The 72,089-nt window shown below is 43.0% G+C and overlaps 1 protein-coding gene across 2 annotated transcripts; it reads right to left on the minus strand.

Moving 5' to 3' along the window:
* Nucleotides 1-8,441: 8,441 nt before the first annotated feature.
* On the minus strand, nt 8,442-57,440 carry LOC132825023 (prostaglandin F synthase 1-like). 2 transcript variants are annotated; one of them, XM_060840023.1, is made up of 9 exons: nt 57,298-57,440; nt 52,195-52,362; nt 38,143-38,259; nt 27,415-27,495; nt 24,561-24,683; nt 22,833-22,942; nt 17,795-17,960; nt 12,838-12,920; nt 8,442-8,612 (listed from the first exon to the last, which is right to left on the minus strand). In XM_060840023.1, exons 1-9 carry the CDS (start codon nt 57,385-57,387, stop codon nt 8,570-8,572), a joined length of 981 nt encoding a protein of 326 aa, XP_060696006.1. In that variant the 5' UTR covers nt 57,388-57,440; the 3' UTR covers nt 8,442-8,569. The 2 variants fall into 2 exon arrangements, with proteins under 2 accessions (XP_060696006.1, XP_060696007.1); XM_060840024.1 differs by lacking the exon at nt 52,195-52,362.
* Between the last annotated feature and the right edge of the window lie 14,649 nt (nt 57,441-72,089).

The raw sequence follows: 72,089 nt of genomic DNA on the forward strand, positions 1-72,089 counted from the left end.
TTGATGAATGGCTTATGTCCAAAACATCGACTTTCTTTCACTTCGGATGCTTGCCTGACTGGCTGTACTTTTCCAGCACCACACCCTCGAATTTGATCTCCCACATTTGCTATCCTCACTTTCCCTGTACAAATATGTAAACAGATACAGCAATAGAGTGGTAGTGATGAGAGATTTTAATTTTCCCAACATTGTCTGGGACTCACTCAGTGTTAGAATTTAGATGGAGCAGAATTTGTAAGAAGCATCCAGGAAGGTTTTATAGAATAGTATATAAATAGTCCAATTCGGGAAGGGGCCATACTGGCCCTGGTGTTGAAGAATGAGCCCGGTCAGATGACTGAAGTTTCAGTTGGTGGAACTTTGGGAAGAGTGATCCCAACTCTGTAAGTTTTAGAATACTCATGGACAAAGAAGAGAGTGGTCCTAGAAATGGCAAGATTAGGATGACAGGTGAAATTTTGAGACTAGCAAGGAGGAAAAAGGAAGCATACATAAGGCCTAGGTGACTGAAAACAGACAGAACTTTAGAACCAATCTGAAACGAGGAATTAAGAGGGCTAAAAGGTGCCATGAGATATCCTTAGCAAACAGGGTTAAGGAAAATCCCAAAGCCATAAGGAGAAAGAGGGTAACTAGAGAAAGGATTGGCCCACTCAAGGACAAAGGAGGAAAATTATGCGTGGAGTCAAAAAAATGGGTGAGATTCTTAACGAGTACTTTGTATCAGCATTCACCGAGGAGAGGGACTTAACAGATGTTGAGGTTATGGATAGATGTTTGATTACTCTAGGTCAACTTGGCATAAGGATGGAGGAAGTGTTGAGTATTCTAATAGGCATTAAGGTGAACAAGTCCCCAGGCCTGGATGGGATCTATCCCAGGTAACTGAGGGAAGCAAGAGAGGAAATAGCTGGGGCCTGAATAGATATCTTTGCAGCATCTTTGATCACAGGTGAGATCCCAGAGAACTGGAGAATGGCTAATGTCATCCTCTTGTTTAAGAAGGGTAGCAGGGATAATCCAGGTAATTATAGACCGGTGAGCCTGATGTCAGTGATAGGGAAGCAGCTGGAGAAGATACTGAGGGAGAGGATCTATTTGTGCAAGGAAGGTCATTTCTTATCAAGTTAATAGAATTCTTTGAGGAAGTTACAAAGTTATTTGATGAGGGAAGGGCTGTAGATGTCATATACATGGACTTTAGTAAGCATTTCATAAGGTTCCCCATGGCAGGCTGATGGAGGTGGTGAAGTCGCATGGGGTCCAGACTGTACTAGCTAGATGAATAGAGAACTGGCAGCAGGAGACAGAGAGTAGTAGTGGAAGGGAGTTTCTCAAAATGGAGATCTGTGCTCAGTGGTGTTCCACAGGGATCCATGCTGGGACTGCTGTTGTTTGTGAGAAACATAAATGATCCGGAGGAAAGTCTATGTAGTATGATTAGCAAGTTTGCAGATGACATTGAGATTAGTGGAGTAGCAGATAGTGAAGGGGACTGTCAGAGAATGTAGCAGAATATAGACAGATAGAAGAGTTAGGTGGAGAAATGGCAGATAGAGTTCATTCTGGGTAAATGTGAGTTGATGCATTTTGGAAGATCCAATCCTAGAGCAACTATATGGTAAATGGAAAAGCCCTGGGGACAACCGATGTGTAGAGATCTGCGTGTGCAGGTCAATGGCTTGGTAAAGAAGGTAGACAGCATGCTGTCCTTCATTGGATGCGGTAGGTCATGTTACAGGACTTAGGTCCGGCCACATTTGGAATACTGTGTATAGTCTGGTCGCCACATTACTAATAGGATGTGGATGCTTTGGAGAGGGTGCAGAGGAGGTTCACCAGGATGTTGCCTGATATGGAGGGTGCTAGCTATCAAGAGAGGTTGAGTAGATTAGGATTATTTTCATTAGAAAGATGGAGGTTGTGGGGGTACCTGATTAAGGTCTACGAAATCATGAGAGGTATAGACAGGGTGGATAGCAAGAGGTTTTCCCAGAGTGGGGGATTCAATTAATCAGGGTCAAGAAGGGAGGGGAAAAAGTGAGAGGGGAAAACTTTAAGGGAATGTGTGGAAAGTTCTTTACGTAGAGGGTGGTGGGTGCCTGGAACGCGTTGCCAGCGGAGGTGGTGGGGTGGGAACGATAGCGCCATTTTGGATGTATCTCGACAGACACATGAATGGGCAGGGAGCAAAAGGATACAGATCCTTATAAAATAGGCGACAGGTTTAGATAGAGGATCTGGATCAGCGCAGGCTTGGAGGGCCGAAGGGCCTGTCCCTGTGCTGTAATTTTCTCTGTTCTTTGTTCTTAAAAGAATTCTGGGTAATCAAAGATGGAGAATGGGAAACAACTGTGACTGTTTAAAAGCTGCTCCTTTTTTGAGGTATTTTCAGTGTTGGAGTTGATTACCTGAAATTCTCGGAGCAGTATTCATTGTTTTATAAGCTGTTGCATTGTTTTGGAACTTTGGAAAAAAAAAGAGATCAAAACAACAACACTTTATAATCCAGGTAATTATAGACTGCTGAGCCTGATGTCAGTGGTCGGGAAGCTGCTGGAATGAAGGGCGAAGGCAGACAAACACAGTGGCAGTGATGACATGGGAAATAATTCAAATGGAGAAAGAAACCAACAGTGCTGCCTGAGCCAGCAGTGAATCTGCACAGCCACTGCCTCTGCTGCTTGACTTCAAGTATCTCTGAGTAAAAAGTGAGGTCTGCAGATGCTGGAGATCAAAGCTGAAAATGTGTTGCTGGTTAAAGTGCAGCAGGTCAGGCAGCATCCAAGGAACAGGAAATTCGATGTTTCGGGCACAAACCCTTCATCAGGAATCCTGATTCCTGATGAAAGGCTTGTGCCCGAAACGTTGAATTTCCTGTTCCTTGGATGCTGCCTGACCTGCTACGCTTTAACCAGCAACGCATTTTCAGCTTCAAGTATCTCTGGACCTCGGAGTTTGTCTAAGAAAAATGAACAAACAGTGAAATTGGAGATACCTGTGTGGGAGAGGTCACAGCAAGAGAGCACCTAAGTGGCTTTTCAAAGTGTAACCTCACTGTTTATTTTGTAAAATTACAATAGAGAGATGTTTATATGTTTTGTTTATATGTTTTATTGAGATGTGTCTCTTGATTCAAGTGCAAAATGTAACACATAGGTACTAAGTCAACCTGGAGCAGTGTTTTTTAACAGCAGTAAGATCGTGCTATTTTCTAGTTCTGGAGATAGTTAAAGTGCTAGGATGGCATTTAGTGGAGTGATGTGCTCTTCCTGTTGGATGTGGGGAATTAGGGAGATTTTCCCTGAGTGGAAGTGATGTGCTAGGTAAGTATTGTGCCTGTGTTGGAGGTGGTGAATCCAGCAGCGCTTTTTCTCACGTTGTCCCACCCAGTACCTATCCACTGACACCCCCATCTGTCTGGCTGAACTGGTCCTCACCCTCAACAACTTCTCCTTCAATTCTCCCACTTCCTCCAAACCAAAGTGGTAGCCATGGACACCCACATGCGACCCAGCTATGCCTGCCTTTTTGTCAGGTACATGGAACAGTCCATCTTCCGCAGTTACACCAGCACCACTCCCACCTGTTCCTCCACTACATTGATGACTGTATCAGAGCCACCCCATGCTCCCACGAGGAGGTTGAACAATTCATCAACTTTACCAACAACATCCACCCCAATCTCAAATTCACCTGGACCATCTCGGATACCCCTCTCCCCTTTCTGAACCTCTCCATCACTATCAGCAGCAACCGACCAACCACAGACATCTATTAAAAGCCCATCGACTCCCACAGCTACCTAGACTACAACTCGTCCCACCCTACATTCTATAAAAATACCAGCACTTATTATCAATTCCTCCATCTCTGGTGCATCTGTTCCCAGGATGACCAATCCACCTCAGGAGGTCCCAGAGGGCCTCCTTTTCTCAAGACCGCAACTTGATGAAGCTCTCCAATGCATCTCCTCCACTTCATGCACCACCACACTTGAACCCCCATCTCTCCCAATACAAGATTAGAACTACCCCCCCCAGGTCCTCACCTTACACCCCACCAACCTCCACATGCAACACATCATCCTCCGCCACTTCCGTCATTTCCAACGGACCCCACTACCAAAGATATATTTCCCTCCCTACCCCTATCAGCATTACAAAAGACCATTCCTTTGCGATTCCCTCATCAGGTCCACAGCCCACATCCCACTCCTGGCACCTTTCCCTGCCACTACAGGAAGTTCAAAACCTGCACCCACACCACTCCCCTCACCTCCGTCCAAGGCTCCAAGGGATCCTTCCACATCCGTTAAAACTGTACCTGTTCCTCTATCAATGTCATCTACTGTATCCGTTGCACCCGGTGTGGTTTCCTCAGCATCGGGGAGAGAGGATGCCTTCTTGTGATCATTTCAGAGAACATAGCTGGGACACCCGCACCCACCAACCCCACTGCCCTGTGGCTGAACGCTTCAACTCCCCCTCCCACTCTGTCAAGGACATGCAGGTCCTGGATCTCCTCCACCACCAAATTGTTACCACCAGATGCCCAGAATACGAATGCCTCATATTCCGCTTTGGGACCCTGCAACCACATGGGATAAATGTGGATTTCAACAGCTTCCTCATTTCCCACCCTCTACATTATCCTAGTCTCGACACACACTCTCAACTCCGATCTCCAGCATTTGCAGCCCTCACTTTCTCCTCTTCTAGAGTACTGTGTCCAGTTCTGATTGCCTAGCTATAGAGGGCTCAGAGGAGATTTACTAGGATCTTGCCAGGTGTGGAAGGTTGAATTATCAAGAAAGGCAGGATAGGCTGGGACGGTTCTCACTGGAATGAAGAAGGTTGAGAGGCGACCTAATAGAAGTTCATAAAATAAAGAAAGGTATAGATAGAGTTAATGGTAGCTGAAATTCCCCATTTAAGGGAAAAGACAAGACTAGGGGACACATTTTTAACCAGAGATTTGAGAGGAGAGAGATTTTAAAAAGACATGAGAGGAAATTTTTACACAGGCCACATGTGGAATGAACTTTGAGGAAGTGCTGGCAAATGGGACTAGGTTAGGTTTGGATATCTAGGTAAAAACAAGGACTGCAGATGCTGGAAACCACAGTCTAGATTAGAGTGGTGCTGAAAAAATACAGCAGTTCAGGCAGAACCTGAGGAGCAGGAAAATCGACGTTTCGGGCAAAAACCTTTCATCAGGAATGAGGCTTGTAGTTCGGGGCTGAGAGATTAATTGGGGTGGGGGGTGGAGTTTGGGGAAAGGTAGCTGAGAAAGCAATAAGTGGATGAAGATGAGGGAGAAGGTGAGAGGTCAGAGGTGGGAATGATGGACAGTTCAGGAGGGTGGAGCTGAGTTGCAGGCTTGGGACTGGGATAATGTACCCCACCACAGGGATATATTTCCCTCCCCACCCCTTTCCACAAAGACCGTTCCCTCTGTGACTACCTGGTCAGGTCCATGCCCCCCAATAACCCACCCTCCCGTCCTGCCATCTCAGGAATTGCAAAACATGCTCCCACTCCTCGTCCCTCATCTCTGTCCAAGGCCCTAAAGGAGCCTTCCACATCCATCAAAGTTTTACCTGCACATCAAACAATGTCATTTATTGTATCCGTTGCTCCTGATGCGGTCTCCTCTACATTGGGGAGACTGGACACCTCCTAGCAGAGCACTTTAGGGAACATCTCTGTGACACCCACACCAATTAACCCCTCAGTCCTGTGGCCCAACATTTCAATTCCCCCTCCCATTTAGCCGAGGACATGTAGGTCCTGGGCCTCCTTCACTGCCGCTCCCTCACCACCTGACTCCTGGAAGAAGAATGCTTCATCTTCCACCTCAGAACACTTCAACCCCAGGGCATCAATGTGGACTTCACCAGTTTCCTCATTTCCCCTTCCCCCACCTCACCTCAGTTCCAATCTTCCAGCTCAGCACCACTCTCGTGACCTGTCTTACCTGCCTATCTTCCTTTCCATCTGTCCACTCCACCATATTCTTTGAGCTATCACCTCCATTCCCACCCCCATTCACCTGTTGTACTCTATGCTACTTTCTCCTCACCTCCGCCTCTCATTTATCTCTCCACCCTGCAGGCACCCTGCTTCTATTCCTGATGAAGGGCTTTTGCCCGAAACGTCGATTTTCCTGCTCCTCGGATGCTGCCTGATCTGCTGTGCTTTTCCAGCATCACTCTAATCTAGGCCCTAAGTTTGGATATCTGGTCAGCATGGACAAGTTGGATCGAAGGGTCTGATCCTGGCTGTACATCTCTATGACTATAACTGCGGGTACAATTACAAGGTTTAAAAGATATTTGGATGGATATCTAAATAGGAAAGGTTTGGAGGGATATGGCCAGAGGCAGGCAGGTGGGACTAGTTTAATTTGAGATAATGGTCAACCTTGAGTTGGACTGAATGGTCTGTTTCCGTGCTGTATGACTCTCTGATTCTAGAGATGTGACACAAGATGGCTCAACGGGTTCAAAATTGAACCACCCTAATAGGTAGATACAGGGATCCTTGTAGCACAGTGGTGGTGTCATAGAGTCATAGAGATGTACAGCATGGAAACAGACCCTTTGGTCCACTCATCCATATCCCTCCAAACCCTTCCTATTCATATACCCATCCAAATGCTTTCTAAATGTTGCAATTGTACCAGCCTCTACCAGGAGGTCTGGATTCAGAACATCAGTTGCAGAACTATGTAATATTTCTGAATAGGTTGATTAGGAAAAAAACATCAGTCCCTCCTTAAGCGATGAGACCAAAACTGTACACATATTTCAGATGCAGCTCACTCATGCCCTGTACTGTTGTAGCAAGACATCCCCACTTGCAAACTCCATCACCTTTGAATGAAGGCCAATATTCCATTTCTCTTTCAAATTATCTGCTGCACCTGCATACTAACCCACTTTGATCCACATTCACACTCCAAATTTCTGAGACTCTAGTAGAGAACAAAATAGACCAATCCTCGCAACAGCTAGATGGTTAATTGCCAAAATGCCTTGGGTATTATAGTTCAATCAGGGCAATCACAGGGCTTATCATAGGATTTCAAATGTGTTTCCATATGTATTGTTTGAGAACAACTTCAGTCAGGGAGGGACCTTACTTGTCTCCATCTGAAGGAGATTGCTTATCAGATGAGCATTGCCATAGTAAAATGTCTGAGTTTTAGCCTGACTTCATTTGGACCTTGGTAGCCTATTCAACTTCATTTGAAATTTGGGAGGTGCTCTTGGCAGACAACTTGAGAGTGGAAACACAAACAGAAATTGCTGGAGAAACTCAGCAGCATCTGTTGGGAGAAAGCGGAGTTATGTTTTTGAATCCAGTGACATTTCTTCAAAACTGACCCATCTCCCATACCATTTTGCCCTAACCCACATTCTCCCTATGTCTGCAATTTACCTGCACTTCACTCAATATTTGCTGCTCTCAGTTTGGGGATGAGGAAACGCAAACCAGGCAACCATTTTGTGATACAGCTATGTTTTGTCAACAAACATGACCCTGAGCTTCTGGTTGCTTGCCAATTCAATGCATCACCATGTTCCCTGGTCAATATCTGTCTCAAGCCTGTTGCAGTGCTCCTGTGAAGCTGAGCACAAGCTAGAAGAACACCATCTCCTTTTCCTCTTGGGGACTCTGCAGCCTTCAAGACTGAATACTAAGGTCGCTAATTTTAGAGCCTGAGCACCTCCTTCCAAGATCTTTACCTAACCCCACACTCCAAGCCCTGTCACCCCTTTGTCTCTTGGGATGTCCCTTGCTTGGGTTTTTGTTCCTAGCAAATCAAGTCATCTGTCTATACTGGAGCAGGCTTAATCCTCCTGAAATTCTTTCACAGTGGAGGTCTTCCATGCTGAATCAGATAGGTGCCTCAAAACATCAACCAAAGGACCTTCAATATGAAGAACGTCCTTCAGGGAAGACAGCTGCTGAAATGAAACTTTTTTTTTGCTGTATCCTGATTTTATGAGCCATGTTACTTCCATATGAAAATCCAAATACATTAGATCTACCAGTTTCTCTTTATCAACTCTATATTCTCAAAAATGTATTACCAACAATATATTCTCAAAAACACACTAATATTGTCAAAGAACTCAAGTAAATTTATCAAACATAATTTGATCTATGTTCCCTTCAAACTAAAGAATGAGGAGCTATAATTTAGCAGTAGTATACTCTGTAACATCTCGGGCACGACCCATTTGGACTGTGTTGCAAAGGGGGCCTTCTTGATGTCTGTATGAATGCTCTAAAATGAGCATAGTTAGGATGCGAAAACAGGAAAAGAGCAGAGAACACTTTGGATGTAGAATGGGCGAAGAGAAACATAAAGATGAGACAATACATGGTGAACATATTGACCATCAAATAAAAACACTTGCCATAAAATTTCTAACAATACTCAGACTTTATTTATCTTTATCAAAACATTTTCTTCAGGGTATTTAAGATTTGCTCTTGACATATCCACATAGTATCGTTGCATCACTGAAACATCCCATTACTTGCAGATCGCATTAATATTCATCATGGAATGGATATTTAGGGTGGTCAATCAACCTGGATGAAACAAAAAAAAAATGGAAGCAGCTAAACATGCTTAAAATGGGTCTTTCAGCTGAGACATGATTTTCCACTCGGGGCCTTGGGAAGGGGAAAGAATGGGTCCAGAGCAAGACTAGATCAGGAGGAGATCTTCATCCACTCACCCAAGTACTCAGAAAAGTTGGCAGACTAGACCTGATGATCTCCCCAACGTTGCTGGTAAAATGCAAGCAATGGGAACAGGCCTTCCAGTGATCAATTGGCACTAGCACATTAGGACTCTGGGAAGCACTGAGGATCAGAGAGACCTTGGTGTGCATGGCGATCAGTCTCTTATGTTATCTGGACAGGTGGATAAAGTGGTTAAGAAGGCATATGGGATACTTACCTTAATTGGCTGGGGCATAGATTTTAAGAGCAGGCAACTGTAAAAAATGTTGGTTAGACCACAGCCAGAGTATTGTGTGCAGTTCTGGAATCCACATTATAAGAGGGATGTGATAGCACTGGAGCATGTGCAAAGGAGATTTACTGACATTACCTGGGCTGCAGACTTTTAGTTATGAGGAGACATTGAACAGACTGGGGTTGCTATCCTTAAAGCAGAGCAGACCGTGGTGGTGGTTGTGGTGTTAGGGTGGGACTCATGACTGAGATGCATTAAAATTACATAGAACATAGACAGTTACAGCACAATACAGGCCGTTTGGCCCTTGGTGTTGCGCCGACCTGTGAAATTAATCTGACGTCCATCTAACAACACCGTTCCATTGTTATCCATATGTATGCCCAATGCCCATTTAATTGGCCTTAACATCGGCGAGTCTACTACTGTTGGAGGCAGTGCATTTTATGCCCCTACTACTCTCGGAGTTATGAAACTACCCCAATAACTGTCCTAAATCTATCACCCCTCAATTTAAAGCTATGTCCCCTCGTGCTAGCCATCACCATCCGAGGAAAAAGACTCTCACTGTCCATCCTATCTAACCCTCTGATTATCTTGTATGTCTCAATTAAGTCATCTCTCAACCATCAGTTCCAACAGCCTTGCCTTGTAAGAACTTCTGTCCATTCCTAACAACAGCCTAGTAAATCTCCTCTGAACACTTTCCAATGCTTCTACATCATTCCTACAATGTGGTAACCAAAACTGCATGCAATACTCCATGTGCGGCCTTACCACTGTCTTGTACAGCTGAAGCATGACCTTGTGGCTCCAAAACTCAATCCCCCTACCAATAAACGCCAACACACCATATGCCTTCTTAACAACCCTATCAACCTGGATGGCAACTTTCAGGGATTCATGCAACTGGACACCAAGATCTCTCTGCTCTTCTGCACTGCCAAAAATTTTATCATTTGCCCAGTACTCTGCATTCCAGTTACTTCTTCCGAATTAAACTCCATTTGCCACTTCTCAGTCCAACCCTGCATCTTATCTCTGTCCCACTGTAACCCACAACATTCTTCGGCACTATCTACAACTCTGTCTACCTTAGTATCATCTACAAATTTACTAAGCCATCCTTCTACGCCCACATCCAGATCATTTATAAAAATGACAAACAGCAGGGGCCTCAAAACACATCCTTGCAGCACACCACTGGTAACTGAGCTTCCAGCAACTACCACCCTGTCTTCTTTCAGCTAGCCAACTTCTGATCCAAACTGCTAAATCACCTTCAATCCTGAATCTCGGTATTTTGTGCAATAGCCTACTGTGTGGAACCTTATCAAATGCCTTACTGATGTCCATATACACCACATCAACCGCTTTACCTTCATGCACCTGTTTTGTCACCTTCTCAAAGAACTCAATGTTAGTAAGGCACAACTACCCTTTACCCGACTATCCTTAATCAAATTATACCTTTCCAGATGATTATAAATCCTATCTCTAATAACCTTTGCCAACACCTTACCTACAACCAAAGAAAGGCTCACTGGCCTATAACTACCAGGGTTGTCTCTACTCCCCTTCTTAAACAAGGGAACAGTTGCTATCCTCCAGTCTTCTGGCACTACTCCTGTCGACAATAATAACATAAAGATTGAAGCCAATGGCTCTTCAATCTCCTCCCTAGCTTCCCAGAGAATCTAAGGATAAATCCCATCTGGCCCAGGGGTCTTATCTATTTTCAGATCTTCCAAGATTGCTAAAACCTCCTCTTTGTCAACCTCAATCCCATCTAATCTTGTAGACTGTATCTCTGTATTCTCACAAACATTGCTCTTTTCCAATGTGAATACTGATGAAAAGTATTCATTAAGTGCTTCCCCATGTCCTCAGATTCCACACACAACTTTCCACTACTGTCTATGATTGGCCCTAATCTTACTTGAGTCATTCTTTTACTCCTGATGTACCTATAGAAGGCCTTAGGGTTGTCCTTGAACCTATCCGGAACAACTTCTCATATCCCATCCTGGCTCTTCTTAGCCCTCACTTTAGATCTTTTCTGGCTAATTTATAGCGCTCAAGCCCCATAACTGAGCCATCATGCCTAACCTTCACATAAGCTTTCTTCTTCCTCTTGACAAGAGCTTAAACTTTAGTAAACCATGGCTTTCTCCCTCAACTACTTCCTCCCTGCCTGACAGGTACATACTTATCAAGAACACACAGTAGCTGTTTCTTGAATCAGCTCCACATTTCAATTGTACCCATCCCCTGCAGCTTCCTCCCACATCCTATGTACCCTAAATTTTGCCTAATTGCATCACAATTGCCTTTCCCCCAGTTATACTTCTCTCCCTGCGGCACATATCTATCCCTGCCCAATGCTATCTGAGGGGCATCAATAGGGCAAACTGGAATAAGCATTTGCTTTTAGCAAAGGGATTAAAATTCAGGGTTCACAGATTTAAGGTAAAGATCAGAAAGTTTAGAGGAGATGTGAGTGAAACCTCTTTCAACCAGTGGGTGGTGGGAATTTGGAATTCACTGCCTTCAAAAACCTTCAAAAACATCTAAGTCAGTTCTTAGATATATACTTGTGATGCCAAAGCATGCAAGGTGACAGCTAAGTGCTGAAAAATGGGATTAGCACAGACTCAGTGGGCTGATGGGGTTTTTCCCGTGCTGTAGACATCTAGACCTATGACACCACTGGCAAAATGCTAAACGTGGCAGACATTTCACTCATAGCCATCCCACCCAATTTATGTGCCCCAGATATGTCAGCCTACTCTCTGGGGCCCTATTAAATCACAGCCAAAATATCACTCAGCAAACAGGTTTTCAAAATATTGAGAAAGTGTACATAATGTTGGTTATGTAGAAGGCTACTCTATTAGGTTCAGTTAGCAAATGGTTTTCAGTATTACAGTCTCTCATTCATTCATTTCTAGGATAAAGATGCTGGACAATGAAAGTAAAAAAAATAAATCAGGGATAGAATCATCTCATTTACTGATGCCAAATTAGGGGGAATATCTAATACAGACTTCACATTTGTTTCAACTACTTTTGAGGTTTTACAAGTAGTACGTTCAAACCTAGTCAAGGTCATTTATAATTTCATGCTAAGTCAAGTTATGTGCAGAACATAACAAGCAGGATTGACTCTTAAAGATGTCATTACACCCAGAAACTACCGTAGAACTGGAATTTTTCAATACATTTATTCATGAGATGCAAGCATTGCTGGTATTTATTACCCTGGAAAAGGTGGTGGCGAGCTGCAGTCCATGTGTGTGGGGTCAGGCACTGTGCTGCTAAGAAATTCCAGGATTTTCACATATTGACAATGACGTTTGTGGTGATGAAGCTTTAAGTCAGGATGGTGAGTGGATTGGAGGAGAACAGGTAGTGGTGTTCTGATGTATCTGCAGCCATGTCCTTCTAGAATGTAGGGGATATAGGTTTGGAAGCTACTGTTTAAAGGAGTGTTGGTGAGTTGCTGCAGTGCATCTTGTGGCTGGTATACACTGTTGCTCCATACTGTGTGTTGATGGTGAAGGCAGTGAAGGTTGAAGATGGTAGATCCTGCAGCAAGTCATTCAACTTGTGCACAGCAAGTTAACTATTGATTGAATTATTAAACAAACTGAAATCTACACATCAACATAAACTTTCAAGTTCAAAATGTTTAATAGAGAGACAACCTGAAAAAGTGCCATTATCATTATTTCACCTGTACCACCAGCAATAACTGAACTATATTAATTCTATAGTAGGGGTTCCTTATATTGAGGATCACATCATTGCAATTCGCTTCTGTATATTACTTACTGTTTCAAAGTTATGTATCGGCAGTTTTTGTTTATTCCATCAATAGCTTTCACTTCTTCATCACTCAGCTGGAAGTCAAAGATCTGTATTTGTCCAGAAAGAAATTCTTTGAGATTCATATTAGGAAATTGTTGGGTTTTCTTTACATTATCATAGAACAATCCTTGGACATTGCATTTCATTCACCAAGAAGTGATTCTATCATCAATCTCTAACAAAGTGGAGGCAATTGTGTCATGGCATTGTCACTAGGCTAGTAATCCAGGGTGGTGAAAGTGAGGAGTGGAGATTAGAGTTGAGAGTGTGGTGCTGGAAAAGCACATCAGGTCAGGCAGCATCCGAGAAGCAGAAGAGTCGACGTTTCAGACAAAAGCCCTTCATCAAGAATGTGCTGATAGCTGATTGAACATCCTCTGATGTTGCCTGACCTGCTGCGCTTTTCCAGCACCACTTTCTCAATAGTAACCAAGAGACTGAGGGCGGCACGGTGGCACAGTGGTTAGCACTGCTGCCTCACAGTGCCAGAGACCCGGGTTCAATTCCTGACTCAGGCAGCTGACTGTGTGGAGTTTGCACATTCTCCCCGTGTCTGCGCGGGTTTCCTCCGGGTGCTCCGGTTTCCTCCCACAGTCCAAAGATGTGCAGGTCAGGTGAATTGGCCATGCTAAATTGCCCATAGTGTTAGGGGAATGGGTGGGTTGTGCTTTGGTGGGTCGGTGTGGACTTGTTGGGCCGTAGGGCCTGTTTCCACACTGTAAGGAATCTAAAAAGACCCAGGATTAATGCTGTGGGACAATGGCTGGAGTAGGATTTGAACCAGTAATGAAATTTGAATCAATGAACATCTGGAATTAAAAGCTAGTCTACAAGTAACCACATAAAACCATTCTTGTAAAGACCAAACTAGTTCACTAAAGGCGGTTTAGGTAGAGATATCCACCATCCTTATTTGGTCTGACCTGCACGAGATACCAAACCCATAAATGTGTTTGACTCTTAAAAGGGTCTGGCAAGATATTGAGTTCAAGGATAATAGGGATGATTAATAAATGCTGCAGCAACACACATATCCCATGAACAAACAAATGTCTTCACTTATTCTGTTGAAAACTGGGTTAAGATGATCCAGCACAGAATGTAGTGAAGGGGCTATTTGCCCATGCCAGCGGTATTTAATTAGCACCCCTTTCCACAATACATTGTAAATATTTTACTATAAGAACTTATCTGCTTTATTTTGGAAAGTGACAATTGAATCAGTTTTACAACTGAAATTTATCAAATCTTCACTATACTCAAAACTTTGGCATCCAGCTATAGTGTACATTGGTAACAATATGCCATCATTTATTACCTATTACCTTTCCAAATGCCTTACAAGGTTCCTTGCAATTGACAGTGGGCAAATTGGCTTGTGGTTGCTGGATTAATCTCTCTGATAGAGTTTGGAGTTTATAATCTTCCTGTCCTCTGAGATCTCTCCCATAATCAAAAGAGACCATGGGCCAGAGCATCTGCGCCTTTTTTGTTTTTACTTCTGTCTATTAAAGAGAATTTATCAAATCCAAACTGGCTGATTTTTCTACATTGAAGATAGAGAACCTATTAACCTTTATAGCCTATCAACATTCTTGCTTCTCCTGCTATACTGGAAGTCTCTCTTATTGTGAAGACCAATGTAAAGTACTCATTTAGCACTTCAGTCATGCCCGTCGCTTAAACATACTGCTGTCTAATTTAGGTGTTATAAAAGACTTTTGGGTTCTCTCATATTAACTGTTAGTCTATTCTCGCACATTGCCTTACCTCTTTTAATTACATTTTTAAATCTTGCACTACAATCAGATAAGATGTATTGTAAACTTTACGTTTTGTTAAGACTCCAGTTATGTCTCTATCAATCATAACATCTGAAATTTAGCTTTTACATGCCTGTCTATGAACCACAACACTCTGTATCTATGCACTGGAAACAACCACTTATTGAAGATTGGCTAATAACTGATAAGTGTTTGATTCCAATACACCCAAGTTCTATCTTTCCCAGTTTATGAAAGTGAAACCTATCCATCTCCATTATGGCAATACTCTCCTTGTCTCAATCTCCATGCTCCATGAAACTAGTCAATTAGTGAGTTAATCACCATCATAATCTATCATATTATGCTCATCTCCCTGTTCACTAAAGCCTCAAATTTACAACTGTTGCCCTGGCGTTCAAATACCATCTTCTTCCTTCCTTCTTCCTTTCAAAGAACTTGCATTCCAACAACTCTCAGTTCATACATTCTCCCTTCCCTTCAGTGCATGATGGCCATGCTTTCAGAAAGTAAGACCTTAAAACTCTGGAGTTCCCTCTCCAAAACTCTCCTTCCTCCTCAAAGATCTTTCTTAAAATGTATCTTTATATTCTCTCTGATATTGCTTTAATTGGTTTGGCTTCATTATTTTAGTCTGTTAACAATCCTGTTTAAGACTATTTATATTAAATGCTATAGTTAAATCTAAAAATGAAGAGCTGCAAAACAGTCAAGCTCCTAATTATTTATAGAGGATCCCTCTGTTGCACATTGAATGTCTTGAGATTCTCACTTGCCCCTCCCCAGTTAAAGGTGCTACATAAATCCAAGTTCATATTGGAGATCAACAAGCCGGAGAGTTTGTACATAGATTCCAAACCAGCTGGTTAGGTAGAAACTAATACATGTAGCTTTTACAGTTTTTGAAACGATTTGTAGCTTGGGTTGTGGATGAGATCATAGATTTGTTGGCCAAGCTGGTGTGGTCTTCTGCAGATGTTTTGTCGCCTCGCTAGGTGACATCATCAGTGTGTCTTCAATAAAGTGTTGGCAGTCTATCCCGCCTGGTATTCATGTCTCTCTGCTTTTTTTTGTACTTCCGGTTCTGTGTCCGAGTGGTTTGTATCTGGGGTCCAGTTCAAGGTGTTTATTCCTGAGTTCTAGTTGGAGTGCCAAACTTCAAGTAATTTCGTTGGGTCCTTTTGTTTTGTCTATGCTATGATGGTTACATTGTCCCAGTTGAATTTGGGTCCTTCGTTGACTGTGTGGTTGGAAATGAGAGAGTATTGGTCCTGTCAGGCAGTGGGGAGTTGATATGAGTACAGTCATATAGTCAGTTTTCTTCCTGTTTGTCTGATGTAGTATTTTTCCCAGTCCTTGCAAGGTATCTTGTAAATAACATTCGTCTTGTTGGATGTGGGTGTCAGGTCTTTAACTTTTGTGAGGAGCTGGTGATCAGTACGGGGTGGCACGGTGGCACAGTGGTTAGCACTGCTGCCTCACAGCGCCAGAGACCCGGGTTCAATTCCCGACTCAGGCTACTGACTGTGTGGAGTTTGCACGTTCTCCCCGTGTCAGCGTGGGTTTCCTCCGGGTGCTCCGGTTTCCTCCCACAGTCCAAAGATGTGCAGGTCAGGTGAATTGGCCATGCTAAATTGCCCGTAGTAATAGGTAAGGGGTAAATGTAGGGGTATGGGTGGGTTTCGCTTCGGCGGGTCGGTGTGGACTTGTTGGGCCGAAGGGCCTGTTTCCACACTGTAAGTCTAAGTATTTGCTGGTTTATGGGCCATTAAGATTCTTAGTGGTCTGAGTAATCAGGTAGTCATTTCTGATATTTCTTCAATGTATGGTATGGTCACCTTCATATCTGGTTGTATAGTGTTTTCCTCTTTAGGTTTGTTGCTTAAGTATCTGAGGGTAGTGCTCTTGGGGTATCCGTTTTGTTTAAATCCAAACAAGCAAGAGCACATTGCAGCAACCCAGAACTTCAGAAGGCAGAACAGGAATACCTATTCAAGGGATTTAAACAAAACAGATATTGCAACAGCACTATCCTCCAATACTCATGCAACCTAAAGAAGAAAACACTACATGATCAGACATGATAGTGACTATACCATACATCAAAGAAATATCAGAAATAGCCAACTGAATACTCGGACCTTTAGGAATCGTAGTGGCCCTTAAACCAGTAAATACCGTTCACCAGCTCCTCACAAAAGTTAAAGACCTGACACTCACATTCAACAGGATGAACATTACTTATGAGATACCCTGCAAGGACTGGGAAAAAAAAAGTGCATAGGACAAACAGGAAGAAAACTGACCATATGAGTGTGTGAACATCAACTCCCCACTGCCAGACATGATCAATACACTCTCATTTCTAACCACACAGACAATGAAGGACACAAATATAACTGGGACAATGTAACCATCATAGCACAGACAAAACAAAGGCACGCAACAGAATTCCTTGAAGCCTGACACTCCAACAAGAACTCCGGAATAAACACCTTGAACTGGATCCCATATACAAACCACTCAGACACAGAACCAGAAATACCAAAAGAACAGAAAGATATAAATACCAGGTGGGAAAGACACCAACACTTTATCGAAGACACACTGATGATGTCACCTAGTGAGGTGACAAAACGTCTGCAGAAAACCACACCAGCTTGGCGAATGAAGCTATGACCTTTCTTTGTGGACAGAGTGCAGTAGACCCCCTCCCAACACACTGAGAGTGACAGAGATTCTCTTTTTAGATATGCACAAAGACAATTAATAACCACTACCTGTTTCTCTGAACCTTGAAAGCATTAACCAAGTGATCAACCAGAGATTAACAAGTCAGACCTGTAATTTGTGAGTCTTCAATAGCTGATGCTGCCCTTGGCTACGTTCAGACTAATAAAAGTGCACTGAACCCTCTTGTGGTGCAGTGGTAATGTCACTTCCCCTGAACTGAGAGACCTGGGTTCAAGTTCCAACTGCTCTAAAGGTGAGTAATAACATCTCTGAACTGGTGGATTAGGGAAAATATGACTGCATGCTTTGCAATACAAAATTTACAAGGCCCACCTTGCTGAAAATCAGGTGCACTCATGCAAAAACAACTAAAAGAACAAGTATCTATTCGAGGAATGTTTTACCTTTTTGTTCTGCTTCATCCGTCCAAGATTGAAACTCTTTGGAATAACGACAATGTCACGCTGTATCTGATAACGGAGAGCTATTTGAGCTGCTGTTTTGTTGTGTTTCTCACCAATTTTTCTCAGCTCAGGATCGTTCAAAACAATGGGATTATTTGGGTCGAACCTGCATTGGAAATGAGGAAGAGGCACTACAAAATCCAAGAACTTCCCAAAACTCCACTCTACTTCAAATATGCAGTTGATATCTGGGATGGTCTTTCATCTAATTTTTTTGTTGCAAATGAAAATAAACTCAAAGGTAAAATGCTCCTATGAAAGTGGTCCTGAGTAACTTAAACCAGAAAGTCTCAGGATGCTGGTGAATGAGCAGATTAGACATGGTATCTTAGGGGTTTAGGTTGGGGTGAGCGTGGTGGAGGTGGAGGTGGGGGAGTGGTTTCAGTTTTGTTAATATGTTTTATGTTTTAAATGCTACTAGATGGACAATAGACAATTAGAAAATAAACTCAGGTTTCATTTCCTGGTGAAGGCTGAAGACATGCATTTGATTCAGTTATGGATGCCCTTTATGAGGTGATAACCTGCCAATATTCATTGCCTCGAGACACTCAGATGTGGTATTAGTACAAGTGTCCCTAATTTTTCAGAAAAAAACCAATAATGCACAGCTTCTCATATAATAATTTACATCTTGCCACTGCAAGGCGATTTGAGAGAGTAAAGCTTCCCAGAGTCAGGATATACTGAGCTAGTTAAAAATCACATAATACCAGGTTATAATCCAACAGGTTTATTTGGAAGCACTAGTTGCTTCTTCATCAGGAACTGTGTTACAATTTAGAGCAAAAGATTATAGTGTCATGCAACTGAAATGACATATTGAACAAATCTGGATTGTTAAGTCTTTCATCTTTTAGAATGGGTTGCAGTGTACAGTATAGTGGGGTCACCTGTAGTGTGACATGAACCCAAGATCCCAGTTGAGGCCACCCTCATGAGTATTGAACTTGGCTGTCAACCTCTCTACATGTGGCTCCTCCACATCATGTACTGAGATATGCACTCTCTCAAGCAGCTTGCACAAATTGCATTTGACCAAGTGTTCATTGTGGGGAGTTTCATGGAGAATTCTTTTTTGAGAGCCATTATTTACAAGATACCCTGCAAGGACTGGGAAAAACACTGCATAGGACAAACAGGAAGAAAACTGACCATATGAGTGCATGTACATCAACTTCCCACTGCCAGACACATTTCCAACCACACAGACAACGAAAGACACAAATTCAACTGGGACAATATAACCATTATAGCACAGACAAAACACAGACATGTGACAGATGCCTTGAAGCCTGGAACTCCAACTAGAACTCAACTATAAACACCTTGAACTGGACCCCATATACAAACCACTCAGACACAGAACCAGAAGTACCAAAAGAACAGAGATATAAATACCAGATGGGATAGACCATCAACACTTTAGATTACATTACCTACAGTGTGGAAACAGGCCCTTCGGCCCAACAAGTCCACACCGAACCGCCGAAGCGCAACCTACCCAGACCCATTCCCCTACATTTACCCCTTCACCTAACACTACGGGCAATTTGGCATGGTCAATTCACCTAACCTGCACATCTTTGGACTGTGGGAGGAAACCAGAGGGCCCGGAGGAAACCCACACAGACACGGGGAGAATGTGCAAACTCCACAGTCAGTAGCCTGAGGCGGGAATTGAAACCCGGGTCTCTGGTGCTATGATAATCTGCCAATATTCAATGCCTCGAGACACACAGTCACTCAGATGTGGTATTGGTACCAGTGCCCCTACGTGCTCAGAAAAAACTCAATAATGTGCAGCTTCTCAAATAATAATTTACATCTTGCGAGGCAATATGACAGAGCAAAGATTCTCAGAGTCAGGATGTACTGAAATATGTACTCTCTTGAGTAACTCGCACAAGTTGAATTTGACAGTGTTCATTGTGGGGAGTTCCATGGAGAATTCTCCTCTGTGAGCCTGAGTGAAAACCCTCACAATTTTACACTGCTCACTTTATTATGTATGCATCATGTACTAACTTGCTCTCACCAGCAATGAGTAAAGTATTTGACACATTGTGTCATTTAAATACTGTATTCTGGTGGCATTTTAAACAGTTCAATTGCTGCCAACCAAATATGTCCTTTCACTGTTCCAGCATGTTGGCATGCTGATTCTCTGACAGGGACCTTGAGATCCTGTGGAGAAGACAGTGATTCTCTTTCCTCATGACCACTAGAGAAGACCACCGTACCAGACCCTGCCAATATCCTGAAGAATGACCAACAACACCACAAGTGTACTGATCTTTTGTGCTCCGCCAGGGTATCTTGCACCATGTTTTCTCTGCTACCTCTGACTCATTAGCTGTTAAACCAAGGCTCATGGTCTACCATTCCCAGTATTACCTGCAACATCATCCCTTATGCGCTTTTACCCACCACAACTCCCCTAAATGACTAACCCTCCTTGGCAGAGGAGCTACAGAAAAAGAAGTTGCTGCCCAGGCAATCTAGAGGTGCCCAGGCCCTTCACTTTCACTCCATCTTCTATTCCCAATCCATTGGGAGTTCAGGCTGGGGAAGGTGAACAAACTTCTGTATAGAACACACTCTGCATGCCTGAGACCTTCAGACAAAAGAACCTAGTGGTCACACATCCATACACCTAAGGCTAGTAGTCTGCACTATAGGCTAGGCTACCCCCACATTAGTTGTGCACTCCACAATTGCATGGAGGCATGGTTTTTCTACATTACTCGTGGCATGTGGGCAACATCGGCAGGCCAGCATTTATTGCCCATCCCGAGTTGCCCTTGAGAAGGTGATGGTGAGCTCCTTTTGAACCGTTGCAGTCCACCTGCTGTAGATTAACATGCAATGCCCTGAGGAAGGAAATTTCAGGATTTTGACCCCACAACAGTGAACAGCAATACATTTCCAAGATGGGGAGTGGTTTGGAAGAGAACTTGGTAGTGTTCCCATGTACCTGCTTCCCTTCTCCTTCTAGATGGTATCGGTGCTGTCTAAGGATCTTTGGTAAATTTCTGCACTGCATTTTATAGATAGTACATACTGCTGCTACTGAGTGTTGGTGGTGAAGGCAGTGGACACTTGTGGATGTGGTGCCAGTCAAGAGGGCTGCTTTGTCTTGGATGGTATTAAGCTTCTGAAGAGCCGTTGCAGCTGCACCCATCCAAGCAAGTAGGGAGTCTTCCATCACACTCTTGACTTTGCCTTGTAGATGATGGGACAGGCTTTGGAGAGTCAGGATGTGAGCTCGTTGTTGCAGTACCCCATGCCTGCTATGCACCTTTGCCTCCCATCCTTGTATGTTGATTATCCTGCTCTCTGGATTTCACAATTATTACCCTCTCTGCATCCAAGCATGCTGTCTCCAGTACCCACAGCTGATTTCAATAGTACCCCACATCAACAGTGGCCCACAAAAATTTACCTTGATTTTCAGTGAGGAACTTCTACACCGACCACCACCAACCAACTTGGAAAATCAGCCCTTTCTCACAGGTGCCCAGACCCCTGGCTGATCTCAGCGCAGCTTCCTGGCTGATCTACCACTAATCCTCGGCTGGATAAACTGGACCTGCAGGATTGGCATGGCCTACTCTCCAGACCTCCGAACCTTGGATACCCAGGCCAGGACAATTGCAGTCAGGTCAACATAATTGAATGAGAGTCAAGAACTCAGACTCTCATCGTCGACATAAATTTTAGCTCTTTTCCAAACTTAAAAGTCAGTTTGGTCTTTCTGATGGTCAGTGTTTCGATACCTAACTGTGTGCATTAGCATCTCACTAAAAACACAACTCACTGCAATTAAGTCAGCCTTCCCAATGAATTTTGTCCCAATGAGAAAATGGTGGCTTCAGATATTTGACTGTTTATCAAAGGCATGTACTTGGCCACTATCACTTTGTCCTGGCCTTGTTGCTCTGTTCTTTCATCAATTCAAATCACTGTTACATTCAACTGCAGTGAAAGCTCTCCAAGTATGATTAAGGTTTCACAAGAAGAGTAAGGCAGGCTATATCTGTTCGCCGAGCTGGGAGTTTTTGTTGCAGTAGCTCGGGTGCTTGTTGTAGTGGTTCTGTTCGCCGAGCTGGACTCGAGCTGCAACAAAAACTTCCAGCTCGGCGAACAGAACCACTACAACAAGCACCCGAGCTACAAATCTTTGCACAAACTTTGAAGGCTATATCTATAGGTCAGGATACAGGCAGGCTGTGGTTGAAGGGAAGAGTAGAGGGCATACAGCTAATGGGATAGGGCTGTCAATCTGGCAACATCTGAAGACAGCAAGAGAATCAGAGCCAATGTTTCAGTTCAATGTGACAAAATGTTAACTGCTTCTCTCTTCACAGATACTGCCAGATGCACTTAGTTTCTCGAGCAATTTGTTTTTATTTCAGATGTTCAGCATCTGCAGTACTTTGCTTTTACTCAGGGAATGTAATACTGCAGGTGACCTTATAATGGAAGGGTAAAGGGTCAGGAGGGGCACTGCAAACAGGACAGATTAAATGGTGGAACGGAAACAGCCTAAGACAGTGAAATGAGAGATATGGGGATCTGGCAGGGAAGTAGGTTTGAGGCCAATGATTAACCTGGATTGCACTGAACAAAGGAAGAGGTTCCAAGGACACTTGATCTAATTCCGCTCCTATTTCATATGGATGTCCAGCAACATGCAGCGATGAATCCAAGAGGAGAGGTTCTTCGTTGCATTTGAGAAGTTGACTGGGTCATTGGGATTTTTTTCACCTTGATTGACTATGTGTTTAAACATTCTAAGTGGTACATTTTCTGAGTGGGGCTGGGGGAAACTTAAAATTTCCTGGACCTTTCAAATGAAACAGATCTTAAAGTTCTCTTAATGCTCTGGGTGTCCAGCTCCCCAGACCCAGGGAAAAGTTGTAGAAATAGTTCAATGTGTTTTGCACAGTGCAATCTCCCCTTTTGATGAACTTACCACCTAGGATCTTGCGATGATCCCAACGGACTGTAGGCCACAAGAATAATATTGTTGGATTTACAGTATTTCAGCAGTTTATTTTGGTTCAAGTACGGGTGACATTCAACCTGCAAAGAACAAAGGGCAGACAGTTTACAAATGGCAAAGAACAAGTGATGAAAATGTCACAGAGGTTCATTATTCTCCCACTGAAGCATCTCAAAACAACCAAAGAACCTACAGAGTGCAGTGATGTCTGACAAACAGCAGTAATGTGGTAGGAATGCAGGACCAACACCAGGAGAATTCAAAAAGTTTCCAGGAGCGTACACATGATAAGGCAGATGGGGCTTCAGTTTACCAACCCACAACTTTCAAGATAATGCACACCCTTTGTGTGGCACTGAAGTGCTGATTGGTTTATATACATGAGCCCTAACATGGAGTTCAAGATGAGAATGATTCACTGAGTCAGAGTAAAGTTAAAATATCAATAATTTCAAACAGGATCCCAATTTGCCTACTTCCACTGAAAACTGAAATTCCTGGAAATACTCATGAGGCCTAATAGCATGTGTTGTTGGAAGTTGGGGTTCTCTTCAAAAGTGAAACTTTATATTTAGTATTTTCTGTACAATTTGAGTGTTCCAGAAGTAATGAGCTTTAGCAAATTTAATCTGATCTCTAGTACATGAAAAGAGGAAGGGTGAGAAGAATCACAGAGGTTAAAACACAAAGATTTAATTGGGTAGTACACTACTTTATCTCAGTGCTGTCTGTTGAATAAGAAAAAAAAAGACATTTTTTGAAGGAATGAAAATGCATCTTCAAATGGAAATGGATGATGGTCTTCCTGGCATTATGACATCTGCTCATGGCCATTGTCCAAGAAATGGAAATGGATGATGGTCTTCCTGGCATTATGACATCTGCTCATGGCCATTGTCCAAGAGAGTTTGGCAAGGGAAACATTGGGTGCTCTGTTGAAGAATTATCTAGACTCAAAACGTTAGCTTGCTCTCTCTCCATAGATGCTATATGACTCACTATGATCTCCAGCAATTGTTTTCAGTATAAATTTCAGCATCTGCAGTAATTTGCTGCTGAGGATAGGTGGGAGACAGATGCAAGACAGAGGATCCAGAGAACCAAGCCACCATCTTCTTGGGAAAAGACCAAGAGAGTCCTCTGCACCAGAGAGCTCGAGGGAAGAACAAAGACAGACATTACTTCAAACCTACAGTCCCTGCTTCTCCATTCTACAGAACAGCTTTGTGATCAGTGAAGCATTCTCATCTGTCACGGGTATAGACTATTTTTGTTCAATTTATTGATGGATTATCCCCAAAATGACTTCTTAAAAATGGTTCAAAGTGATATCTGTCTTTGTTCTTTCCTCGAGCTGCTGGAAAATGGGACTAGAATAATTAGATGGTTTTTGACTGCCATAAAACACTTGATGGGACAAACGACATGTGCTTTATCATGTTCCTGTTTGGTGATCCTTGACGAGTACATTAAATTAAAATAGAATTCACAATTGACAGTCTCCACAGTCAATTAATCGGACAGCTATAACTTACTCTCCAGGCTCGACTGAGACGGTATCAAAAGGCGCAAGGTTTGAAACTTTGCAGTCTTTTCTCATTTATTACTACGTAACAGAGTCTCTCCTATATCAGAAGATGCAAAATGGCGCCATTATTAGTATATACAACAACAGTTTGTACACTTTCCATGTCTTACCTGGTTACACACTGGCTTGTATTTCAGCTTGGGCATCCTGAGCAGCATTTCCAACTGCTTGTGGTTAAAGTTGGACACTCCGATAGATCGCACTAAACCAGCATCTTTGCAGGATTCCATCACCTACATATGGTAAAATTAACAACTCAACATTGTGTGTGTGTGTGTGTGTGTGTGTGTGTGTGTGTGTGTGTGTGTGTGTGTGTGTGTGTGTGTGAGATTTAACAATTTTTCAAAAAGAAAAGTTGTTGTCCACCCCAATCCAACACTGGCACCCCCAGGTTATTTCAAAAGGAAATTTCAACGAATAATTAGAAAGGGTACACATTGCGAGACTATAGGATAAGACTCAGAGATTAGGTAGCTCTTTAAAACAAAAGAGTTTTCACAAAGAGAAGATGACCCAAATGGCTTCCTTCTGTGCTGTAAAACTCACTCATTCCTGTCTTCCGTTTATGTGTCAAATGTGTGCTTCCCCCTCCTGCATGTAATCTCTAGATTATTGTAAATAATCAACACTCTTCTGTGAATCATGTCATTCACCTTGTCCTCACCCTCCCTGCTGACACCTAAACATAATCCACTTCATACCCTACCAGGGATAAAAAGCCCAAACTTCCGTACATTATCAGATGAAGGTCAATGCCCACTCAGTTAGTTAGGAACTGAAATATGTCACTTAGCACCTTGAGCCTGTTTCAATGAGATCACGACTGATCTGTGGCCTAACTCCGCATCCCTGCCTTTGGCCTAAATCCCTGAACACCTCTGTTAGTTTACAATACTTCCTGCATCATCTGCCAATTTAGGTGTCCAAATCAGTCCCTTCACAGAACCTTGAGAGAGTCCCACCTACTACATCTCGTTAACTAGAGAACACAGACAATTTTGGGCAACACAACCCGACGAAAGGATGTGAAAGCCCAAGAAAAAGGTACAGTCAAGGGTTACCAGGAATTTCCCATTGGTGAGGGACGGTAGCAATGAGGAGAGGTTCAGGACTTCTCCTTGGATTAAGGCTAAGAGCTGAATTAACCAAAGTCTTCATGACAAGGAGGTCTTAAATCGTACAGAGAGAATGAAAGAAAGGAAAAGCCTTCCTGTACATAGAACTGTACAGCACAGGAACAGGCCCTTTGGCCCCCAGTGTTGTGCCAAACGTGATGCTAAATTAAACTAATCCCATCTGCCTGCCCTTGGCCCATCCTTAAACACCCCTATTGTACTGTATCATATCTGTGGTATGGTGGCTCTGTCGTGAGCATCGCTGCCTCACAAAGCCAGGGACTCAGGTTCGATTCCACCCCGGGCAACTGTCTCAGAGTCACAGACCGTCTGTGTGGAGTTTGCACATTCTCCCATTTACTTCATGAGTTTCCTCCCACAGTCCAGAGATGTGCAAGTTAGGTGGTTTGGCCGTGCTAAATTTCTCATAGCATCCGGGGATGTGTGAGTTAGGTGGAATTGCCTTGGGAAATGCAGGGTTGCAGGGATATGGAAGGGTCTGGCTGGGATGCTCTTCGGAATGTCAGTGTGGACTCGAAGGGCCTAATGGCCTACTTCCACACCGTGGGAATTCTATGCTTTCACCACCACCCCTGGCAGCATCCTCCAGATTCCTATCACTCTGTGTAAAAAAACCTACCCTTTATATCTCTCTTGAACTTACCCCTCTCACCTTAAATGCATGCCCCCTAGCTTTAGACATTTCAACTACAGGAAAAAGGTTCTGACAGTCAATCCTATCTATGCATCTTGTAATTTTATAGACTTCTATCAAGTCTCCCCTCAGCATCCACCACTCCAGAGAAAACAACCCGAGTTTTTCTAGCCTCTCCTTACAGCTCGTATCCAGGCAGCATCCTGGTAAACCTCTTTCTGCATCCTCTTCAAAGCCTCCACACCCTTCCTGTAATGTGGCAACCGGAATTACATGCAATACTATCATGGGTGGTCTAACCAAAATCTTAAAAAGCTGCACATGAGTTATTAACTAGATGTTATAAATTCTAAATCACAGGCTACACACCTGGATATGGGATAAGGTGAGATTTGTTTCAGTCAGTTGTCAGGACAGGTAGTGAACATTTATGTAATTTTAAAAGTGAGCTTGCTCAAAGATCTGGTAAAGCTATGAAGGCCCATATAGCCTCCTTCGGGCTTTACATGATGATTTAAATTATTCCTACTCTGTCTTATTCCTCACAAACTTGACATTAGGTTTCCTCCAATTCAGTTTGCTCTCAGTTTCGTTAATAAGTCCACACAGTAACTCTCCTATTTACTATCCCAATGACTTGAATTGATGAAGCACACTTTATAACTATGTGCTGATTCTAATCAGCTCTCAGTTTTTCTAAGTGTTTAGTCACTTGATAGAATCAGAATCAATGCAGTGCAGGAGTCTCTGCCAACAAAATACTGCTCTAAATCTCCATTAGTCTAATTTTCCTGCATTCAGCCCATTGTCTTAAATGTGATGCTTCAAGTACTCATCCAAATACTTTAAACTGTTGTGACAGTTCCCGCCTCAACTATCCTCCCAGGGCATTCCATATGCCTACCACCCACTGGGTGAAAAAGGTTTTCCTCAAATCCCCTCTGATGGCTTTTAATAACTTGCTGCAGTTTGGTGTTCTGATTTCACATTCCCTTCAAAAGTAATGGAATGATTTTTGTAACCTTGCGATCCAAGATGCAGTTCTAAAAGCTGAAACATTGAAAGGCGCTGGCCCAGTCTGTGATGCCAACAAATAAAAACAAAATTTAAAGATTAATTTCTACTTTATAGTCTCCCACATTACGAACATTCCCCATTGTCACATTTGATTTAATTCTGACAGCGATTACCTACCGCCCAGGTTTCACAGAAATCCACATCACTTTGTAGAATCTTTCCACTTGCATCCTCAGGAAACAGCACATCTTCACTTGGCTACAACAACAAAAACACCACCATATATTTACAATACATCTTTATTGTACTAAAATCAGAATTACAAACACAGAAATGATTTAAACAATGCATGAGAGGTCTACTTCATTCCATTATCAGGCTGGGAGATAGTATAGGTCAGTGAGTTTTGAGAAGATTTGTAACTCAGGTTGAGGTTCTGGATGTAAGGTTTACTTGCTGAGCTGAAGGTTCATTTTCAGACATTTCATTGCCCTACTAGGTAACATCTTCAGTGAGCTTCGGGATGAAGCTTCATCTGGAGGCTCACTGAAGATGTTACCTAATATGGTGACGAAACGTCTAAAAATGACCCTTCCAGCTCAGCGAGCAAACCTACATCCACAGGGTAGGTTAGCAAGCACAATTGCACCATATATTTAAGGCCTGCCCTTCATGTCGATGGCTTTTTGTTCTATTTCCAGGAAAGCCTGAAGTAGAGACACTGACCCTGGCTGCCTCCTCTCCTCAAGAGTGTATATTTTTGGTGGGAATCATTGGCAACAGTAGCGAGTTTGAGTGATTTAGCAGGGAATGACAATGTGGTGACTCCAGAAGAGAAGTCCTGCATTTTAGTCACATTAAAACCCCCTCAGACACCCTTCACATCCCCAACCTCCTACTCATCAGCAGCACCCAGCCGCCCTGCCCTATAGTCTTCAGCACCACTCGCACCCACTTCTACAAAGTGTCCCCTATTTCATTCGTAAAAGTTAGTTAGTTTCAAAATTCATTAATGGAATATTGGTATTGCTGGCTGAACCAACAATTTTTGCCCAGAGGGCATTTAAGAGTAAACCACATTGCTGTGGGTCTGGAGTCACATGGAGGACAGACCAGGTTAGAATGACAGTTTCCTTCCTTTGAAGGTGTTAGTGAACCAGATCTGGTGCAAGCAAGAATTAAAAAAAAATGTTAAGGTAGGGACAGCAGAATTTGGATTGGAGGGTGTAAAGAAGGGAGGCCAGGAGAGCTAATTATCGAGGCAAATGATTGAGGGTTCCAGCCACAACTGAGCTGAGGAAGGGTTGGAGTCAGAGCTGAAAATGTGATGCTGGAAAAGCGCAGCAGGTCAGGCAGCATCCAAGGAGCAGGAGAGTCGATGTTTTGGGCATGAGCCCTTCTTCAGGAAGGAGTCCTGAAGTCAGAAGTCTGTGTGACAGAAGTGGATATAAGGGGCGGCACAGGGGCTCAGTGGTTAGCACTAAAGCCTCACAGCACCAGGGACCCGGGTTCAATTTCAGCCTCGGGCGACTGTCTATGTGGATTTCCTCAGTGTGTTCCGGTTTCCTCCCACAGTCCAAAAAAGATGTGCAGATCAGGTGGATTGGCCATGCTAAATTGCCCATAGTGTTCGGTGCATTAGTCAGAGGGAAGTGGGTCTGGGTGGATTGCTCTTTGGAGGGTTGGTATGGACTTGTTGGGCTGAAGGGCCACTTTCCACACTGTCTGGAATCTAATCTATATGCAGTTCTGGTAATGAAACAGCTATCTGGGGTCAGAGTTCACATCAGGATCAAAGAACACAAGGTATGGTTATTCATCAGATGAATAGTTGCTAGGGGCCATAAAATGCAATTTGGTATGAGAACATCATGGCTTCAGTCTTTCCAATATTTAGTCGGAGGATCTCTCTATTCGAGGACAAGTAGCGTGACAAATAGGAGAGAGTGGAGTGGCTCAGAGAGAAGTGATACTGAGAAAGGAGGGAGTGAAACATGATGGGGTGCCTTCAGCTTACACCATGGAAGTTAGTACACAAGACAAGAAACAGGAGGGGGCAAAGAATCAATCCTCGAAGGCAAAAGGTATTGCTTGGGGAAAGGCAATTATGTTGTGATAGGCACGAGGGTGGAATGGTGGCACAGTGGTTAGCACTGCTGCCTCATAGCGCCAGAGACCCAGGTTCAATTCCCGCCTCAGGCAGCTGTCTATGTGGAGTTTGCACATTCTCCCCGTGTCTGCGTGCGTTTCCTCCCACAGTCCAAAAATGTGCAGGTTAGGTGAATTGGCAAAGCTAAATTGCCCGTAGTGTTAGGTGTAGGGGAATGGGTCTGTGTGGTTTGCTCTTCGGAGGGTTGGTGTGTACTTGTTGGGCCGAAGGGCCTGTTTCCACTCTAATCTAAGTTATAAGATGGGGAAGGGAAATGCAGGGGATGGGCACATTTGAAATGTGAAGTTTATTCAAGGAACGGCTACTGCAGATCCTTGATAAGAGGAAGTGGTTGAGCGAGGGAGCTGTAGTTTATTAAAGAAGTTAAATCTCTTGTCAAGAGGAAGAAGGTGGCTTATGTTAGGTTGAGACATGAAGGCTCAGTTCAGGAGCTTGAGAGTTAAAAGTTAGCCAGGAAAGACCGAAAGAGAGAGCTAAGAAGAGCCAGGAGGGGACATGAGAAGTCATTGGTGGATAGGATCAAGGAAAACCCTAAAGCTTTCTGCAGGTATATCAGGAATAAAAGAATACCTAGAGAAAGATTAGGGCCAATCAAGGACAGTAGTGGGAAATTGTGTGTCGAGTCCAAGAAGATAGGGGAAGTGCTAAATTAATATTTTTCATCAGTATTCAAACTGGAAAAAGACAATGTTGTCGAGGAGAATACGGAGATACAGGCTACGAGACTAGACAGGATTGAGGTTCACAAGGAGGAGGTGTTAGTCATTCTGAAAAGTGTGAAAATAGATAATTCCCATGGGCCAGACAGGAATTATCCTAGGATTCTCTGGGAAGTCAGGGAGGAGATTGCAGAGTCTTTGGTTTTGATCTTTTTGTCATCGTTGTCTACAGAAATAGTGCCAAACGACTGGAGGATATCAAATGTTGTCCTCTTGTTTAAGAAGAGGAGTAAAGACAACCCTGGTAATTATAGACCAGTGAGTCTTACTTCAGTTGTGAGTAAAGTGTTGGAAAAGACAGATAGGATTTAGAATCATCTAGAAAGGAATAAGTATAGTGAACATGGTTTTGTGAAGAGTAGGTCATGCCTCATAAAATTTATTTAGTTCTTTGAGATGGTGACTAAACAGGTGGATGAGGGTAAAGCAAATAGGAGAGAGTGGAGTCACTCAGAGAGAAGTGATACTGAGAAAGGAGGGAGTGAAACGTGATGGGGTGCCTTCAGCTTACACCATGGACGTTAGTACACAAAACATAAATAGGAGGGGGCAAAGAATCAATCCTTGAAGGCAAAAGTTAGTGCTGGGGGAAAGGCAAGTTGAGTAATGTATATGGATTTCAGTAAGGCATTTGATAAAGATTGCCATGGTAGGCTATTGCACAAAATACGGACGTATGGGATTGAGGGTGATTTGTGGTTTGGATCAGAAATTAGCTAGCTGAAAGAAAACAGAGGGTGGTGGTTGATGGGAAATGTTCATCCTGGAGTTCAGTTACGAGTGGTGTACTGCAAGGATCTGGTTTGAGGCCACTGCTGTTTGTCATTTTTATAAATGACCTGGATGAGACATAGAAGCATCGGTTAGTAAATGTGTGAATGACATTAAGATCTGTGGAGTTGTGGATAGTGCTGAAGGAAGTTGCAAGTTAGAGAGGGACATAGATAAGCTGCAGAGCTGGGCTGAGAGGTAGCAAATGGAGTTTAATGCGGAAAAGTGTGAGGTGATTCACTTTGGATGGAGCAATAGGAATGCAGAGTACTGGGCTAATGGTAAGATTCTTGGTAGTGTAGAAGAGCAGAGAAATCTTGGTGTCCATGTATATAGATCCCTGAAAGTTTCCACTCAGCTTGATAAGGTTGTTAAGGCATACGGTGTGTTAGCTTTTTTTGGTAGAAGGATTGAGTTTCAAGCCACGAGGTCATGCTGCAGCTGTACAAAACTCTGGTGCGGCCGCACTTATAGTATAGCAGACAGTCCTGGTCACCGCATTATTGGAAGGATGTGGAAGTTTTGGAAATGGTTGAGGTCACTTACTAGGATATTGCCTGGGTTGGAGGGAAAGTCTTATGAGGAAAGGCTGAGGGATTTGAGGCTGTTTTCAGTAGACAGAAGAAGGTTGAGAGGTGACAATTGAGACATAAAAGATATTCAGAGGGTTAGATAGGGTGGACAGTGAGACCCTGTTTCCTTGGATGGTGATGGCAGCATGAGAGGACAGAGCTTTAAATTGAGGGGTGATAGATATAGGACAGATGTCAGAGGTAGTTTCTTTACTCAGAGAGTAGTAGGGGTGTGGAACACACTGCTTGCAACATTAGTAGACTTGCCAACTTTAAGAGCATTTAAATGGTTGTTGGATAAATATATGGATGAAAATGGAATGGCGTGGGATAGATGTCTTCAGATTGGTTCCACAACATCGGCACACATCAAGAACGGAGAGCCTGCACTGTGCTGTAATGTACTATGTTCTATAACAGGTCCACAGTGGATGCCATATCCCTACCCCTGCAATCATCTCTGGAGCATCTGGACAATAAGGACACCTACCTCAAACTCCCACTATCTGACTCCAGCTCTGCCTTCAACATCATTGTCCCCTCCAGACTGATCTCAAAACTCCATGACCTTGGTCTCGACTCCACCCTCTGCAACTGGATCCTCAGCTTTCTGACCCATAGATCGCAATCAGTTAAGATAGGTAACTGTACCTTCTCACCTATTACACTCAACGCTGGAGCACCCCAAAGGATGCGTCCTTAGCCTTCTACTGTACCCCTGTACATCCGTAACTGTGTTGCCAAATTTTGAAATGCAGGTACAGCTATATCTGGATACAAAGCTTAGAGTCATAGAGATGTACAGCATGGAAACAGACTCTTTGGTCCAACTTATCCATGGCAACCAGATATCCTAAATTAATCTAGTCCCATTTGCCAGCATTTGGCCCATATTACTCTAAATCCTTCCTATTCATAGTCCATTCCAGATGCCTCTTAAATGTTGTAATTATACCAGCCTCCATCACTTCCTCTGGCAGCTCATTCCACACACGCACCACCCTCTGCATGAAAATGTTGCTCTGTAAGTCCCTTTTAAATCTTTCCCCTCTCACCCTAAACTTATGCCCTCTTGCTCTGGATCCCCTATCCCAGCGAAAAGACCTTGTCTATTTACCCTATCCATGTTTCTCTTGATTTTATAAACCTCTTTAAGGTGACCCCTCAGCCTCCAATGCTCTAGGGAAAACAGACCCAGTCTATTCAGTCTCGCCCTGTAGTTCAAACTCTGTATCCCCTTGTAAATAGTTTCTGAACCTTTTCAAGTTTCACAACATCCTATTGGAGGGAGATCAGAATTGCACATAAGATTCCATAAGTGGCCTAATCAATGTCCTGTACAACCGCAACATGACCTCTCAACTCCTATACTCAATGCTCTGACCAATAAAAGAACGCATACCAAATGCTTTGCAATCCTATCTACCTGTGACTCCACTTTCAAGGAGCTATACACCCGCACTCCAAAGTCTCTTTGTTCAGCAGCCCCCAAGGAACCTTACCATTGAGTGTGTAAGTCCTGCCCTGATTGGCTTTTCCAAAGTGCCACACCTCATGTTTATCTAAATTAAACTCCATCTGTCACTCCTTGGCTCATTGGCCCATCTGATCAAGATTCCGTTGTACTCTGAGGTAACCTTGGCTGTGTACTACAACTCCAATTTTGGTGTCATCTGCAAACTTACTAAATATACCTCATATGTTTACATCCAAATCATTTATATAAATGATGAAAAGCAGTGGACCCAGCACCAATCCTTGTGGCACACCAATAGTCACAGCCTCCAGTCTGAAAGGCAACCATCCACCCTCTGTCTTCTACCTTCGAGCCAGTTCTGTATCCAAATGGCTGGTACTCTTTGTATTCCACGTCACTGAACTGTGCTAACTAGTATACCATGAGGAACTTTGTCGAACATCTCACTGAAGTCCATATAGATCACATCCAATGCTCTGCCCTCATCAATCCTCTTTGTTACTTCTTCAAAAAGCTCAATCCCATGCACAAAGCCATGTTGACAATCTCTAATCAGTCCTTACTTTTTTAAATGCATGTAAATCCTGTCCCTCAAGATTCCCTCCAACAACTTGCCCACCACCGATGTCAATCTTACCACTCTATAGCTCCCTGGCTTTCTTAAGGCACCACATTAGGCGACTTCCAGTCTTCCGGCACCTCACCCGTGCCCATTGATGATTCACATGTCTTAGCAAGGGGCCCAGCAATCATTTTCGGACCATCCCACAGTGTTCTAGGGTACATCTGATCAGATCCTGGGGATTTATCCAACTTTATATGTTTTAAGACATTCAGCACCTCATCCTCTGTAATACGGACATTTTTCAAGATGTTACCATTTATTTACACACATTATATATGATCCATGTCCTTCTTTACACTAAGGAGATTTATTTATCATCTCCCCAATCTCCTGCAGTTCCACACATAGGCTGCCTTGCTGATCTTTGAGGGATCCTATTCTCTCCCTAGTTACCTTTTTGTCCTTAATATATTTATAAAACCCCTTTGGATTCTCCTTAACCCTATTTGCCAAAGCTATCTCATGTCCCCCATTTGCCCTCCTGATTTCCCTCTTAAGGATACTGCTACTGCCTTTATATTCTAAGGATTCATTCGATCTATCCTATCTATACCTGACATATGCTTCCTTTTTTTCTTTACTAAAACCTCAATTTCTCTAGTCCTCCAGCATTCCCTACATCTACCAGCCGTGCTTTTCACCCTAACAGAAATATACTAACCCTGGACTCTGGTTATCTCATTTTTGAAGGCTTCCAGTTTTCCAGCCGTCCCTTTACCTGCAAACATCTGTCCCTAATCAACTTTTGAAAGTTCTTACTTAATACTATCAAAATTAGCCTTCTTCCAATTCAGAACTTCAACTTTTAGATCTGGTCTATCCTTTAACATCACTATTTTAAAACTAATAGAATTATGGTCCCTGGCCCCAAAATACTTCCCCATTGACACGTCAGTCACTTGCCCTGCTTATTTCCCAATAGTAGGTCAAGTTTTGTACCTTGTCTTCTGGGTACATCCACATACTGCATCAGAAATTTTCTTGTACATACTTAGCAAATTCATCTCCATCTAAACTCTTAACATTATGGGCAATCCCTGGCTATATTTGGAAAGTTAAAATCCCCTCCTGTAACCAACTTATTATTATTACAGATAACTGAGAACTCCTTACAAACTTGTTTCTCAATTTCCTGCTGACTATTGGAGGATTTATTGTACAATTCCACTGAGGTAATCACCCCTTTTTCTTTTCTCAGTTCCACCTAAATAACTTCCCTGGATGTATTCCCAGGAACATCCACCCTAAGCACAGCTGAAATACTATCCTTGTCAAAATTGCCACTCTCCCTCTTCTCTTGCCCCTCTTTCTGTCCTTCCTGTAGCATTTGTATCCTGGAACATTAAGCTGCCAGTCCTGTCCATCCCTGAGCCATGTTTCTGTAATTGCTATGATATCCCAGTCCCATGTTCCTAACCATGCCCTGAGTTAATCTGCCTTCCCTGTTACGGCTTTTGCATTGAAATAAATGCAGTTTAATTTATCAGTCCTACCTTGTTTTCTGCTTTGTTCCTACCTGCCCTGACTGTTTGACTTGCTCCCTTTCCCACTGTCTCAGACTGATCTCTTTCCTCACTATCTTCCTGGTCCTACCTTACTGGTTTAAATCCTCCCGAACAGCTGTAGCATATCTCCCTCCCAGTATATTAGTCCCCTTCCAATTCAGGTACAATCTGTTCTTCTTATACAGGTCACTTTTACCCTAGAAGAGATTCCAATGATCCAAAAATGTGAACCCTTCTTCCCTGCACCAGCTCCTCAGCCATGCATTCATCTGCTCTATCCTTCTATTCCTATCCTCACTAGAACATTGCACTGGCAGTAATCCAGATATTACTACACTTGAGGGGGGCTTCAGAGTGTCTGGAAAAAAGGCTTGTGTGGAGAGCTTTACTGCAATGCATATTAAGTCGATGAAATTACTGTTTTACAAACTACTTTAAAGCACGAATTTTTATATTATCTTGTGCATCTTTAGAAATTGGAGAAGCAATCTTTGGAAAATGGTTAAAAATCCAGTTACTGGTTTGCCATCTGTAAGTGTATTGCTAGACATTTGATCACATGCTGTAGCCTTTAATTGACCAACACACTCATCCACCTGACATATTATTTTCTGACCTCGCCTGGGAGGGCAAAGACTCATTGGATGATGCTCAACTGTTAGCATCACAGCCCTGCCCTCCATTTTCAATATTTCAACATCTGGTTCAACAAAAGAGAAAGAATTTTTTTAAATATCCATGTGATTTTATACCAACCTCATCGCCCCAAACGACTCAGAGAAGAGGAACAGAAAGGGAGGCAGTTAGTATCCACTTTGTGCTTCATGGTAAATTTATGGTGGAGTATCTTGGTACTGGCACAAAACAATCAGCCAAATGGCCAAGTCCATGGTTATTCACCGAGCCCCATTCAGGTTATACTGGGAGCTGAAGACCAACTACAGCCAAAGCACTATACAGTTATACAGCATGAAAACAGACCCTAAAGTCCAAAGTGTCCATGTCAACCAAGTATTCTAAACTGATCTAGTCCCGTTTGCCAGTATTTGGCCCACATCCCTCTAAATCCTTCCTATTAATTTACCTATCAAGACATCTTTTAAAATGTTCTAATTATACCTGCCTCAATCACTTCCTCTGGCAGCTCATTCCATACATGCACCAACCTCAGTGATAAAGTCAGGTACCTCTCAACTCCTTCCCCTCTCACCTTAAACATATGCCGTCTAGTTTTGGACTCCCTTATCTTGGGAAAAAGACCGTGGCTATTCACCCTATCCATGCTCTTCATGACTTTATAAATCTCTATATTCCCTCCCACAGCCTCTGAAGCTCCACAGAAAAAGAAAGCCGCAGCCTATTCAGCCTCTGCCTATAGCTCAAACCCTCCAATCCCTACCAACACCCTTCTAAATCCTTTCTGAACCCTTTCAAGTTTAATAACATCTGTTCATAGCAAGGAGACCAGAATTGAACACCGTATTCTGTAAGTGGCCTCACCAATGTCCTATAGAGCTGAGACATGACATTCCAACTCCTATACTCGATGGCCTGATCAATGCAAGCAAGCATGCCAAATGCCATCTTCACCATTCTGTTTACCTGTGACTCCACTTTCAAAGAACTGTACACCTGCATCCCAAGGTCCCTTTATTCAGCAACATTTCCCAGAACCTTACCGTCAAGTGTATAAATCTTGCCTTAATTCGCCTTTCCAAAATGCAGCATCTCACATTTATCTAAATTAAACTCCTTGGCCCATTGGCCCATCTGATCAATGTCACATTGTAGTCTGAGGTAATCTTCTTCACTGCCTGCCAGACCACCAATTTTGGTGTCATCCGCAAACAGACTATCTCCTATGTTCACACTCAAATAAGTTATACTAATAACAAAAGATGAAAGACTTGTAACTTGATGAGGGGAAAAAATGTTCCAGAGCTTCAAAGACGGGAAATCTGATGGATATTAATCACAGGGACATGCACTCTGCTCACACTGGCATTGCAAGGGTGACAGACAGACGCCCTCCTTGCCACATGATAGTAGTGTGTACACTCTCTGGAAAACATGGGGATAGAGGGAGGAGAGAGGGTAGCAGACTTAGATTCCAGAAGGAATTGCTTCGTAACTTTCAAACATTAACTATGCTATTTTGGGAATCGGATATCGCTTCTGTTGTCAATTTATTTTAGATGGTAGATAAAAGAACACAGAACACAAACAACTGTATGATTAGTTCAATTTTTCAATACAGTTTTGTATAAAAGTAAAGACCATCCATTACACTTTCTCACACAGGATCTTATTTTACCTCTAGTTGAAAGATGGAATAAATCTGTTTTCTTGCTATCTGGCTGCTAATAGTGGTGACAATCTCCCTTTTCTCTAACTTCATTAACTGATAGCGAATGCATCAGTTCTTAAAAAGGCCAAATAAATCCAAGAAAGACTGCCAATACCAAAGTTGTAGATACTTTCTGAACAAAGAATGATTGCTAACAATGGGCCTGTACAAATTTTCAATCACATCGGTGTCTATGATAATTCAAACCTGGCGTTTAAATTCAAATCAACCCTTCGCTTTTGGATAGCCATGTTTGGATCCTACTCCTGGAAACTGGTCAGCATGGGATCCACAGAGGTTAAATGAACACTGGGATTATTGTTAAATATTACAAATGGTTAATTTTTCATTCTAATCACAGGAACACCAAGGATAGTAGATGCACTTTGTCAATACAATGTGGAGCTGGAAAAAGCGCGGCAGATCAAGCAGCACCAGAACAGTAGGAGGGTTGACGTTTCAGGCAGGACCCTTCATCAGTCCTGATGTTGCTTGACCTGCTATACTTTTGCCAGCTCAACATTTTATCGACTTTGACTTTTCAGTACCTGCAGTTCTCACTATCTCTAGATGATGTTGGCCCTATCGAGCTCAGCTGACTCAGTGAAGACAGAGGACCGAAATTGGTAATTCTCAATTGTTTAATACCATTGCAGACAAGGCTGCTCACCCACCAGGCATTACAAGCTCCGTCTTCCATAGGTTCATTTTTATTTTACCTTTAACCCCATAGGCCAGTGGATAAGGTATAGGTCAATGTAATCCAACTTCAGGCTTTTCAATGTGTGTTCAAGGCCTTTCCGCACCAAAGCAGGAGAGAGGTAGGTCATCCATAACTACAGTCAAAACATAACAAGGGTTGTTAGTTTTACCAGAAAACTATACAATATTGCCAGTTTTTATTCAAAACATTCAGGATAGGCTTTTGGGAGATGGTACAGACATGATGGGTCAAATGGCCTTCCTTTATATTGTAAAATTCTACGGTTTGGCTATCATAGGGTCATGGAGACATATAGCGTGGAAACAGACCCTTCGCTCCAACTCGTCTATACTGGCCAGATATCCCAACTTAATCTGGTACTATTTGCCAGTGTTTAGCCCATATTTTTCTAAACTCTTCCTATTCATATACCCCTCTAGATGCCTTTTAAATGTTGTAATTGTATCAGCCTCCACCACCTCTTCTGGCAGTTCATTCCATACATGACCATGATTTCCATGATTTACATGAAAAGGTTACACCTTGTGTCCATTTTAAATCTTTCCCCTCTCATTTTAAACCTCTGCCCTCTACTTTTGGACTCCCCCATCCCAAGGAAAAGACCTTGGCTATTCACCCGATCCATGCCCCTCATGATTTTAAAAGCTTCTGTATGGTCATTCCTCAGCCTCCAATGCTCCAGGGAAAATAGCTTAAGCCTATTCAGCTTCTCCCTCTAGCTCAAACCTTCTAATCCTAGCAACATCCTTGTAAATCTTTTCTGAACCCTTTCAAGTTCCCCCAGCTTTCATACCATTGTTAATATATTAATAGATTCTACTGCCTGTTCACCCAACCCAGTTTATGTAATTGTTAACACCATTCGCCAAATGTGTTAATTTTTTATAATGCTGTCCTGGGGACTCAAGCACAGTTCCAATGTTCAGTTATTAAAGCAGAGATACACCCAACTTGGACTGTCCTTAGGTCAGTCATGCTTTATATGAGTAAAATGTATTGCAAAAAAAGAAAAAGAGACAACACATATGTTTAAGGCAGATATGAGTCACAATTTCAGCTCAGAAGAAACTACTTGCTTTCCTTCTTTGGACTGTTACATACTTAACAGAATGAATCTGGTTAAGATAGTTTGGTCTAGAAGCAAATTCAACTGAACTCTTCTCGAGGCAAGCGATTCACCATCCTTCTCAAACATCAAGTTTGTAAATACTTTCTAATCAACTTGCTCAGAGATGTTAGTCCATACTTGTGGAGCAGGAAACAATTCAATCCAGGCCTCCTGGCTCAGAAATAGAGACACTACCACTGCACACAAGAGCTCCAAAAAAATATTAATTTATTTTTCTCTGTTTCCATACATGAACACAACTAATAACCATCTGAAATATGATGAATATCCAATTTGATCATTGCTGAAAAAATACATTTCTGCAAGCTTTTTGTTTCACACACATCAGGACAATTTGCAAGAATACAAAGCTAAGGGAAACCAACTCATACACTATGAGAGGAGATTGCTGATTGGTAGAGATATTGCTATGGAGAATTCTGCAATGAATGATGACTAATAGTTAACTGCCAAGCTTTGTTTAAATTTTGAACTGGACAAGTTCATTCTAATTGGTTAAGGCATTGCCTAAGAAATACACCAATAAATAGCTGTCAAATATTTTGTTGAGGTGCAACAGGTGCAATACATATACACGTTCTGCAATGGAGTATGTACAGAATTACACTAACAACCTACTTAGGATTGTCACTTACACTCAGTGTATATTGTAAGCTATATACGTCACAGGAACATCAACACACAGGAGATGCAAAAGGCCTGTCCCATACCTTCTCAAGGGAAGTGGAAACAGCAGTGGGAAGCTATTTTGGTATTATTTATCATTCAGTTAAATTCGATGGAGTTATGGATAAGGATTAAGATAGATTAAGAAACATTGAACATACCTTACATACTGTTCAAGGCAGCACCATAACCATCTTGTCCCTTCAGAGGTGACAGCACAGCGGGTGTACACACAGTCAGGAGAGAGAATTGCCCTGGGAACTGTGGACCCCATGAAATCCCATGGCACCAGGTCCAACATGGGCAAGGAAACATCCTGCTGATTACCACGTACCATCGCTCTTTACTTGGTGGTGAAAATGACAGAAATCCTTTAAACCTACAGATGGAAAGTGTGGACAAGGGGAATGCTACTATTGTTTTGGCATGGGGGAGGGGGTAGGAGAGAGGGCAGAAGTGCGGGAAATGAGTTGGATGCAGCTGTCCTGTCAATCACATTGGAGGGGGCGAGAACCCTTGGTTGAGAGAGAAAGGAGAAAAACAGAAGTAGCCCAGTGGAAGGTGGATATGATATAAACTGGGAACATGGAATGGAGTCCTTCCAAGAAGCAGGGTGTGAGGAGATGTAGTCAGATATCTGTTGGAGTCAGTGAGTTTGTAATGTCCTCAGAAATAGAAACAGTAAAGTTTGGGAAGGCAAAGGAAGTGTCAGAGATGGACCAGGTGATAGAGAGCAAAGGATGGAAATTGGAAGTTAAAGAGATGAACTTTCAAAACAAAAGCTGAGCCTCAAAGATCCGTTTGGTGGAAGAAAGATGCCGGGTTTTTATTAGAAGAGGTTTACTGTTGGGTTACATCCGGTTAAATAAGGAGGATGAGATGTTTTGAAGAATGTGGTTTTAGAGGATAGAGTACGCAAGTGTAGTAAAAAGAAAGGAAACTGGATGAAGGGAGGGATAACAATAGAGTAAAAAAAAGGAAGTAGAAGTAATGAGCTCTGGCCCAGAACATGCATGTGAATGGAGACAGGGTAACTGAGCTCTCTAGGCATTGTCACATGCTCAGTCAGGGATTGCTGTGAAATGCATACAGAACAGAAAGGAGATAACATGTGAGAAAAGTAAGTTCCAAGGTTAGAGATCTGATAAAACTTGTTGTCCTGGTGAAAACTGGTGATAAGGTAAGCACAGAAGCAATTTGATGAGTCAAAACTCAAGATGTAACTGTTGAACAATGTAACCCTTCCTGAACACTATTTTGAAAGGACAGTTGCTACTGTCTTGACTTTTACACAAAGCTGAGAGAATTGCTGCACTTTCTTAATCAATGCTGTTAAATTGATAGCTGCCAAAATATAAAGCATCAGTTTCTTCAACTGAGGGATCAAGAATCATTTTTAAAATTCCCAGTAATCTCAAAGACCAAACACTGAGAAAGTATTCAGGCACCCAACTGTTGTTACCAGCAAATCAAGAAGCAGGAAGAACTCGTTGTTCCAACTATCATCACTCCAAGGTCCTTCAGGGAATCTGACAGACAGACAACATGACAGTAGAACTAGGTCTTTCAGAGACAGATTGTGCTGCCTGATCTTCACACGAAGACTACTAACTAATGTACTGAAAATTGAACTGTGCATTCTCTGTTTGAGGCTACTATACATACATGTACCAGCAGAGTGTCTGCAAGAAAGAGATAATAAACAATTCATATTTGACTGCTTGTACGGTTCAAATTCTAAATGCCTCTGGCTGAATATATAACAGTCTCTGTCCCAAAAACATACAACTGTAGGTTTCTACTGCTGTGCTGGCTGACAACTACACAAATGTTTGTATGGCAACCAGGTTCCTTACTTGAAGCACAAGTAATGCTGTGGGGAAGTGAGGAGTGTGGAGAAGGCAACTCAATAATGTATCGTGCAGATCCTGAAAACGTGAACCTTGCTTTCAAAATGCTGCCTTCTAAGATTAGAGAACTGACAGAAGAATCAAGTGAAAGATACATTTTAAAAAAGAAGAATTGGAATAATCAATTAGGCAAGTAGGAGGGATCTAGGTCCGTGACATTCAAACCTAAGTTGGAGATTTCAGGCCAAGCGACTGGGAGCTGAATAGTTAGAGACAAAAAAACTGCAGATGCTGGAATCCAAAATAAAAGAGCAGGAGGTTACAAAAGCACAGCAAGCCAGGCAGCAACTCCATTTCATCTGTTCTGATGAGGAGACGTTCCTTTCCCAAATATCCCAGATGTCCACCACCAAGAACATATTTCCCTCCGCACCCCTCTCTGCCCTCCACATGGACTGCTCCCTTCGCCACTCCTTGGTTCACGCCACCATCCCCACCAACCACCTCTGAAACCCTGGTACCTTCCCCTGCAACCGAAAAGATGCAAATCCTGCCGGCACACCACCCCTGCCTCATCTCCATCCACGACTCCACCAGTCCTTCCAGAAGAAGAGTTCACCTGCCTCTCCTTCAACCTAGTTTACTATATCAGCTACTCCTGACATAGTCTTCTCTACACTGGTGAGGCCAAACGTAAACTAAGGCCACATTTCACATGGGCGGCATGGTGGCTCAGTGTGGTTAGCACTGCTGCCTCACAGCGCCAGGGACCCAAGTTCAATTCCAGCCTCTGGTGACTGTGTGTGGAGTTTGCATATTCTCCCCATGTCTGCATGGGTCCCCTCTGGTTGCTCCAGTTTCCTCCCACAGTCCAAAGATGTGCAGGTCAGGTGATTTGGCCATGATAGGTGGATTAATCAGAGGAAAATGGGTTTGGGAGGGTTACTCGTCAGAGGATCGGTGTGGACTTGTTGGCTTGAAGGGCCCGTTTATACACTGTAGAAAATTTAATCATCTCAGCCGAGCCTGTAAGGGCAAGCCTGCCCTCCCAGTCACCACTTGTTTCAATTCCCCTTCTCACTCCCTCTCTGACATGTCCATCCTCGGCCTCCTCCATTGCTGTAGTGAATCAGAGGAACAACACCTCATCTTCCACCTTCAACTTAGAGAATTCAACATTGTGTTCTCCAATTTCACACCCATTCCCTGGCTCGCTCTCTGGCCCCACCTCCTCTCTTCCATCCCTCCGACCGACCCTTCCTTCCAGCCACCAACCAGATTCATTCCTCCTATCGACCTATCAGGACATACCTACCACCTGTATTCATCTATCACCACCTCACCACTCCACTCCTCTCCCCATCCATAACCCTTCCCCCCAAACCTTTATCTGCAACTCGCCTTACCCCCAACTCCATTCCTGAAGAAGGGTTATACCCAAAATGTCTGACTTCTCCACCACCTGATGCTGCCTGCCTTGCAGCCTCGTGTTCAGCTGAACAGCCTAGTCTGGGCCAGGATCTTTCACGACTGTTTGACTAGTTTTGATCTGCTACATAAAGACACTAAGTTAATAAAGTTTTTCAGTCAAGGGACCCAGTTACAGTTACTGAGCTGGGGCACAGTTGCTTTGCTCCAATCCATTGAACGCTGGAGAAAGGATGGGATTGGCAGGGAAAGAAGCCCAGATTAAAAGTTCCCAATCTAAGGATTGTCACTGACTGGTGCACTCACATAGTGGCTGATGACACAGAGCCAAACTTAAGCTGTTAAGCCTGGCAAGAAAATTCCAGGCAGGACTCTGCAAACCCATTTGGAAGAAAATGCTCGATTTTATTCTGTTAACAGAAAATCGGGAAACTGTGTGGAAGAAGACACAGGGTGTGGGTTCTCCCAGGCCTCAATGCTCTGAGACTTGGGATAAAATGAAAAGCAGCCTCCTAGACGTCTCTCTTCACATCCCTTCAGAAGTCTGACCAGAGAGACAGAGCAACGGTAATGGCAAAAATAAGTTTAGTATTTCAACATTCCAAATGTGCCATTCCCTCCTGGTCCACTCTTCAGTCATCCTTATGCTCCTGTCATAGTAGCCCTTCCATGCAAATTAAAGAAATGCAACACCCATTTCCAGTTTCTTTCTCCTCACTGCCTAAGGCCCCAAACATTTCTTCTGAATGAAGTAGCATTGTGAGTGTACATTGTGAGTGTACAGTGTGAGTGTACTATTGTGAGTGTACAGTGAGTGTACATTGTGAGCGTACTATTGCATTTTAGTCCACTGTGCTTGCTGGTGATGGGTTCCATGACATTGTAGAGACCATGGTCCCTCAGGACAAATAGATAACTGGTTAAGGCAGCATATGATATGCTTGTCTTTATTAGTCAAGGCACAGAGTTCAAGGCAGGGAGCTTATGCTGAAACTGTATAAAATACTTGTTAGACCACAGTTGGGAATATTGGGTGCAGTTCTGGAATCCACAGTACGGGAGGGATATGATTGCACTGGACAGGGTGCAGAGGAGATTCACCAGGGTGTTATCTGGCTGGAGAGTTTCTGTGATGAAGACAGATTGGACAGACTGAGGTTGTTTTACTTAGAGCAGAGGATACTGATAGGGGACATCATTGATATGTAGCAAAATTGAGGGGCATAAACAGGGCAGGCAGGAAGAAACTTTTCCCCTTGGCAGAGGGACCAATGACCAGGGGACATAGATTTAAATTAAAGGGGAGGAGGTTTAGACAGGATACAAGAGAAAGCATGTTCACCCAGAGGGTGGTGGGAATCTGGAACTCACTGCCTGTAAAGTTAGAAGAGACAAAATCTCTCATAATACTTAGTAAGTATTTAGATGTGCATTTCTACGTCATGTGGTCCAAGTGCTGGAAAATGGGGTTTTAAGAGTCAAGTGGTGGTTTTTGAGGGCTTTTTTCCTGGGCTGTAGGTCTCTATGATTGTTTGTGGACAACTGCATTCTGTTTGCAATCATGACCTCAACCTTCCAGTGACCTGTCATTTTAATTCTTTATCTTACTCTCACACTGAAGTCTCTGCACTCAGTCTGCTGCACTGCCCTAGTAAAGATCAGGTTCAGGGACATCAGTGATTTTATAGCCTCTGGACTTAATATGGAGTTCAATAATTTCAGATCCTAAACATTGACCCTATTGTGATTAATTCTTGGAATGATTTGCCTTTGCCATCATTTTCCTTTTCAGACGGTAACAACAGCTGCTCTCAGCATATCTGTTTGTTTTCCTCCCCGATTGCCATTCTCTTTGGCTGTGTAAAACTAACTCCTCTGTCATTCAATCTGGCCTGTCTTCCTATTTTTGTCCATGCCCCACCCAGTCCTTCCTTAAAACTCATTCCATCTCCAATTTTTCCCATTTCTGTGGGACGTTCACGCATTAACTCATATGCCCCACAGATTCTGACAGACTGTTGGGTACTTCCAGAATCTTCTGTTTATATTTCCGATTCTTGTGATTCACAATATTCTACTTTTCACCATGAAGCAAATCAGGCTGTTTCTAATGGTAAACATATTTGGCTAAATGCCAAGACCGCAAATTAGACAAGGAAATAAGGAAGGAAAACAGAAGATTAGGATGAGGAATTAGGATGAGGAAAGGAAGTGAAGGATAAATACAGCATGGGCTGGTTGGACCAAATAGCCTGTTCCTGTGTTGGATATCATATCCAATCCCAAGCAAACTGTGCATTGCTGGTTAAAAGTCTTCTGTTGTACCATGAATTGATGTCTTCCCCTTATTACAGTTTACTATCTTGTCCCAGTTAGTCACAGCTGAAAAGTTTCACATCCGCAACTCATTGTGAAGTGGGAAGCATCTCTGTCCCCGAGCTCCAGGCCAAGTCTCACTTCAGAGCCGAATGGACAGGAAGGCAAATTGAAAATGCAGCCAAAACCATTTGATTATCAACCTGCAAACACTTCCCAAACACAGTGATGGCAGGGAGAAAGGTGAGAAGAGATTCATGGTCAGCCGTGTGATAGAAAGAATGTTGTAGCACCTCCTTTACTATCCAGCGCTCCAGGCTACAACACAGACATGTTATTTGCCACAGCAATGCAGACTCTGAACTGGAACACACCACCACCACCACCATAAGGTCATCATGCATTTTGTGTTGAGAAGAGGTCTTCTTCCTGATGATTCATTCATGGGATGTGGACATCGTTGGCTGACCAGCATTTATTGACCATCTGAAGTTGCTCTTGAGAAGGTGTTAGTCAGCTTCTGGAACCACTGCAGTCCACCTGCTGGGTGTTGACCCACGGTACTGTCAGGGAGGGAATTCCAGGATTTTGACCCAGCAACAGTGAAGGAACGGCAATATATTTCCAAGACAGGATGGTGAGTGGCTTGGAGGGGAATCATAGAATCCCTACAGTGCAGAAACAGGCCATTCAGCCCAACAAGTCTACACTGGCCCTTCGAAGAGTATCCCACCCAGACTCATTCCCCTACCCTACAACTCTATATTTACCACTGGCTAATGCACCTAACCTACTCTTTCCTGAACACTGTGGGCAATTTTAGCATGGAAGAGGTGGGTACTGCAGATGCTGGAGATTAGAGTCAAGATTAGAGTGGTGTTGGAAAAGTATGGCAGGTCAGACAGCATCCAAGGAGCAGGAAAAAAATCAACGTTTTGGGCAAAAGCCTGATTCCTGATGAAGGGCTTTTACCAGAAATGTCAATTTTAGCATGGCCAATTCACCTAACCTGTAAGTCTTTGGACTGTGGGAGGAAACCAGAGCACCTGGAAGAAACTCATGTAGACATGGGGACATTTTGCAAACTCCACACAGACAGATGCTAGAGGCTGGAATCAAACCTGGCACTCTGAGTAAGCAGTGTTAACCACTGAGCCATATGCCACCCAGAACTTGCAGATGGTGGTATTCCATGCATCTGATGCCCTTGCCCTTCGAAATGGAAGTGGTTGTGGGTTTGCAATGTGCTGCCTAAGGATCTTTGACAAATTTCCAGAGAGCTTGTCCCCTCATACTCAGTGATTACAATTTTTCTAGGGCTCCTTGATGCCACACTCTGTCGAATGAAGCCTTGATGTCAAGGGCTGTCACTCTCACGTCACCTCTGGAATTCAGTTCTTTTGTCCATGTTTGAACCAAGGTTGTAATGAGGTCAGGTGCTGACTGACTGTGGCAGAACCCACACAAGGTGTCCCTCAGCAGGTCATTGCTGAACAGATGCTGCTTGACAGTACTGCTGATGATACGTTCCATCGCTTTGCTGATGATCAAGAAGAGACTGATGGTATGGTAATTGACTGGATTGAATTTTGTCCTGCTTTTTGTGGGCAATTTTTCATATTGTTGGGTAAATACCAGTATTGCAGCTGTACTGGAGGTGTTTGGCTAAGGAATTGGCAAGTTCTGGAGTACATGTCTTCAGTACATTACTATTGCTGTAATGTTTTCAGGGCCCATTATCTTCACAGTATCCAGTGTCTCCAACTGTTGCTTGATATCACTTCTGGCTGAAAATGCTGCAAATGCTTCAGCCTTCTCTTTTGTATTGATATGCTGAGCTCTTCCATCATTGAGGATGGAGATATTTATGGAGACTTGTCATCCAGTGAGTTGTTTAATTGTCCACCACAATTCATGACTGGATGTGGCAAGACTGCAGAACTTAGATCTGATCCATTGTTGGATCACTTAGCTCTATCAGCTGCTTATGCTGTTTGACACACAAGTAATCCTGTTTGGTAGCTTCCCCAGGTTGACACCTCATTTTTGCGTAAGCCTGGTGCTGCTCCTGGCATGCCCTCCTGCGCTTTCCATTTAACCATGGTTGATCCCCTGGCTGATGTAATGGCTGAATGGGGCATATACTGGGCCATGAGGTTGCAAATTGTGTAGGAGTACGATTCTGCTGCTGTTGATGCCCCACAATGCCTAATGGATGCCAGTCTTAAGGTGCTGGATTTGTTTGAAGGCAAAAGCGAGGACTGTTCCATCCCTGAGTTTGAAGTCTGCCCCATTTAGCATGGTGATAGTACTACGCAACATGATGGAGGTTATTCTCAATGTGAAGGTGGGACTTCACCTTCAGAAGGACTGTGCACTGGTTGCTCTTACCGATGCTTTCATGGACAGATGCATCTGCAGCTGGCAGATTGATAAGTATATTTTCCCTCTTGTTAGTTCCCTCACCACCTGCTGCAGACCCAAGTCTAGCAGCTATGTCCTTTTGCACCCGACCAGCTCAATCAGTAGTGCTGCTGCTGAGTCACTCTTATTGATGGACACAGTGTACCTTTGTACTGTTGCCATCCTCACTGCTTCCTCCAGGTGTTGTTCAACATGAAGGAGGACCAACATATCAGCTGAGGGAAGATGGTACCTGGTAGTCAGCAGGATGTTTCCTTGCCCATGTTAACCTGAAGCCATGAGACTTCATGGGCATGGAGCCAATGTTGAAGAATCCCAGAGCAACTCCCTCCTAACTGTACACCAGCATGCTGCTACCTCTGCAGGGTCTGCCCTGCTGTTTGTACAGGACATATCCAGGGATGGTGATGGTGGTGTTTGGGACATTGCCTGTAAAGTATGACTCCAAAAGTATGACTATATCGGGCTGTTGCTTCACCAATTTGTGAGACAGCTCTTGCAGTTTGGTGAGCAGGATTCTACGGGGTTGACAGGGCAGTTTCCATTATTGTCTTTTGCAGTGCTGGATGTCTGTCCACTTGCATTCCTTTGTTGAGACTTTGTAGCGAATGATACAACTGAGTGGCTTGCTAGGCCGTTCCAGAGAGCAGTTGAGTGTCAATCACATAACTGTGAGTCTGGAGTCACATGTCGGCTAGGCCAGGTGAAGATGGCAGATTTTCTTCCCTGATGGATAGACGTGAGCCAAATGAGTTTTTCGACAAGTGACAATGATTTCATGGTCAACAGTAGATTCTTGATTCCGTATATTTCTATGGCTGTGGAGGGATTTGAACTCAAAACATTACCTGATTTCTTGGATTAATAGTCTAGCAATTCCATCCTTACTACCTTTTAATATCCTTGAATGCTTCCCATTTGAACATGTTTTTCTATTTGGAGCATGCAGTACCATTAATTACCTCTTGTTGCCTCTTTTTTAATTGAAGGAAAATTTTTTTTACAAATTATAAAAACACAAGAAGTAATATAACAATCTTATGTACCAAAATCATTAACAATAACCAATGCTATTACAAAAGTATGGAGCAATTTTTCCATGTTACACCTCAATAAATAATTGAACTTAACAAATCATGCTTAAAAGGGAGGTGATGGCCTAGTCGTAGTATTGCTAGACTATTAATCCAAGAAATCAGCTAACGTTTTGAGTTCAAATCCCGCCACAGCCACAGAAATATACAGAATCAAGAATCTACTGATGACCATGAGATCATTGTCACTTGTCGAAAAACCTATCTGGCTCATGTCTATCTGTCAGGGAAGAAAATCTGCCATCTTCAACTGGCCTAACTGACATGTTATCCAGACCCACAGTTATGTGATTAACACTCAACTGCTCTCTGGAACGGCCGAACAAGCCACTCAGTTGCATCACTCGCTACAAAGTCTCAACAAAGGAATGAAACTGGATGGATTGCAGTTAACGTGCATTTGGATTTTGAAAAGACATTTAAAACTAAACAAAACATTATCTGACTGGATAGGGTTAAAGGATCTATAGTGTACAGTTATGCAGTTGGCCAAAGGGCAGAAAGCAGATTTGCATTGAACAGCTGTGTTTCAGAATGGGAGAGTAGTGTTTTTTCAAAAGTAGAGGCAGAGCAGAGATTGCTGCTGTTCTTCACATCAAATTAATGACCTGGACTCTGGTAGACAGGGAAACATTTTAAAATGTCTGCCAATTACATGTAATAAGCAGAATACATGGCTGAAACATTTGGAAAATGGTGTGAAGCATGTGTTATAAACTAGACCAAACCCCTCAAAATATACAAAGAAAATAGCCTGGACCTTAAGTTATTTTAAAGGTAAATGCCAGGCATTGCATTCCAGATGCAATTTGATTGGTCAAATTCTCAGCCTTGAAGGGCAACACATTTTATTCATACACTTCAGGTGAAATACAGCAAAAAGAAAGAAGAAATTGGAATAAATTGACTCTATTGGAAAACTTGACAAAAATATATTACTAAACTACTGAACAGTAAGTGTTCTAATATGGTAGCATCCCATAAACACACGCTTGGCAAAGGCAAATTCAGTAAATAGGTTGTCTCACATGCAATTTTCCAGTCCAGGAAATGACTGCAGATGCTGGAAACCAGAGTTTAGATTAGAGGGGTGCTGGAAAAGCACAGCAGTTCAGGCAGCATCCGAGGAGCAGTAAAATCAGCATTTCGGGCAGAAGCCCTTCATCAGGAATACAGGAAATAACATCAAGAGAAAATGGACACAGAAAGAATAGCAGGGAAAGATCTACTGCAGCTTCCAAACCTAGCTTCAAGACCCCAGCAACTGCTACTGAGAAACTAAAACTTGGATTAATAGTCTAGCAATACTACGATAGTCCTGGCTCTGGGGAGCTTGACTTCACCCATTCAGGCTGCTTCTACTGTTATGATGAAAAAAAACCCAAGGCCTCTTAAGCTGTTTACATTATTGGATCCAAATAGACAGTTTGTCACCTCTGTCTTAAAACCTCAAAAAACAATACTGGACAAAATACCCCTCTTAAAGCCACAGTATTATCGCAAATAGTAAGAGACGATGATAAGTAAAAGGTCTAATTTTGAAAGGGCACAGGAACAATCATCTTGGAGAATAAGTACACAGATCTTTGAAGGTGTCAAGTCAAATTGAGAAGACTGTTAAAAAGTGATGTGGGGTCCTTGGCTTTATAATAACATTGCTACAAACAAGATATATAAAGTATTTTTAAAACACTGGGTAGGCCCTAGCAAGAATATTGTGACCAGTTCTGGCCAGATAATTAAAGAATAAAACTTAAAGGAGTTTTCTTAGAGTAGATGGTCAAGGCAATAATTGATTGAAACATTAAAATTCATTAAACTTGGAAGAGCAAAGAAGAAAAAATGTCAGGGATAAACACCTTGGTAACCAGAGAATTTCCCACGTTTAAAAGGTACTTGGCAAAAGAAGTCAAAAAGTGTGGTGCTGGAAAAGTACAGCAGGTCAAGCAGCATCTGAGGAGAAGGAGAGTTGACGTTTCAAGCATAAGCTCTTCATCATCGACTCTCCTGCTCCTCAGATGCTGTCTGACTGGTTGTGCTTTTCCAGCACCACACCTTTTGACTGCCATCTCCAGCATCTGCTGTCCTCACTTTCTCCCACTTGACAAAAGAATCAGAGGGAACAAGAGGGAAAAGAGATTACTGCAAGTTGTCCTGATCTGGCATGCACTGAAATAGAATGGCCATAGGAAAAGAGCAGAGAAGTGGGACAAACTGACTAGTTCTTTCAAAAAAAAGCAGGCACAATGTGATCTTTAAGATTTACACAGATTACATTAGAGAGAACCAGGTAGGGGTTTCATGGATTAAATAGCCACTTTTTGTCCTATGATTTGTAATTGTATCCAAGCAAGAATCAGTATGTTCAAAAGAGGAAAGAGGAGAGAAGCGAAGAAGTTCTAACACAATAGCAGAAATCGGGAGTTCTCTCTGTCTTCACAAGATTGGATACTAAGCCTTTTCATGATTGAGATTGAATATTTTTTAAAAATAAGGATTTTGATGAAGATTCAGTTCTGGTGTGCAAATGAAGTGGGGGCATAGATCAGACAGGTGGTGATTGAATCAGAGGAGGTTTGGTGAGTTAAACAGTGTATTCCCACTTCTAAACCCTCCCCAAATATAAGTAGGAAAAGATCCATTGATTGAACATATTCCTTAAAATTCTACCCAGGATTAAAACTTTTTCTGTATCTACTCACCACTGCATATTATGCTCAAAACATATCATTACCAATTCAATGTGAAATTACATTAAATATCTATGCTTCACCCAAATCTCTCCTACTTCCCTCCCACTCTACTCTCCACATATGTTTTGCCAATCTTTTCTACATCCTTCCCATTCCTCTTTTCTCTCCTTCATTCTTTTTCCAGTTCTCTTTTCTTGGATCTCTTGTCTCTATCCTTACCTCAGATTCATTTGCCCCATCATACCTCCCTAATGTTCCAGTTCTTTAGCTCACTTCCTTCTACCAGTCTCTCTCATGGCAGATGGTGAAATTTATATTCAGTACAAATCTGGGATAAAACACAATCTCCCTCTATTGCATTTCCTACCTCTTCCCCTCTCTGGTCATTTCCTTTCAATAACATAAACAATGATACTTTAGGAAGAGAAGATAATTCACACTTCATACCTTGCTTGTGTAAAAGATGTCTTCCCGCTTCACTGTCCCATCAGCGATCTTTGCCCGAATGGCTTCGCCAACTTCATCCTCGTTGCCGTACATGAAGGCTCCATCAAAGTGACGGTATCCAATTTCAATACCAGCCTTCACAGCTTTCACCGTCTCACCTTTAATAGGCTGTTAAAACAAGCCATCTATCAAGGCTAGACTCAAAATATACAGAGACACACATCCACCCTGCTGAGACTCCATTTGCCAGGTAGGCTTTGTCCCCATTTCTGGACATCCATTATCTCGAGTTTTGTTGACTTATGGGAAGGGTAGGACCCCTGTTTCATTTCTATTCACCTCTTTCCCAGTTTCAGCACAGAAAGCAGATACTGTCTAAGCCAGATCACCTAACTAAACAGCAGACCCTTAATGCAGGAGAGAGAGCAAGGGGAGAGGGTAAGGGGTAAGAAGTAAATGATGGTGAAGATATTGCCCTATGAGAAAGAAGAACAGTTGGGCAAGAGAGTAGATAATCATCAGGCTAGGAGAATGAACAGAACATAGCACATTACAGCGCAGTACAGGCCATTCGGCCCTCGATATTGCACCAACCTGTGGAACCAATCTGAAACCATTTATCCTATATTATTCCATTTTCATCCATATGTTTATTCAATGACCATTTAAATTCCCTTAAAGTTGGCGAGTGTATTACAGTTGCAAGCAGTGCATTCCCCACCTCTACTATCCTCTGAGTAAAGAAACTACGTCTGACATCTGGCCTATATCTATCACCCCTCAATTTAAAGCTATGTCCCCTCATGCTAGCCATCGCCATCCAAGGAAAAAGGCTCTCACTGTCTATTCTATTTAACTCTCTGATTATCTTATATGTCGCAATTCAATTCTCAACCTTCTTCTCTCTAACAAAAACAGCCTCAGGTCCCTCAACCTTTCCTCATAAGACCTTCCCTCCATACCAGGCAACATCCTAGTAAATCTCTTCTGCACCCTTTCCAAAGCTTCCACATCCTTCCTATAATGCAGTGACCAGAACTCCAAGTGTGGCCGCACCAGAGTATTGTACAGCTGCCTCATGGCTCCGAAACGAGCTGAAAATGTGTTGCTGGAAAAGCGCAGCATGTCAGGCAGCATCCAAGGAACAGAAGAGAAGAAGGGCTTATGCCCGAAACGTCGAATCTCCTGTTCCTTGGATGCTGCCTGACCTGCTGCGCTTTTCCAGCAACACATTTTCAGCTCTGATCTCCAGCATCTGCAGACCTCACTTTCTCCTCATGGCTCCGAAACTCAATCTCTCTACCAATAAAAGCTAACACACACTGTATGCCTTCCTAACAACTCTATCAAGCTAGGTGGCAACTTCCAGGGATCTATCTACATGGACACTAAGATCTCTCTGCTCTTCTACACCAAAAATTTTATTATTATCCCAGTACTCTGCATTCCTGTTACTCCATCCAAAGTGAATCACCTCACACTTTTCCGCATTAAACTCCATTTGCCACCTCTCAGCCTAGTTCTGCAGCTTATCTATGTCCCTCTGTAACCTGCAACATCCTTCAGCATTATCTGCAACTCCACCGACCTTAGTGTCATAACTAATGTTATTAACACAGCCTTGTATGCCCTCATCTAGGTCATTTATAAAAATGACAAACAGCAGTCATTAGGGCGGCACGGTGGCATAGTAGTTAGCACTGCTGCCTCACAGCACCAGGGACCTGGGTTCAAATCCCGCTTCAGACGACTGACTGTGTGGAGTTTGCACATTCTCCCCGTGTCTGCGTGGGTTTCCTCCGGGTGCTCCAGTTTCCTCCCACAATCCAAAGATGTGCGGGTCAGGTGAATTGGCCATGCTAAATTGCCCGTAGTGTTAGGTAAGGGGTATGGGTAGGTTGCGCTTCGGGCGGGTCAATGTGGACTTGTTGGGCCGAAGGGCCTGTTTCCACATTGTAAGTAATCTAATCTAAAGCAGTGGCCTCAAAACAGATCCTTGCCACCACTAATGGGAATAGCTACTGATGGGAATTGTTCGTGGATGACAATAGGTTGTATGTAACAGCAGATGCTGCGAGAACAAGCCTGGTGCATGGGGAGTAGGGGTAAGGACACAGGACTGCTCAAGCCCTAAGGTTGTTAAACTCGATATTGAATCCAGAAAGCTGTGAAGTTCCCAAGCAGAAAATGAGGTGCTTTGCTTCCAATTTGCACTGAGATCACTGGAGCACTGCAGCAAGCCTGAGAGAGATGTTGGCCAGGGAACATGATCATGTGTTGACATGGCAGGCAACTGGAAGCTCAGGGTCTTTCTCATGGGCAGAACATAGGTGTTCTGCGAAGCAGTCATCAAGTCTACGCTTCGCTTCCCCAAAGTAAAGGAAATAACATTGTGAGCAGCAAATGCAGTAGACTAGATTGTGTGAAGTGCAGACAAAGTGCTACTTCACCTGGAAGGTGTGTTTGGGCCAATGAATACTGAGGAGAGAAGAAGTAAACCAACTAGTTGTATCTTTTGCAGTTGCAGGGAAAGTTACCATGGGACTGTGGAGTGGGTGTTGGGAGTGAAAGAGGAGTGGACCAGGGTTTCCAGAGGGAATGGTCCCTATAGAAGGCTGAAAAGGGAGGGCAGGGGAATGTGTGTCTGGTGGTGACATCCTGTTGAAGGTGGATCATGATCCTATGCATGTTGATGATGGTGGGTGGTCAGTAAGGACAAGGGGAACCCTCTCGCTGTTAAGGCAGGGAAAAGAGGAGGTGAGGGCTGAAGTACAGGATATGGGTTGGACCCAGCTGAGGGGCATGTCAATTACAGTGCTGGGGAGTCCTTAGTTGAAGAAGAAAACTGATATTTCAGAGGCTCCCTTGTTAACGCTAGCCTCATTAGAACAATTGTGAAAGAGAAACTAGGAGAATGAAATAGAGTCTTTACAATAAGACTCTGTTCCAGGTGTAACACCTGTCCATTTACTTCCTCTCTCCTCAGTATCCAAGGGCCGAAACACACACCATCCACGTGAAGCAGAGCTTTACTTGTATTCAATGTAGTCTATTGTATTTGCTGCTCACAATGTGCTTCCCTACATTGGGGAAATGAACTAGAGGCTGGGTGAATGCTTCACAGAACACCTACGTTCTGTCCACAAAAATGCCCCTGAGCTTCCAGTTGCCTGCCAATTCAACACACCATCATGTTCCCTGGCCAACATCTGTCTCAACATAGACAGATAGGAGCTGGAAGAACACAGCAAGCCAGGCAGCATAAGGAGGTTGGGAAGTAATGTTTCGGGTGTGACCCTTCTTCAAGACTCTTCAGACTTGCTGCAGTGCTCCAGTGAAGCTCATTGCAAGCTGAAAGAGCACCTCATTTTCCGTTTGCAAACTCTACAGCTTTCTGGACTCAATAACTGAGTTCAACAACTTTAGGGCTTGAGCTGGCCCATGTCCTTGCCCCTAGCCCCACACATCAGGCCTTGTTATTATATCATCTGCTATTGTGACAATCCACTGTTAGCGACAAACAATCCCCATTAGTTGCTATTCATCTCCCAGCCTGATCATTATCTACTCCTTTGTCGGTCCAACTGTTCTCTCTCATACGGCTCTACCTCCACCTATTAGTTACTCCTTACCCTGCTCCCTTTCCAACCCTACCTTCTGCATAAAAACCAACATTGTCCAAGCTACCATCTGTTTTGAGGAAGGGCCATTCTGATTTCTCCTCACAGATGCTGCCAAACCTGCTGAGCTTTTCCAGTAATTTCTCTCTCTGTTATACATTTATACCTTGTGTAGACTTCATGGGATAACTTCATAATGTCAAGATTGATCCTGGAAATGAAAAATTGCTGTTTAAATACCTGGATGAATTGCAAAACCTGCACATTCAAACAGGATGGTAATATTTAACAGGCTCACGAGAAAGACGCCCATTCCTTCTAAATGTTTTCCCAGCAATTAGTTCTCCAATTAGAATACGGGGAAAAACAGGAACAGGTACTGAGATAGATTATCAAAAATGATCGTATTAAATGGGGGAGCAGGTTTGAAGAGTTGACTTCTGGTTCTGTTTCCTATGCTTCTAGTTTCCTCTCTACCTCACTCCCTTGGAAGCTCTAAGTGCCACCTCCTGTTGATGTTGGGATCCCTTTGAGCTAGTTGGCTGTGAAGGTCACCAGAAGTGAGTATCATCATGTTTTCACCTGGTATCCACTCTTCCAAACACATCCAATACACATGCAGTAGATGACAACTCAGGAGCATGACTTCTGACTGATCCTTCCTCTCCAACACTTACTTCAACTACAAGAAGCTCTTTCATGAGCCAGCCATAACACCTGCCTGTAGAGCACAGGGTCTCCAAGTCAGAATAATGTGAGAACAACATCAAGTTAGGATTGGTGCCCCAACCTGCAATGCCCTTCTGTATTTCAAATTCTTCGTTTGCATCATCTTCTCTGCAACTTTCAAACTCTCAAATACCTGCCCTTCTAAAATGTAATTAGGGGTTCAGGTCCATATTTTATCCCTCACGGTGTTCCAGATCCCAAGTCTCTGTTTATGCCTCTCTTCAGAAGTAACCCTGTCCACCTTCACAACTGAAGTTGCTTTTAAGGGTTGGTTAGTGCAGTTGGCTGGACAACTGATACAATACAATGGGATATCAACGGCATGAGATCAATTCTCACACTGTCTGATGTTACCACAAACACCTCACTTTCTCAACATCAACCCTCACCTGGTGATCGTCAGGTTAAACCACAACCGGTTGCCTCTCGCTCTCTAATGAAAGGGTGGCCTCTGGCCACTGCATTCCTTTCAGAATTGCTACATGACAACTTTTTGAAAATGTTCTTTCTGAGAACGTGAAGATCTCAGTTAAGTTCTAGGTGAAGCGAGAATCCAGTTTCATTTGGTCAGACAGTACTAATGTTAACCCAGGGATTTCTGTACAGTTTCTATTCCCCGCTGTAATTTCCTCCAATGAACAGAGGCGTTTATGGGCCGCATATCGCCCTGCACTCGGGGCCCAACAGTCTGAAATGACCGGAAAGTATAAAACGACAAGCTTCTCCCACCACCCAGACCTTACTTCTTCCTCACCTTATCCAGGGAGCAGGTGCCCAACCCCAGGATTGGGATGCTGTTCCCATCACTCAAAGGAACCCACCGCTGATCCACTGAATCGCCCATCCCAGCCAGAATCCTAGTTACCGCGGAGCCGTGGCTTTAATGAAGCCCGAGTTTTCCCGGGAGGAGCTTGGAACGACAGGGCGTTCCCAGCTTGGATTTAGCCAACCCTACAGCTCGTCACCGACTCGCCTGTCACACAACTTCTCCAGGCTCAATGTTCACAGCCAACACAGGGCACACCGGGATGGTGTTTTAAAAAGTATGGTGAACTTTTCAACTAAAGTACAGCACTCTCTATATAACCCCTTGCTTGGCCCTGCTTCGCTCAGTTTGTTTTACAAAGCACAGCTCCAGTACGTTTCTAATTTACTGTGAAAGTGACTTTCATTTCGATAGTACCTTCCGCCATCCAAAAACATCCCATTTTGCAGCCAGTGAAGAAGTTGTGAGGTTATCATTTTGGTATTGTAGGAAACATGGCAGCCAACCAAAAGCAGCAATATGATAAACGATCACTCATTCAGTTTTACTGCTGTTAATTTTGTTCTGGACACAAAAGGGTCATCTTATGGCACACCGATAGTGTCCCTACCCCTGGACTGGGAAGCTCAAATTCATGTCCTACCTATTCCAGATCTGTGTAATAACATCTCTGATCAGGTTAATTAGAAAAATTGATTCAACAAAAAAAACTCTGCTGATCTCCTTTGATATGATGCCTCAGTACAAAATTCCTTTATGTCCACCCAAGATGCCAGCAATTCAGTTAATGTAGTACTCCTGACAGTGCCACCACTGACAGTACAGTCCCCCTGACAATACAGGCTATTGTCAGTGCAACACTTCATCAATTTCACCTCTTCAGCAGTGCACTCCAAAAGCGTGGCAATCCATCAGACTGACCCTCTGACCTGCGATGACCTCTCAGTGTTCATAAAGTGTTGCACTCGGAAAAAACACAGCAGTTCAGGCAGCATCTGAGAAGTAATACAGTCAATATTTCAGGCTTGACCCTTCATCATGATCTGTCAGTGCTGACCATTTGAGAGTGCAGCACTCCCTCAGTACACTCCTTCCAACAGTGCAGCACTCCCTTAGTACAACCCGTCCAACAGTGCAGCACTCCCTCAGTACTCAACCTACAACAGTGCAGCACTCCCTCATTACTGATCTGCTGATACTACGGAGCTCCCTCAGTACTGCACTTGCATGTCCAACTGGATCATTCTCTCAAGCTTGTCATGCTGGGTTTCCAAATAAATAATGTCCTGACTTTGAGATGAAAGTACTATGGTTGGCAGTGACCTCTGAAGGACTTTTCATACAAACATCATTGCTCCACTTACAAACATGGGCAGCAATCTACACCTCCTATTCTTTATGAATAACAATCAAATTAACTTCTGGTGTCTGTGCTGGATTCTCAGCAAGAGATCAGTGAATACCCAAGAGAAACAATGTCAGTGTTTCTGCAGAATTTGTCTTTACCTTCTGCTGAATTTAACAGAGCTCAGTATCAGAATCATCTTTCAAATTCTACCCTTTGATTTTAGTTGATTCCACCCTGGAGGCTAGGAGCAGATGCTTGGGCTGAAGTTCTTGCTAGAATTTGAGGTCCTGCTGTAGGAGCCGTAGACTACATTTTGCTTCCACTGGCCAAATGACAGCTATCTGCCCAATCAGAGGGCCAGAACTTGGGAGGCCATATCATCACCCCCTCTAATGGTGGTCATTAATGAGATTGTAATGTGTAGGGAATGGGCATCTCGATAACAGGACACATTTGAAGAGAGATGACTTCGATTGGGAGAACTAGTTCTCAGCGTTGAGTTCTTGACTATCAGGGAGGGCCATGTTGGGACATGGTGCTTCTGGGGTGTTGCCACAGGGATGACAGTTGCCACTGATGGACCTGTCCATGGGCCATGGAACACCAACTAATGAGGGAACCTACTTCTGGAACTAGCAAGATGGAGATCATCTCCACCAATAGGAAGTCCTTCTGACAGTCAAAACCTTCATGTGGGAAAAAACAGGCCTAAAAAAGCACAATTGGCTATTTCGTTGACATTGAGGCTACTATGATACTCACCATTAGTGATTGGTGATGAGAATTCATTGCATTCCCCTCTTGATACCTGGACCCACCATATACTGACCTCCCACTTCCCTACTTATCCCTGGAAGAAAAGAACTGAAAAAAAATCAGTCATTTATACCCTCCACAAAACTTGCTTTCCTAGCCATCTTCATATCATCAGTACATGTGGAAAGTACACACATTTGTCATTTTAATGGATCAGAAATAATTGAGGCCTTAGCTCCATTTCTAACAGTCTACCAAGGTAAAAATGACCCACTTACCTTAATTCTGGTTCTTGTTAGTTAACAATCCTCTATCCACGCTGATATATTATCACCAACATTATGAGTTCTCATCTAGCAGTGACCTTTTAGTCTGGATGTTGAAATTACCCTCTTACCTTACCCAGGAAATTACCTTAGACGGTAGTCTATTTGCTCTATATTTTCATCTTCACAATTTCTCTCCTTTCTTACATTGAAATCTTAGAAAATAAGGTAATTTCCTGGGTAAAGTAATTTCAAGAGGACAGTACGGTGGTTCAGTGATTAGCACTGTTGCCTCACAGCCCCAGTGACCTGACATCGATCCCACCCCTGGGCAATTGTCTATGTGAAGTTAGAAAATAAATAGAACAGATGAATGAATAGCTTATCATCATGTAAAATTAACTGGCTCAAGGCTGCAAAACAGATAGTTTCATCTGCTAAGATAAGGATGATGGTGTTGAATATTAAAAAGTTAACTTGTTCTGCTGACTTGCAAGAAATTGAATGCTCTGAGGGAAAGGTGGTGTGTCTTTGCCTTTTAGGTGGAATGTGGGAGGTCGCCACGGCCATTTCCTTGCCATTCAGGCAAGGAAATCAATAAGAGTACTACGGTTGGAATTTGACTACTCCCCTATAGTTACAAAAAACAATTTGCAACAGATTTGACCATTAAGGGATGATTTGCATTACATTGTTTCTGTAGGTGAGGTGGTCACTGCATTGTATCTTGAATGGCATGTGAATATAAGGGGATGGCTGACTTGTGGGCAGTACTGACTGTGGTGTTGAGAGTTTTGTATAAAGGAAAGACTGTGTTTCCTTTGTTCAGATTAGATTAGATTAGATTATTTACACTGTGGAAACAGGCCCTTCGGCCCAACAAGTCCACACCGACCCGCCGAAGCGCAACCCACCCATACCCCTACATTTACCCCCTTCCCTAACACTATGGGCAATTTAGCATGGCCAATTCACCTGTCCCGCACATCTTTGGACTGTGGGAGGAAACCGGAGCACCCGGAGGAAACCCACGCAGACACGGGGAGAACGTGCAAACTCCACACAGTCAGTCGCCTGAGTCGGAATTGAACCTGGGTCTCAGGCGCTGTGAGGCAGCAATGCTAACTACTGTGCCACCGTGCCGCCCAAGATGGTTTCGATCCATCGACCTCTGGGTTATGGGCCCAGCACGCTTCCGCTGCGCCACTCTGCTCTGCCAGAGCTTTTGCCATGATTCTGTAAGCTCTGTGAGGTGTATGTTAAAGGTTCCTCCAGAAAGCTTGTGCTGTACTGTCCTTAATAAATTTAGTTGCTTGTTCACAAAAGCAGGTGTGTTGCAGTTGCTTCAAGTGAATAAACAATCGTCTGAGTGTTGGTTGCGTGAGACAGACGGGCCCACAAGGTAAGCTTCACCTTGATCTCTTTCTCTCTCTCTCTAAACTTAGCACTCAGATGACCCCTCATCTTCTAGGACTCAGTAGTGAGAGAATCTTTAAGGTAACTCGCACACTTGCTTTGTGGGTTTTGAACATGGTTTTGACAAGGGATGAATCAGGGTTAGAGCCCCGGGGTGAATCAGAGTTAGAGTCCCATCTGGGTTAGAGTCCCAGATAATGATGAGATTTGAGGGTCCAGAATAAAAATAAGTTAGAATTTGGTACTTCTTAAAGTTATTGCCTTTATCCCCCACACCTCCTCTTAGAAATACTTTTAAGACAACATGGCGTCACTGGGAAAAGGGGGAGAAAGTAGAGGCAGTCTGCTCAGATCCCGATGGTGAAGTGCATTGACTGCTGGGGAAGCTTTGTCTGGGTTTTTGTTGTGGGAGTCTCAGTTTCTGGGCTGTGGACTCAACCTAGTGTGTTGTTGTGCTGGGGGAAGGGAATGGTTTGGACTGCAGCAACATGTGGTCTGCGGTGACAGCTTTCTCTTTTTATAAGTGTAATTTCATTGAGAGGATGCAAAAAAAAACACGAAATGCTGAAATTATTGCTTGACTAATACTTGAGTCAGAAAAGGAAGTTTCATTGTAAATTGTGCCATGTTGTGAATGTTTGATATTTAAGTATTTTGGTTTGTTAAAATCTTGGTTCATAAAATCCTTTTAAGTAACTGTTTTACCTTATTTGAATCAGAATCTCAATTCAATGTGTTTTGTGGGCTTTGTAATGGGGCAGATTTTGTTTTTACATTGAAATAGTACAACATTATGTTCTTTTTAAAATACTCAAACTTGTAACCTTAACACAAATTGATTGAGTGCCTTAAGCCCCTAATCTGTTTGAAATTCTAAATTGCCTATTTAAAAAGGAATAATTGGGTCAGTGGCCATGCTTTAGCCAGATGAGAATATTGTATTAAAATATCTTTGCTGCTGTGTTTTTAATGTAGTGTTCACAAAAAGAAGAGTGAACTTTGAGTTTGATGTTTTGTTAAGATTTTAGAGAATATTAGAACTTGAGGCTGAGCTGTTTCAGTTCTGTTAATTATTAAGGCTTCATTGGCCCTCTTCACATTCAGCACTGTTGTCTCACAGCCCCAGTGACCTGACTTTGATTCAACCCTGCGCAATAGTCTGTGTGGAGTTGGAAAATAAATAGAACAGATGAATGAATAGCTTATCATGTAAAATTAACTGGCTCAAGGCTGCAACACAGGTAGTTTCATCTGCTAAGATAAGGATGATGGTGCAATCAAGGGACAAACTTCAGAGCTGAAATTCATGCTCTCAATATGCACTGTATCTACAATAGTTTGTAACTTAGTGCACTAATTGACAAAGTTAATTATATTGTCAACTAGGAGAAAGTGAGGTCTGCAGATGCTGGAGATCAGAGCTGAAAATTTTTGAGGTCGGGGTGGAAGGTGTTGGTAAAGCAGATGAACTGTTCATTGGTAAAGTGGATGAACTGTTCCTGATGAAGGGCTTATGCCCGAAACGTCGAATTTCCTGTTCCTTGGATGCTCCTGACCTGCTGTGCTTTTCCAGCAACACATTCTCAGCTATATTGTCAACTAGTGCACTATCTAAGTTTTTTTATGCATAATGTATAAAGAAATACACACAGGAGATTACAGTACAATTCTGAAAAATAGTGATAGAGTCATAGAGTTCCACAGCATGGAGATAGGCCCTTTGGCCCAAACTGGTCCACGCCAATCAAAGTGTCTATCCACACTAACCCTATTTTCCTGCAATTGCCCCATATCCTTCTAATTCTTTCCTATCCACATATTTGTCCAAATGCCTTGTAAATGGTATTTACCACTTCCGCTGGCAGCTTATTCCATATGCGTACCACCCTCTGTGTAACCCTCAGGTTCCCTTTTATTCTTTCTCCTCTAACCTTAAACTGATGCCCTCTAATCATCTGTAAGTACAAATTCATCACACAAAATATATGTGGGTCTTTGTCTCTGTGTGTGTGTGTGTGTGTGTGTGTGTGTGTGTCTGTCTGTCTGTCTGGAGTGGACCACTGAAGTGTTCCCCAACTGGGAGGGGACCCCCCTGTCTGTTGATTCAGCCTCGGACCTTCGGGTTACCATCCTCCAAGGTGGACTTCGGGACAGGCAGCAGAGGAAAGTGGCTGAGCAGAAGCTGATAGCTAAGTTCGGTACCCATAGGGAGGGCCTCAACTGGGACCTTGGGTTCATGTCACATTACAGGTGATCACCATTGCACTACACACACACAGATATTCCTACACACACACACACTCTCACATACACACGGACACAGGTACACACAGACGTGCACACAGACACCCACACACACCCTTACAGACATACACTCTCCCACACTCACACATGCACCCCCTCACAGACTTAAGACACTCTGCACTCATTACACACACACACACTTTCTCACACTCACAACCCCCACCCCAGACAGACACACACACAGACAGACAAAGACCCACATGCACACATATATTTTGTGGGGTGAATTTGGACTTGCAGAGTTACATTGCACTTTGCTCAAAAACTGCATACATTCATGTAGAACTCTGAGCTCAAAACCTGCATGAATTTATGTAACACTCTGTTATCTCACTTTTTAGATTAGAATCAATCTAAACATCAGGTCATAGACAGAGAACACAGGGGGCTAACACCTTCAACATATTGTCTAGCTATCACCATTGTTAACAGCTAACCCGAGAATGCAACTTTAAAAAAAAGGGTTTTGTGATTTACACATGAAAGAAGTGAAACTATCACTGTATTCTAACAGATGAAAGGCTTAACAGACAATCAATTTTTCAATGTATAATTTCACTTGCATCACACTGCAAATTTTTGCAATAAATTCTGTGTTACGATGGAGCCCTCCACAATCACCTGATGAAGGAGCATCGCTCCGAAAGCTAGTGGGCTTCCAATTAAACCTGTTGAACTATAACCTGGTGTTGTGTGATTTTAAACTTTATAGAGTCATAGAGATGCACAGCATGGAAACAGACCCTTTGGTCCAACTTGTCCATTCCGACCAGATATCCCAACCCAATCTATTCCCATCTGGCCCATATCCCTCCAAACCCTACCTTTTCATATACCCATCCAAATCCCTTTTAAATGTTGCAGTTGTACCAGTCTCCACTGCTTCCTCCAGCAGCTCATTCCATACATGTACCACCCACTGCGTGAAAATGTTGACCCTTGGGTCCCTTTTATATCTTTCCCCTCTTACCCGAAACCTATGCCGTCTAGGACTCCCCCACCCCAGGAAAAAGACTTTATCTATTTATCCTATTCTATCCATGCCCCTCATAATTTTGTAAACCTCTATAAGGTCACCCTTATCCTCCATGCTCCAGGAAAAACAGCCCCAGCCTGTTCGGCCTCTCCCCATAGCTCAAATCCTTCAACACTGGCAACATCACTGTAATTCTTTTTTAAACCATTTCAAGTTTCACAACAACATTCCAATAGGAAGGAGACCAGAAATGCACACAATATTCCAATAGTGGCCTAACCAATGTCCTGTACAGCCGCAACATGATGAACCAACTCCTGTAGTCATTATTCTGACCAATAAAGGAAAGCATACCAAATGCCTTCTTCGCTATCTTATCCACCTGCGACTCCACTTTCAAGGACCTATGAACCTGCACTCCAAGGTCTCTTTGTGCAGCAAAATACTCTCTTACACTTACCATTAAGTGTAAATGTCCTGCTAAGATTTGCTTTCCCAAAATGCTACACCTCGCATTTATCTGTCATTTGCAAATTTACTAATTGTACCTTTTGTGCTCGCATCCAAATCATTTATGTAAATGACAAAAGGTGGAGGACCCAGCACCAATTCTTGTAGCACTCCACTGGTCACAGGCCTCCAGTCTGAAAAACCACCCAGAACACCACCCCCATCTTCTACTTTTGAGCCAATTCTCTATCCATATGGTGAGTTCTCCATTTATGCCATGAGATCTAACCTTGCTAACCAGTCTCCCATGGAGAACCTTGTCGAACGTCTTACTGAAGTCCATATAGATCACATCTATCGCTCTGCCCTCATCAATCCTCTTTGTTACTTCTTCAAAAAACCCAATCAAGTGATTTCCCATGCACAAAGCCATGTTGACTATCCCTAATCAGTCCTTGCCTTCCCAAATACATGTATATCCTGTCCCTCAAACAACTTGCCCATCACTGACATCAGGCTCACTGGTCTAAAGTTCCCTGGCTTGTCCTTACCACCCTTCTTAAACAGTGGCACCATGTTAGCCAACCTCCAGTCATCCGGCACCTCCCCTGTGACTATCGATGATACAAATATCTCAGCCAGAGGCCCAGAAATCACTTCTCTAGCTTCCCACGGAGTTCTTGGGTACACCTGATCAGGTCCTGGGGATTTATTCACCTTTATGCATTTCAAGACATCCAGCACTTCCTCCTCTGTAATGTGGACGTTTTGCAAGGTGTCACCATCTATTTCCGTATAGTCTATATCTCCCATATCCTTTTCCACAGTAAATACTGATGTAAAATACTCCTTTAGTATCTCTCCCATTTTCTGCGGCTCCACAGAAAGGCCACCTTGCTGATCTTTGAGGGGCCCTATTCTCTCCCTAGTTATTCTTTTGTCCTTAATATATTTGTAAAAACCCTTTGGATTCTCCTTAACTCTATTTGCCAAAGCTATTTCATGTCCCCTTTTTGCCCTTCTGATTTCTCTCTTAAGTATACTCCTACTTCCTTTATATTCTTCTAAGGATTCACTCGATCTATCCTGTCTATACCTGACTTCCTTCTTCTCAACCAAACCCTCAATTTCTTTAGTCATCCAGCATTCACCATTCCTACCAGCCTTTCCTTTAACCCTGACAGGAATATACTTTTTCTGGATTCTCGTTATCTCATTTCTGAAGGCTTCCCATTTTCCAGCTGTCCCTTTACCTGCAAACATCTGCCCCCAATCAGCTTTCGAAAGTTCTTGCCGAATACCGTCAAAATTGTCCTTTCTCCAATTTATAACTTCAACTTTTAGATCTGGTCTATCCTTTTCCATCACTATTTTAAATCTAGTAGAATTATGGTTGCTGGCCCTCAGTCACCTGCCCTGCCTTATTTCCCAAGAGTAGGTCAAGTTTTGCACCTTCTCTAGTGGGTATATCCACATACTGAATCAGAAAATTGTCTTGTACACACTTAACGAATTCCTCTCCATCTAAACCCTTAACACTATGGCAGTCCCAGTCTATGTTTGGAAATCCCCTGCCATAACTACCCTATTTTTCTTACAGATAGCAGAGATCTCCTTACAAGTTTGTTTCTCAATTTCCCAATAAGGTGATCATCACTTTCATATTTCTCAGTTCCACCTAAATAACTTCCCTGGATGTATTTCCAGGAATATCCTCCCTCAGCACAGCTGTAATGCTATCCCTTATCAAAAATGCCACTCCCCCTCCTATCTTGCCTCCTTTTCTATCCTTCCTGTAGCATTTGTATCCTGGAACATTAAGTTGTCAGTCCTACTCATCCCTGAGCCATGTTTCTGTAATTGCTATGATATCCCAGTCCCATGTTCCTAACCATGCTCTGAGTTAATCTGCCTTCCCTGCTAGGCCCCTTGCATTGAAATAAATGCAGTTTAATTTATTAGTCCTACCTCATCCCTGCCTGCCCTGAATGACTCACTTCTGTACTCATCTGTACCAATCTCAGATTGATCTCTTTCCTCACTATCTCCCTGGGTCCGACTGCCACCCTCACCTTACTAGTTTAAATCCTCCCAAGCAGCTCTAGCAAATCTCCCTGCCAGTGTATTGGTCCCCTTCCAATTTAGGTGCACACCATCCTTCTTGTACAGCTCACTTCTACCTCAAAAGAGATTCCAATGGTCCAAAACTGTGAATGCTTCTCCCATACACCAGCTCCTCAGCCATGCATTCATCTGCTCTATCCTCCTTTTCCTGCCCTGACTAGCTCGTAGCTGGGAGTAATCAAGATATTACTACTGTCAAGGCCCTTCTTTTTAAATTCCTGCCTAACTCTCTGTAATTTCCCTTCAGAATCTCAACCTTTTCCCTTCCTATGCCGTTGGTTCCAATGTGGACAATGACCTCTTGCTGGACCCTCCCCCCAGTGAGAACATTCTGCACCCTCTCTGAGACATTCTTGATCCGGCACCAGGAAAGCAACAGATCATTCTGATTTCTCGCTGCTGGCCACAGAAATGTCTGTCATCAAAGAACTTTAACAAATTTGTGAGGCATAGATCAGGATCTTCTCAAGTAACTTACTCACCATAGATATTAAGCTTACTGGTCTATAGTTCCCAGGCATTTCTTTGCAGCCCTTCTTGAATAATAACACAACATTTGTAACCCTCCAATCTTCCGGGACCTCACCAATGGCTAACGATAATGCAACAATATCAGCCAGGGCCTCGGCAATTTTCTCTCTATCCTCTTGCAGTGTTCTTAGATATATCTGGTCAGGATCAGGAGATTTTTCATAAATTCCATTACATCCAACACCTCCTCTACTGTGATATGGAGTCTCTCCAAGATATCACAACTAATTTTCCCAAGTTCCCAAGTATTCATGTCTTTCTCCATGGTAAACATAAAGGAGAAATATGCATTGAGAACCTCACCCCTCTCCTGCGGTTCCACACATCCATGTCCACTTTGGCCCTTGAGGGACCCCAATCTATCTCTCTATAGTTTTTTTTACCTTTTAATATACTTCAAGTACCTCTTTGGATTCACCCTAATCTTCTCAGCGAAGGCAATCTCTTTTCCCCCTTCTGATTTCCTTCTTCAGTAAACATTTAAAACGTCTTTTAAATATCTTTTAAAAATGTCACCATACAGGACATGCATTAATGTGCTCAGTTTTTGTTCTCCTCGTTGGGGGGAATAGTTTTGTCTTTGATTCACTACTGATTCTCAGAAATATGAGCTCTCCTCCAGAGGCCCAGTTCTTTCAAGTTTTCTTAGAAAATTCATCACTTATTGAAGTTGATTCTTATTTTTCATTTCTTTCTCCAAATTGCTTTGCTCCTGCCCTGATGTATATGGGGATAGTGTTAAACAGGGATTCACCAACTCAAATCTTGCCCAGAGCAATAGATTTCAGCAGACTGTTTAATCATGAGAATTATTGCCATGCCCAGATGCAGTCATAGTGTCATACAGCATGGAAACAGACCCTTCAGTCCACCCAGTTTATGCTGACCATAATCTCAAACTAATGTAATTCCAACTGCCTGCGCTTGGCCCATATCTTTTCTTATTCATGAACTTATCCAAATGTCTTTTAAATGTTATAACAGTGCCACATCCACCAATTCTTCTGCAAGTTCATTCCACACATGAACTGTGTAAAACAAATTGTCCCTCTTGTCCTTTTTAAACATTTCTCCTTCTCAACTTAAAAATGAGGTCTTGAAATCCCCCACCCTGGGGAAAGGAAATGTGCCATTCACTTTATCTATACCCCCCCCATGATTTTATAAACCTCTATAAAGTCACCCCTCAAACTACTACACTCCATTGGAAAAAGTCCCAGCCTATCCTGCCTCTCCTTAGAACTCAAACCATCCATTCCCAACAATATGAACCTGAGATTGATTCCGGCCTCAGGTGACTGTCTGGGCGGAATTTGAATATTCTCCCCGTGTCTGTGTGGGTTTCCTCCAGGTGCTCCAGTTTCCTCCCACAATCTAAAGATGTACAGGTTAGGTGAATTGCCCATAGTGTTTCAGGGATGTGTAGTTAAGTGCATTAGTCAGGGGTAAAGGTAGAATATTAGGTAGGGGAATGGTTCTGGGTGGGTTACTCTTTGGATTAGATTATATTACTTACAGATTAGATTACTTACAGTGTGGAAACAGGCCCTTCGGCCCAACAAGTCCACACCGACTCACCGAAGCGCAACCCACCCATACCCCTACATTTACCCCTTATCTAACACTACGGGCAATTTTGCATGGCCAATTCACCTGACCTGCACATCTTTAGACTGTGGGAGGAAACCGGAGCACCCGGAGGAAACCCACACAGACACGGGGAGAATATTCAAACTCCGCCCAGACAATCAGAGTGTTGGTGTGGACTTGTTGGGCCTAATGGCCTGTTTCCACGCATTAGGGATTCTATGATTTCTATGAATAAGTCCTTTCTGAACCCTCTCCAGATTAATAATATCCTTTTTATAACAGGATGACAAGAACTGGACACAGTATTCCAGAAGAGGCTCACCAACATCCTGTACAACCGCAACATGGCATCCCGACTCCAATACACAAAGGTTTAAGCAATGAAGGTAAGTCTACATGTGACTAGGAGAAACTAAGGACTGGTACATGTGACTCAAACTTCAAAAACTTATGTCCCTGAACCCCTAAGTTTCTCTGTTCTACAACATTCCATAAGGTTAGAGTGGTGCTGGGGAAGCACAGCGGGTCAAGCAGCATCTGACGAGCAGGAAAAATCGACATTTCAGGCAAAAGCCCTTCATCAGCCCATTCCTGATGGCTTTTGCCCAAAATGTTGATTTCTCCTGCTTCTCGGATGCTGCCTGACCTGCTGTGTTGACCAGTACCACTCTAATCTTGACTCTGATTTCCAGCATCTGTAGTATCCACTTCCGTCCAATACTCCACAAGACACTACTTTTAACTGTATAAATCCTGCCCTTGTTTGTTTTACCAAAATGTAATACCTCACACTTATCCAGATTAAACTCTATCTGCTAATCCTTAGCCCATTGACCGAATTGATCAAGATCTCTTTGCAATCTTAGATAACCATTTCACTGTCCACTAAACCAACAATTTTGGTGTCATCTACAAACTTACTAACCATTTCTTCTAAATTCTCATCTAAATCATTGATGCAGATGACAACCAAAAGTAGACCCACTGATCCCTGTGGAATACTGCTGGTAACAGGCCTCCTTTCTGAAAACAACTCTCCACCATCAGTCCCTGTCTCCTGCCATTAAAACAATTTTATTACCAATTGGCAAGAGCACCTCAAATCCTTTGTGATCTAACTTTCCTAATTAGTCTACCATGTGGAACCTTGTCAAAGGCTTTACAAACGTCCAAGTAAAGAACATCTATTGCTCTACCCTCAATAATCTTCTTGGTTAGTCCCTCAACAAACTCAATCAAGATTGTGAGACACAATTTCCTTTGCACAAAACCATGATGACTGTACCTAATCATTCCTTGTCTCTCCAAATGCATAAAAATCCTATATTTTAGAATCATTTCCAACAACCTACTCACCACCAAAGTCAGACTCACAGAATCTGTAGTTCCAAGGCTTCTCCTTACATTCCTTCTTAAACAAAGGTACAAAACTAACCATTCTTCAGTCATCTGGCACCTCACCCATTATTACAGATGATACAAATATTTCTGCAAAGGGCTCAGTAAATTCCTCCCTAAATTCCCACAATGTCATGGGAAACACTAGAGCACATGCCGGAAATTAATCCACCTTTATATTTTCTCTTCTGTAATTTGAACTGTCTACAAAACATCAAAATTCAGTTCCTGATTTATCTAACCTGATTTCTGTGTCCAGAATATTAGGTTAACTAATATTCCAGCACTCTATTAAATTATTGTGTTTGATAACAAATTTTGTTGTTCTATGCTTGCTTCAAAACTCCAGCTTTCAGCTCTCCTAACTGACAATGCCTGCTCTGTGGCTCAATAGTTAGTACTGCTGCCTCAAGCGCCAGGAACCCATGTTCAATTCCACCCTCAGGTGATGTGTAGGGTTTGCACATTCACCCTGTGCCTGCGTGGTTTCCTCTTGGTACTCTGGTTTCCTCCCACAATCCAAAAATGTACAGGTGAGGTGAATTGGCCATGCTAAATAGTGTTCAGGGATCTGTAGGTTAGGTGTATTCGGCAGGGGTAAATGTAAAGTAATAGGGGAATTGGTCTGGGTCGGATACTCATGTCTCACAAACGTGATTGAGTTTGTTGAGGAATTAACCAAGATGATTGATGAAAGCAGAGTGGTTGACATTGTTTACTTGGACTTTAGTGAAGGTTTTGACAAGGTTCCACATGGTAGACTAATCAGTAAAGTAACTTCACAAGGGATTCCGTGTGGTCTTGCCAATTGGATACAAAATTGGCTTAAAGGCAGCAGACAGAGAGTGATGGCGGAGACTGTGACCTGTAGTGTTCCAAAAGCATCAGTACTGACAGAGAGTTTTGAGAAGATTTGTAGCTCAGGTTGAGGTTCTGGATGTAGGTTTGCTCGCTGAACCTTCCAGTTCAGCAAGCAAACCTACATCAGTACTGGGTCCACATTTGTTTGTATAAGTGATTTAGATGAGAATAAAGAAGACATGTTTAATAAGTTTGCGGATGACACCAAAATTGGTGCTAAAGTGGACAGTGAAGATGTTTATCTAAGATAACAAAGAGATCTTGTTCAATTCAGTACATGGGCTGAAAAGTGACAGATAGAGTTTAATGTGGATAATGGCAAGGTATTGCATTTTGGAAAGCAAACACAGGCAAGACTTATATAAAAAGTAGGGCCTTGAGTACCGTTGTAGAACAGAGAGATTAGAGGTTCACATACATAATTCTTTGAAGTTTACATCATTTAGGGTGATTAAGAAGGCATTCAGCACACTTGCCTTATTTGCACAGACCTTTGAGTATAGGAGTTGAGATGCTATGTTGAGATTATACAGAACTACTTCTGGACTACTTTGTCAAGTTAGGTTGCCCTGTTATAGAAAGGATATTATCATGCTGGAAAGGGTCAGCAGAGATTTACCAGGATGTTAAATGAGAATGGAAGTGAGGGGTAGGTATGGGCGCAGGTTTTATACCTCTTGCGGTGCAAGGGCAGGTGTCAGGAGTGGAGGGTGGATTGGTGGGGGGTGTGGACCTAACGGTGCTGGAAATGGAGGGTTTG

Source organism: Hemiscyllium ocellatum, chromosome 19, assembly GCF_020745735.1.
Source record: "Hemiscyllium ocellatum isolate sHemOce1 chromosome 19, sHemOce1.pat.X.cur, whole genome shotgun sequence".
Lineage (NCBI taxonomy): Eukaryota > Metazoa > Chordata > Chondrichthyes > Orectolobiformes > Hemiscylliidae > Hemiscyllium > Hemiscyllium ocellatum.

What these genes read in the sequence shown, in the direction of transcription:
- LOC132825023 (XM_060840023.1), bottom strand. Translation starts at nt 57,387, where the DNA reads ATGGGCGATTCAGTGGATCAGCGGTGGGTTCCTTTGAGTGATGGGAAC. An exon ending in GCACCTGCTCCCTGGATAAG is followed by an intron (nt 52,363 to 57,297) that starts GTGAGGAAGAAG and finishes TTGTTTTAACAG; the next exon opens with CCTATTAAAGGTGAGACGGT. An exon ending in ACTGGCCTATGGGGTTAAAG is followed by an intron (nt 27,496 to 38,142) that starts GTAAAATAAAAA and finishes TTGTTGTTGTAG; the next exon opens with CCAAGTGAAGATGTGCTGTT.